Source organism: Protopterus annectens, chromosome 10.part0 (assembly GCF_019279795.1).
Source record: "Protopterus annectens isolate FY-2018-M chromosome 10.part0, PAN1.0, whole genome shotgun sequence".
In the NCBI taxonomy this organism is placed as follows: Eukaryota; Metazoa; Chordata; order Ceratodontiformes; family Protopteridae; genus Protopterus; species Protopterus annectens.
In genome coordinates, this window is record NC_056744.1 from 192,735,911 (window position 1) to 192,807,999 (window position 72,089).

Genomic DNA, 72,089 nt, shown 5'->3' on the forward strand with positions numbered 1-72,089 from the left:
TATATATATATATATATATATATATATATAAAACATGTGGATGCATGGGATGTATGGCCTTAATCTCACTTATCTCTTGCTATGATGGCTTAATGGTTAATTACTGTGACTATAGTGTACAGGGTCCTGGGTTTGAGGCTTGCAGAGACAGTTTATTTTGTTGCTGGGCAGAACATGGGCCATTGGATCCAGAGTGATTAGGCACTTTAAAGTGGTTGTAAGCAGGTTTGCGCAAGTTTGCATGGGTTTGCGCAATGGTAAGCACTGCTAACCTCTGGTTACAGTTTCTTACACTCAGTTAGCTTCTACTTTGCTTAATCTGTGTAACCAATGCTTACCCCTGTGCAAATGCACTTGTACACGCTTACTGCTGCTTATTTGTGCTTAGACCTGCTTACTTGTGCCTTATTCATTATGACACATACACTTCACATGTGCATTTCATGCAGTACTCCAATTCACATTTAAATGTTATTATGTAGGTTATACGGCAAAATGATGTAAAATTATGTTCATAAACAGATTTCCCATGGAAAATGATTTGTTCTGCAGTGGGACTCAAACCGGGAATGCTGGTTCATTAGGTGGATGCTCTAACCACTCTACTATTGCTGTGCTGCTTAATTTGCATATATGTTTGCATATATGTTCCTTGTTATCCTCTTCAGCCTTTTCAGCTGATTTAACCATAGCTAAGTGATGGGCAAACCCACACACCTACTGTTAGCTGTGCTCGAGGTTTTAAAAAAATAAATACAAGGGTTTCTTCATTTTATTTCAATGTACTGTTGGTGTTCAGCACATGGGGACTGTTGGTGGAGATATGCAGACACCTATGAGCAGTTTTGCTCATTTATTTACAATTTCTTCTGTTCCCCTTTGCAGGGGCAAGTTTAATCTGAGAGCTCTGCTCTCAGGCATGCCCCCTGCACTCATCCATGCTCAGTGTAGGATTTGGAGCTCTGGTGGTGCACCTTCATTATTATGCATGGCGCGCTGCCGTCCTCCTCTTCAACTGCCGCTTACGTACAGGACTAGTTTTGTCCTGCATGGCAGATTAGTGAATCCGGGGGTGAGTCTTGTACAAAATCATATTGCATATCATAATAGACTAGAAAGTCAACATTCAGAAATTGCATAATTCATTCCAAACCCAGTGCTATTGTGTTCCTCATAGACTACATGCTGACCTTTTATAGCTACTATGTAATTACTTGCAAATAATGTCATGCCTGATCAAATACATGTTGAACGTTTTGTTATCTTCTGTATAATTAGCATAAAATGTTGGGTGGAATTGAATAAACCCTACATGGAGCGATTCTCAATGTAGGAATAGTGTTGCGGCATGAACATGGAACACGGCCACTGAGTGATCCAGGAAACAGGGCTGGAGGTGTGCATGAGCATGCAGACCCTGTGTAGACACAGAGGTATCTGCAGAATGCAAATCACCTCATAACCTAGTAAAAACCATGCAAATAAGGTGAATTTGCAATTCAGCAAGCAGAAAGGCACCCGTGTAGGTGCCATGGCAATATAAGAAATGTATGCGTCTACAAACCATGTACCTGAGTATACATTTCAACTAGGGGCTGAAAAACCCCCAAAAAACAGATGGATACTGCACAGTAGTCATGCAAATGGCCAAAACTATGGCCAGAGAGTTAGAAAAACAATGCAAATTATGAAAAATTAATCTTTTTTTAATAAATATTTTACATTTAAGCAGTGTGCAGAGACACGTAAACATGCCTTTTGCAAAAAATAAATAAATAAAAACTATAAAATATGAAGCTTGCACATGTGCACAATTATTGCATTATAGTGCCCAGCATGCAAAGTCATACAATGGCAAGTTACACTGGTTGCTAAGGAGATAAGTCCTGGTGTATTGCAGTACCCAGATGATATGCAATTAGGTGTATGTAAATGAGCCAGGGTTATTAAATAGCAAAAAGGGCCATCGTGTCTGTAGGTACTAACCCTGGTATAGCGAGAACTGTGCTGGTGTAGGCAGAACAGTTAGCTAGCATCAAAAATAAAAGAAATAATAAATAAAAGGAAATAGCCTGGGAAAGCCAAACAAATATAAATCATAGGATCATAGGATAATAAGAGATTACTAGGCTAATCGCTCTGGGGCCCTTACAAGCCTTGCCAAGAGTTTATCCCCAGAAAAGAAACCACAATGACTAATAAGCCCTGTTCCACTGACACTGGCCCATTCAAACCCTCAATGATATACCTGGAAGGTGTAATGTATCATAGTCAGCCAATCACACAAGCTGCATCTGCAGAACACAGTATAAAGTATGCATACACACTTCAATCTGCTTTTCCCCACATACACTGCACCATTGGCGTACACACATGGAATTTTAACAGACAAAATGATAGGGGCTGCTGCTGCTCTGCTACATCTGTATATGCTAGAGGCTGAGATCAGTGATGATGCTGATGCTGACAATAGGTCCAGACTGAAAAGGAGAAGAGTGTTCAGGTCCAGGGTAACCTTTCAGGGGCTACATGAGCTGGAGATACAGCAATAGAGTGCTACAGGATGGACAGGGACATACTACAGGAACTCAACAAGCTCTGCCACCCTCCCCTCAGACTGAGAGCTAACAAAGGGCAACACATCCCAGTGGAAACAAAGGTATGTGTAGCCTTATGAATACTAGCTACAGGTACTTTCCAAAGACCTACTGGGGACATGATGGGAGTCTCACAAGCATCCACACCCAGGGTACTCCACCAGTTCCTGGATGTCATGATAACACATGCCAGTGAGCACATTTATTTACCCCACACCCCTGAGGAGAAGACCAGCAATATGTATATCTTCCATGATGTAGCACACTACCCAGAAGTACTGGGTGCCATAGACTGCACTCATGTACATGTCAAAGCACCACCTAGTCAGGAGGGTAGAGTCTATGTTAACCACAAGGGGTATCACTTCATCAACTGCCAGGTCATGTGCAATGCCCAGGGCATTATCATGAATTTGTGTGCTGGCAGCCCTGGCAGTTTTCATGACTCCCACATCTGGCACACATCAGACCTGTACATTTGCCAGGGGGGACATGCTGTATGGCCATCTACTGGGGGATGATGGCTACACACTGGATCCATGGATGATGACACCCATCAGAAATGTGCACACCAGCTGAAGAATGTCATAAAAAGGCACACACACAAACTAGGAACATAATAGAGCATGTGCTTGGACTTCACAGGTCATGGTTCTGCTGCATTGACATATCCAGTGGAGCCCTGCACTACTGTGCAGCCACATGTGCAAGCATGTTCATAGTATGTGCCATGCTACACAATATGATCCTGCAGAAACAGCTGTGGCAGGAATATGACAGAGAAGAGACACACAGCCCTCCACCAGTGGCAAGGACCCCACAAGCACGGGGGACTCAGAGGAAGAACCCCCTGAGCCTGTCCCTGTAGGCAGACGTAGGCATGCCCAGTATACCCTGGGCTTGGCAAAGAGGCAATGCATAGCACATGCACTGACAACCTAGGAACCCAGGTACTCCCAGACATAGTAAAAAGGATGCCAGCCACACCACACTACCTGTACCTTACTATGTATAGGCTGGGTACTGTGTGAATCTGACAGAATCAGCCCTGAAGCACTGTCTTCTCAATTGCTGCATGCACAAGGTAAGTCACTCTTCTTAACAACAAATGAATGGGGTAGTAGACTGTGGTAGCATATGTATGGTATTGCTGCATGTATGCCAGGGAATGGAGTGGGCTTCCAGGATAGCAGCAGACAACTGTCAGCTATGTGGGACAACAGTGACTCTCTGCCAAATACTGGCCACACCATAATATGCAGTAGGCCCCAAGGCAGCAAAATCCACTGCACTATGTGAGGGGACTTACAAACATCGGGGTTATAGGACAGATGCATGGGTGTCAAGGTTGCAGTCCCCTACATACATCTCAACATCTTAAAGCATGAAATATGTACAACATCCTAAAGAAAAGTGGGACAAAGGCCCAAAAAGTGGGACAATTGTTAACTATTTCAGTTACAAACTTAGAAAGTTGATAGAATAGCAGGTTTTGGATTAGCATGGATTTTCTGAAGGTTATGAAGTCTGAAACTCAAATGTCTGTTATTAAGTTCTAACTTCAATCTTTAATGATTTGCCCAAAATTTGCCAGAAAACCACAATTTTATGAAAATGGGACCCAAAATATGAGGCAAACATCTGGATATTCTGCGAAACTCTGTACAGTTGAGAGGTATGGTCCCCTACCCCGACACACCCGTAATCCCATACAACTGCAGTAACATTTATGTTTCTACGGTAATAGCAGCAGGCCACACATTCCCAGGGCTGTCCAAATCAACTTGCTAACGTGTTCCATTTCCACAATATGCAGGGGTCAATGTGCTATGTATGTGTGTGGTTAATAGTGTCAGTATGTAGCCTGCACAGACTGGTGGCTACCATGACTTAGTGGGCTAAGTGCATTGCAGTGGTTGATAGGATCCATGGTTCAAGACTGGCTGTGCCTACTATTTTGGATGTGTGCTACACCTACAGTAGGAGTTCTACACACTGTCCAGATGTCAGTATTTGTAACTGCAGGAAAGCTGGGCAAAGCCAGAGACAATGGAGGGACTGGGGGCCACAGATATGGACAGTACACAGCTCTGAGTAACCTAGATGGTGCTTAGTAGAACAGCAGGTTTTGACAAGTCAGTGTAGCACCAGGATATAAAGGCTGCCACATAACTGTGTCAGTGTGCACCATACATACACCATGAATGACAAGGTTTTGCAGAATGTCCACACGTATGCCTCATATATATATATATATATATATATATATATATATATATATATATATATATATATATATATATACACATCCCATAACATTGCATTTGTGTGGCAAACTGTTAGCAAACCAATAAATCTTGATGTGAAAACATAAATGACAGAAAGTTGGGATGCAGACTTCATACACATAAGAAAATGCAAGATAATACAAAACCAGTCTACCAACTGTCTATGTTAGTAACCACAATATTAAGACCCTGTCCCCATGTTTGGGCCTCCGTCCTACTGCTATATATATGGCCCTGTCCAAATGTCTGGTTGGAAGAGTTTGAGAAATATGGCCAACATCTAGCCTTGGGATTGGTGCTAAAATTTTGCTTCTGGTGAGAGAAGAAGCAAAGGTGTATTGTATCCCAACAGAGTGAAGCTGTGCTGAGACCAGCATTAGTAGTAGCCAGACAGTAGCCATTCATGTGATTCCCCTCTCTTCATCATTCTTGACATGCTAATTCTTTATTTTTCAATAAGTACTGCTTGATTTCTTCCTAACTTCAGAATATCTGCCTAAATACTTCATCCTTAAATTTTCAGGGCCTATGTATTAATTTCCACTCAAGTGTTTAGCAGTGCTCTGTACAGACATAGATACCTTGAGTGACATTTTTCCTGTAAAAGGAATATATATAAGGAAACAACTCCAGTACATAGTAATAATGACCATCCCTCCTGGCATGTCTAAAAGGTCAGTTCCCTGTGCTTTCTCCTATTACCCTTGTGGACTTGGGCATTCTAAGGAAGTGCAGCAACTGTCTTATGTACACAGACAACCCTCTCCTCTTACCTCCCAACACTCAGACTTGTGAGAGATGCACTTATATATCCAAATTGGAAGTCATGCACTGTCATGCCAAGACCGGAATAGCTGGTCAAGAGGAGAAGGTCAGCATCTGCACCACACCACATGCAACACATAGCCCTCCAGAACACCCACCATCACAGCTCTCACATAAAAATACAAACCACACACCCACCTTTGTGGAGGATCTCAATAGAAATCTACCCAAACAGCAAAGACCTCCAAGGCAGAAATGGATTCGATCACCTCAACACAGCACAAACCACAAAACACATAGCTCACCTACACATTGTGCCCCTCAACCCAAAAGTGCTTGCCCAATAAACTAATCATAGGTGACATGATAGTGAGGCACACTGATGCCCCACTCACTAGGTTGAATAAGGAGAAAGTAACAATCAGCTGTCTATCAGCTACCAGAATCGGACACATAACATGCACACTCAGGGCACTCCACAACAAGTACAAGTATGACTCTGTCACTGTTCATGTGGGTGTGAATGACATGAGATGCACCTCCCTGGACTACATGAAAAGAGACATGGAGGAGCTCTCAGATTATGTGGCCCAGGCAGGTATGAACCTAGCCCTGAACAGCATCCTACCATCGCCCAGAACGATACCGCAGTACAAGCAGAAAATGATTGACTTCAACAATTGGCTAAGTTTATGGTGTCATTCTAAAGGGATCCAGTATCTGCCTGCTTGGGATGTCATGACTGGCAGACATCGATGCTTTGCAAGAGATGGCCTGCATTTGTCACCCCTGGGTTTCCAGATACTGGCTAAGGCTCTTGCCACCCCTATAGTGCCTTTTTAGGCAATGTTCCAAAGACCAAATTATCACTGTAACAGCTATAAATAAATGCAGTCTGAGGGTCATACTGCTCAATGCTAGAAGTCTAAATCTCAAAGATGCACTTGCTCGAAACACTGCCCAAAATGGAGTTGTGCTGTAATGGAGATCTGGTTTAAAGCAGCAGAAAGCATCCCTGCACTACCAGGTTATAACTCATTCCACACCTTTCAGCCCCAGAACATGGACTGAATTTCCAAAGGTGATGGTGTCTCCAGACTAGTAGCCCAGCATAAAGCATCTGAGATACTTCAGGTACAACAAACATTGGATAAGACGGCAATCCAAGTCATAGCCTGCTATACAGTCTGCAGCCATGGCCCAAGACTCTCATTCCACATTCCTAAGTACCCTGGAAACTATTAGAGTCCAACCCAACACTCTCATACTACGTGACTTCAACTACCCCTACATCAACTGGGAAAACTACTCATGCACCAATACACTAGCCCAATGCTTCCTGGAATTCATCAGTTCCAATGCCCTGGACCAGCTTATTTTTACCCCCACTAGATGAAGCAGTATCCTTGATCTGGTTATTACTAACATGAGCATCCATTGCTTTACACCAATAGTCAGTTCCTCCCTGGTTAGATCCAACCACAAACTAATCACCATGGAAAGCCACATCTCACCCCCCCCCCTCCACACGCACACACAAAGGTAACCACCATAAAAAACTTCTCCAAAGCTGACTTTGGGCTCCTAAAAACAGAGGTAGCTAACTTCACAGGACCCATGTCAATGGAAAACAGATGCAGGAGTACTGAATCATACACAAATATACTGCACAAACACATACATAAATGCATGGAGCTAGTCATACCCAACAAAACCAATACACTCTCCTCCAAACAAAGTAAGCCAATCTGGTGGTCCCTGCCATTAATAAACTCTACAACAGAAGGAAGAAACTGTTGCAGAAAAAGGTGAAGTCCCAAGACTGGAAAAACTCCCTTATTAGCCTTAACAAAAAGTTGAGATCCCTCAACAAAATCTTTAATGCCAGCTATGAAGGTAGAATTGCAGCAGACATTAAAAACAACCACAAAGCCTTCTATAGTTATATCAAGAATTTTCACTGCAATACCCAGATTTGCTCTGAGTTACCACACAATGATACCTCCTATACTGTGCCAACAGATATTGCCAGCATACTGGCTGACAGATTCAGTGCCAACTTTACCCCTCTCTGCCCCCTAAAAGACCAATCACAATACCAGAGGAATGCCAGGCACCCAGCATTACTGCAGCATAGGTTAAAGCTGCATTGTCCAAGGCCAGTAATACAGCTTTCATGGGACCCAACAATATCCCTGGTTGTGTTCTACATGAACTACAAAGTGAACTGGCACAACATCTGTGTGCCCTGCTCAGTCACAGCCTCACCTCAGGCTTTGTCCCTACCAAATGGCGCACTGCTACAGTCATCCCTCTTCATAAAGGGGGAGTGACTAAAGACCCTGGTAATTATTGCCTGATTAGCCTGATGAGTCTGATATGTAAGGCTATGGAGTGCATCATCATGGACCTAATTAACAAGGATACAGGGAATCTCAAAACTCTAGATCTCACACAATTTGGTTTTGTGAAAGGTAGATCATGCCTGCTGAACCTGCTTGACTTCTTTGAGTCAGTCGAATAAATGTAAAGATTTTTACTGGTGCACCCGGTACCTTGGCTTTCGTCTTTGAGTCAGTCACCAGAGCTGTGGATGAGGATAAGGCAGTTCTTACAGCCTACCTCAATCTAGCCAAGGCCTTTGACACTATTCCCCACTCAGGAGTTACTGATAAACTCACCAATCTAGGCATAATCCCCTATGTCACTAGGTGGGCTGCAAACTGGCTCACACATAGAACGCATAGTGTGAAAGTGGTGGACTCCAAGTCAGACTGCCAACCAGTCATGAGTAGAGTCTCACAAGATTGGTCCTAGGTCCTCTCCTGTTTGGCATCTACTTCTCAAAAGTCCAGGCCAACACAGAGGGACTCTGGCTGACCAGGTTTGTAGATGACTGCAAGCTGGGAGCATTTATTAACTTCCCAAGTGATGTAGATATCCTACAGAAAGGCTGCACTGAGACCAGTGACTGGTGTTAAAACCATGGCCTTAAGCTTAATGCCAAAATATGCGTTGTCATCCCCTTTGGGAAAAACTTATTTCCCACTAATTACCACATCGATGGGAGCTCACTGAACACTGAAGGTGTTATAAGAGATCTGGGGACACAGGTTGACAGCAACCTCTCCTTCGACCACCACATTGCCACTATGGTCAGAAAATCCTTCGATGTGGCACTTCTAATTACCAAGTGTTTTGCATCCAGGAAGAAAGAAGTCATCATCTGTCTCTACTCTTCCCTCATTAGGCCAATCATCAAGTATAATGTCCCATTTGGCATGTACTTCACTAAACACATACAACAGCTGAAAGGCCACAAAAGTACCTCACAAAGAGGATCCTAGGCCTTAAACATATATCCTACATGGATAGACTCAAAAATCTCCAGCTATTCTCTGTCTCATATTGTCTACTAAGAGGTGATCTCTGTTTGACTTACAAAGCCAAGTCTGACCCAGGTCTGTTAGAAATGCTACATCTAAAGAAATCCAAATCCGTTCACACCACACACTCCAGAGACCTCAACCTCATTACCACAATCAACAGAGCATGCTGGAGGGACAGAGATTGCTCATGTTCTGGAATAGAATTCTCATCCATGTCAAGCAGAGCACCTCACTGGCCCTCTTCAAGAGAAATCTTGATGAGTGGATGGGAAATAGAAAGTTCACCTGGGGATCAGTGCAGTGGCTCTACTTGACAAAGGCACTGGGAACTATCATCGGGCAGCACGATGCTAGGGCACTTCTATGGGCTAGGCTTGTAAAGGCTCCAGGCCCATTAGCCTAGTACACACCTATGAAACTATGAACCTATAATAACAGTGCAACACAAACCATCTCAGTTTCACAGCAGATGTACGGGGCACAACCTGCAAAACAGGTACAGTCAGAGGTGTGAAGCCCATAACCCTGTGTGTGTTGTTACAACTTCTATCCCAATCACACCATAACTACAACTACACCTGCGGACAAAGCCTGGAACTGGAGCATAGTAGGATAAAGGCCCACATATAAGGGGAAGGATAAACCACTGACCAGACAAATGCAGACTATGTAGACTCCAACAATTCATGCAGTAGCATGGGTTCCTTGTACTGTATGGAGTCTGTAGCCAAATGTCTGTCTGCGGGTTCCTCACATTAGTCTATACTGATCTGTCACTGACATACCAGGAAATCACTATGCTATGTAAAATGTACCATACATATTATGCAAAACTCTGCTCTGTCCAATACACTCTGTATCCGCCCTAGATATAACTCAGTTAATAAGGATAGCACACAGCCAGGAGATCCCTCAGCCAGTATATCAGTGAGGTGCCAGACTGTTTAAACAGGTTTATTAGCCAATTGGTTGTAGCACACAAAATCCTGGAACAGAGTACAGGTAGGTCTGGCCTGGAATCCCACTGTTAGTATTGATGGTCATACTGAGCATGCTCCTACAGTTAGCTAATTTCAGCCCATCCCTGTAACCACACCTGACTATAGAACTGTGATCTCCATATATGCCTGTGCATACAGACAGCTGTGTACACCTTAACTGTCTCTCCCCACCCCCATCCAACATGATTGCCCTCATCTATCCATATGTGGCACATATAAGATATATCTGGATCTTCTGGGTATAATATATACACACATATATATAGAGGTAACATATACAAATATATCATCTATAGAGAGGTAGAGACAGGGAGAGAGAGAGACCCTGAAAGGCATAGAGTAATGTAGTGCTGCAGCCACTCATACACTGATTGTAACCAGTGGCACGAGCAAATACTATGGTGAGCTCCACTGTGTAATAGCAGTTAGGTAGGGGTTGCAATCCCACATCACCTGCTGTATGTGTGTGTTTCTGTATCTATTACACATACAGCAGAATACACATGCCCAACAGCCAAATGTCTATGTAAGGGTCACCCATTTTGTGGTCCAGTGCCTAGTGTCCTGCACAACAGTGGCTTACCTTTCATCAGCTACTGATGTCATCCACACCAACAGTAGTGGCAGACACTCTGCAAATGCATAAGCCCAATGGTGCATGCGATAGGTACGTAGCACTATAGTGTAGATAGTTAGGTAGTGGTTCTAATTCCATCAATGGCAACTCAGTGAGTGTGTGTGTGTGTGTGTGTGTGTGTGTGTGTGTGTGTGTGTGTGTGTGTGTGTGTGTGTGTGTGTGTGTGTGTGTCTGCGTGTGTGTATGTGTGTGTGTCACAGTTATACCATTTTAAGGGCCTGTGCAAACCTGCTAACCCCCACTGACAATGTTTACAGCACCTGCAGATGTCATCTACCTAAATAGTAGTGGCAGACATTACAAAAGCATATAAGTTCTGTGGCACATGTGATATGTAGATAGTGCTATCATATGTAAAACTAGGCAGGGAGAGATTCTACTATCAACAACAGCAGTTCATGAGTGGGTGTGGGTGTGTATATATGTATATCACCTTGCAGCATTGTGACTATGTTAGGGCCACCACCATACCTCTCAACACCTTAGTGCAAGACATCTGGATAAAGCCATGCAGAAAAGTGGGACAAAGGCCTAAAATTAGGACAATCTTTAAATATTGTTCTTACAAACACAGAAAGTAGATAGCATAACAGGTTGTGCATCAACATGCATTTTCTGAAGGGCATGAAGTCTGCAATGAAAATATTTGTTATTATTATCTAACGTCAATTTTTAATCATGTGCCATTAATTTGCCAGAAAACCACAATTTTATGACAAACAGACCTAAAATATATGGCAAACATCAGGATATTCTGCAGAAATATGTGCTGGTGAGAGATATGGCCACCACCTATCCCACCCTGCAGGTTGCAGTCCATGTTTGCCCAGGTATGACCTGTGAAAACAACTCAAACAATACAGAGGTCCCAATAGTGTAGGACAACAAACATTTCCTAAAGTTGTGCAATAGTTGCATAAAGCAGTTATGTCACATCAGAAACACCTTAATGTAATGAGAAATAACATAAGCTATGGAAATGTGACACAAAGAAGCTGTCATAGTGGAAAACCAAAATAATTCCTTTCTGTTGCACTTCCTCTGGGTATGGTTTGTTCTGCCAGCTCTCACGATACTACAATAAGTGTCCTACATTGCACATTTGATAAGGTGGCACCCCTAATCTGTGTTGCCCACGTGTTTGCAATATGTAGCCATGTGGAGACCTTGTGAGTAGCTGCTGTCCCCAATGACTCACATGTATCTAGGCATGAATGCTAACTGCCACTACCCGCATTTGTAGGTAATGCCTAAGGCTGTGGTGACTGTAAGTAGTGTGCTGTCTGTCATTGAGGCACCAGCTGATGTTAGCTCACTGCAATGGGGTCATAAATCAGGTACAGAATGGTGCCAAGGTCCTGACATCAAGCTGAATTCAGAAACAGTACCACCATACCATATGGCAAGGTCATGGCCCACTATATCCCACATCAATGGCAACCCCATAAACACACAACCTGCATTGAGAGACCAGGGTAGTCAGGTTGATAACACTGCTGCATTCAGCCATCAATTATCGGCAGTGGTCAGAAAGGGCTTGCATATGGTTCAACACATAGGTAAAGGGAGTGCATCCAGACTAAAGGTGGACATTACCTCTGTATAGTTCACAGTCAGTACAACAATAATTTAGTACCATGGCCTGTTCAGTATGTACCTATTCAGACAAGACATCTGCAGCAACTAGAAAAGCCATAGTAATACCCACAAAGGTAATCCATGGCTTCCAACACCTGTTCTATGCAGACAACCTTGAATCAGGAGTGGCCCATTAAGTATTGGACAGGTTGTCCACAGGTGGGCTGAGACATGCCTAGATGGTAATGCTGTGCCCAGCTCTTTAGCACTTGGTCCATATATGAGAGTCTAACTCTTCATGCATTACCAGCATGACAGGCCTGACTCTGATATACAACATAAAGAAAACCTGCTGGAGAGACAAGTTTGTGTTCCATGGGCTGCCCTCTCACAGGAATGCTCTTCTTAGACATGCCAAACAGAGTACCATGCAGACCCTCATCAAGTGCATCCATGATGAGTGGATGGGAAACCACAAATCTGTCCCAGGGGTCGCATCTGTATCCCTCAATGATGGGGTAACAGGTGCTGATTGATGAGTCTGTTGGGGATAAAGTAATGACTATACTTGTAAGGAACCAGGACCATTACTCTAGTAACCTTCTGTGCTCTTATGAATCTGTGCTCCTACAGAACTCCCAGGTGACATGTATCGAGTTGCATGCTGTGTCAAGGGGTATGCATGCAAGATTATGCTGTCAGCCCCCATTGTCCCTCACGCACTGTTCTACACATAGGCACCTAGGTAACCAAGCACATATACAGCCCTACCTTACCAATGTTACATTACTATGCCATCCTGAGCTGCTGTATTGGAGCAGGTCCCCATGACATACACACATAGACACCTGCAACAGAAACAGAATAAGGTCTGAGAGTCACTCAGCAATACTAACAGCAATACAGCATCATGGCACAATGGTACATACTCTTTAGTGTGGATGGATGGCAATTTCCAGCAGACAGCACCTTACAGGGCATAACAATACTGCACTACAAACTGCCATTAACTGTACGATATTCACCCTGTGCATCAGACATATATTAGCATGTCCCTGCATCGATGGTATGGATGACAGGGTTGTGACACAGGTATCATCACATGCACAGGGTGTGGTATTGGGTTGCCAAAGGCCTAGGCTGTGCCACAGAGTTGACATCATGTGTGTGTATCTGGAGGGGTGCTGGTCAGCTGGGCCATGGAGAGGAGTGGTGTGTGTCTGGTGGTGACCTGCATGTGATGGTGGAGTGTGTATATGTACACAGCCATGCCATGTGCCATCCCTACACAAGGGTATGTTTGACAGTTGTGGACTGCACATGGCAGAATGGATCACTGCCTCTGGCCATGAACACAGGAACTGCTTCCACCAGGAGCGCCACTGACACCAACATGCCCAGGGCCAGATGTCGTACTACTTTCTGATGGTGACCAGTATTTGCTGGGACTATGTCCCTCATGGGGCCACCCAGGACAATGTGCTCATGGCCTGCCATGTTGTGGTGTGGACAGCACCCTCCCTTTAGTAGTGGTGGTGGTACTGCCACTATGGGAGTGTGACTGTGCATGGCCACATGAGCTCTCAGCTGCTGTTGTTGCTGACCTGCATTCATGTATCCGACACCCTACTCCCACCACATGTTTAAGCACAGACATTGCATGGTGAAGGAATGACAATGTCTCACCCCACCATCTGTCTACTATATCAGTGAAATGATGTAAGGCATCACCAATGCCATGAATGGAGTTATGCATGCCAGCACACCAGGCAGTGTGGCATCCATGACCCTGACCATCTGTCTGGTATACCATTCACATTGTGCCTGTCCATCCATGATGGACCAAAACATGTGTCAGGTGTCACATGCTGTGACACCTCTGACAGTCCTCCTTTGAGCACCCCTGCCAATCTGCCTGTGTGGACCTTGCCAACTCTCGGGCTATGGCTAGTGTCTACAGTCACTGATGCCATAGACACCATACTCTCCTGTTCAATGCCACCACCCTCTGACTGTCCAATAGCTATGGCTGCTTGGGACTGGGTATGTGTGGGGCATACTGAGTGTGTGCAGGGACACTGGAGGAAGAAATCGGATGTCAACCAATTGGAGAGATTCAGCCCCCTGTAACCCCAGCTGTGCCTCACTATGGTCACCATCATCATCAGAGCACGATGAAAAACTGACATCAGGTTGTGAGGGGGACACACACCAACCCCCATGGTTATCTGTGAGGGGAAGACAACATGACTGCATTAATCCCTGCACTATAATGTCTGCTGATCCACATACATACACACACACACACTCACACACACACACACACACACACACACACACACACACACACACACACACACACACACACACACACACACGTATAAATACAGTTGAAGTGCCACAAATGCATTATACAGATCACACATTATGACTGATGCCAGGCATAACACACAAACAGACCACAACAGACACACACAAGACAGGTCCTTAGCAACATGCAGTGCAGCTATGTCCAGTTAATGTTGCTAGTACTATACACCTTTGAGCTAAGTGACATGTCCGTGTATGTGATGGACCTTCATCTAAAACACAGTGCACCAGTTTCCATGATAGGAATCCATCCCTTTATAGCAGACTGTCTTCACCTTCACAAAAATACATGCTAATATTTTACAGCTCCTGCAAATATGCTACTATGATTACCAATGTCATGCATTGCAGTGAACCTCTCCACAAGTGAAAATTCAAGTAATGCAATATGGCTAATATTATCAGTTGTATCCATAGCAAACCGACAGCCTTTAACATGCCTATGGTATAGATGAGCCATAACAAAATAATTCCACACTCACCGGTTACAGCATGATGAATCCTGGCCACACCAGAGTTACCTGCAGATTTGTGTGGGAGAGGTATTGTCAGCAGACACAAATGTGGCATTGGTACAGGATAATATCTGCATATATCAACATGTACAGTACAAACTGGGATACTATCCACATTGCTGACATTCACAATATGTGTGCACACTTGTGCATTACAACTTCCCCCTCCACAAATGCAGATTGACCTGACATATGAGTACAGGTATGCAAAAGCTGCCACTATGAATGATACAGTATTAACATGATGACAACTGGATGCTTACTTGGATGGTTCTTGGCTGTGTAAGCTGTGCCACCCACATCCACGACATATGGCGTTATTGATTCTTGTGAGCTGGTGGCTAAATCCAGGTTTGCCAGGAACTCCTCTGTGGCTAAGAGTGGTTGCTGTGTAGTAGGCCCTTCACCAATTCCAGCACAGTAACTGGCTACAGCTGCGGATCTTTGCCATGCATGATGTATGAGATCAGTGGCCCAGTGTCGGACCAGCTTATAGCTCCTGTCATGCTGGCCCACATGATTAATCGATGCCATGAGATCTGCCCAGAGTGGAGCATATTTTTGCTAGTTATGGTGACTCCTTGACAACAGCATTTGGTGATGGAGTCTCAGGGCATGAATTATGGTGGCATTCTCAGATTCTGAGAAAGGTGGATTCCTGTGGTGGTACAGCCCACCTGAAAGACATGAAGAGGGGAACACGTCATCACAGGTCCTGATACATTGCTCAACATTATGTAGACAGCCTGCGCATCCACATTTGCCACCACTGTCCACCGCTATCTCCCACATCATACCCCTCCATCATACACCACAGTATATATGTGGCAATCAGCAACATAGTGGCAATACATCATGCATTGCTCTCCTGATCTTGATGTTTCCTGTTATTTTCTACATGTGCTATAAGGTGATCAGATGCATTGTCCTGTTGTACCTATTACTGCTTGTTTATAGCCTGTCTACCTTGTATGCAGTGGTGTCAGCCTCCTATTGTTGTATTAAGCACCTAGATTGTAGGCCCACCCCGTAGGTCTCCCTGGTCTTTCTCCCTCAGATTCTGGACTATATGGCTGGACAATGTCCTACAGTTTCCCCTGTCAGTCCAGTTGATATGGGCATCCTGGCAAAGTGTAGCACCTGCCTCATGTACACAGATGGGCAACCATCTACAAACACCAGCAATTAACACACTGTGTGAGAGATGCAATGACATATGGAACCTACAGTGCATGCTCTCTCCATGTCAGGTCCACACATCTGTCTCCAAACAGGTTGTGACTACAATCAATACACCTCACACACCACCCACACCTACACATCACACACACACACACACATATGTAGAGATCCCCAGCATGCATGTCCACAAACAAAGGAGACCTCTGAGGCAAAGCCACACATGAATGCCACAGCCCTGCACAGCACATACCAATCATGCCCACACAACTGTGTCTCACAGCCACATAGATGTCACCACATATCAAACATATTACACATAAGAGATTCCATTGTGAGACACACTAATATGCCTCTCACCTGGCTGTATATGTGAATGGTTACAGTTACTTGTGTGTCAGGTGACACAATCTGCCATATCACATATGCAAAGCTGTCTCTCACCAACAGGTACTGTCATGAGTCTGTCATGGTCCATGTTGGCATGCCTGAACTGAGATGTACATCCCTGGACTATATGCAGTGTGGCATGAGTGAATACACTGATTATGTGTCCCAGGCAGGTATGTCACTAGCCTTATGCACCATTCTGCTGTCACCCAAACTGATGCTGAAAAGCATTCAGGTCTTTTATCCTGTGATATTCCTGAGGGTTCCAGTAACTGTGAGAGTGAGATGATATGGTCAACAGACCACAATGCTTTGTCAGAGATGGCCTCCATCTGTCTCAACTGGCCTTCAGTCATCTGGCAATGGTTCTTGCCACCCCCATAGTGCCTTCATTAGGAAAAGTGGTGAGATTATCACTACCAACATACAACTGTCAACACAGCACACACTGAAGGCCATGCTGCTAAACAATAGGAGTCTACACATGACTCTGCTATCAATGCAAACATTCTTAACCCTGGAAAATGCTGACATCTGTGCAGTCCCACACACAGTTCAAAGCTGCAGAGAGCACCCCAGCCTTACCTAGTCAACCATCCTATCATACAGTCATAACCAAAGTGTGGTCATAAATGGCATGGGACATGTGATTTCAGTATATATACACATCCACGCTGTACAAGCAGTAAGATGCACAGGGGACACTGCAAGGGAAGTTCAGCATTGCCAATACACCTATTCAAAACATAGCTAGCTACCAGCCACCACATGTGACTATGAAGCCCATTCTACCTATATGGACCGCATCAACTGCATTATGATTTGGGTCTGTACCCTGATCCTGGATCACTTGAACCGCCCAAACACACATTGGGAGACGTTCCCATGACAGCACACAAATGGCCAGAGAGCAATCAAGAGTGGAATTACAGCCTCTTGGGGTGTAGTATGCAGAGCTTTACAGCTCCCAATTCCTCTCTAGGGACTGGCAGCAATATCCACACATACACACAAGCGCTATATGTGCATTTGTATAGATGCATGGAATCAGGTATGCTCAACAGGACTACATCATCCTCTGCAAGGATACATACAACTGTCTGGTGGACATCTGCAATACATACGTGTCTATAACAGGGATGACATATCGCTGTCTGAGACAATGTAGGAGCAGGTGCCCATTTTAGAGTAATATCGCCTTGTGAACAAGTGAATGGGATTTCTCCTAGAAACCTGCACAGGAAACCCAGAGCCCACATTGTCAATATCCACTACAGACAGTCATTTTCCTTTCTGCACATATGTCTGCAACATCACAGGAAGCACTTGTATCTGCTCACTTGTGGCAGTCAAGGATACCAGTTATACCAGTGATGTAGGTATAGCATAGTTGATGCCTGACAGAGTCAGTGTAGACTTCACCCCCTGCCCCCCCATCAGTACATCAGGATGTCCACAGTACCTGCCGACTGCTATATGTAGAGAACAGCCAGGTCACCACTGCCATGTGAAAGTAATGGTATACATCCAACATGGGAGCCTATCACATCACAGGATGCATCCTACATGACCCCAAGCATATTATTGCAACACCATAAGGCACTGTATACAAAGGAGGCCTGACTACTGTCTTTGTCCTAGCAGTGTGAAGGACAAAAACTGTCACCCCTTTACACTAAGGTGGGGCATCCACCAATCTGTCACATTATACACCCATCAGCCTAACTAGGCTGTTCTGCATGGCCATAGTGCAGTTTATAGTGAATTTCATTAACAAGGACATTGGCAACCTCTACACACTCTATCACACACCGTTAGACTTTGTGAAGGAAGGGATCATGTCTGTTACAAGCAGTTGACCTCTTCTACACAGTCACTAAAGCCAGGGATGGAGGGGGGGTGGCAGTGCACACTGCCTATCTTGACCTGGACAATTTCTTTGACACTATAACCCCCTTGGCCATAATAGATATACATTCCCAACTATGCATTACACTGTATGTTACCATAGGGGTAGCACACTTGTGTACTGTCAGGACCCAACTAATCCACCTCAAGTGGTTGACCCATAACTAGTGGCATACTCTGTTGTTCTGTGTTTGGGCCTCTGTTATGTGTGATGTACACTTCTGAGGTGCAGGGCACAGCCATTGGCCTATGGCCAACCATATCTGCAGATGATTGCATGCTGTGTACTGTCACAGGATTCTCTAGTGATGTGGACATCCACCTATGAGGATCTCATGCACATACAAAATTGGTGCCAGAAACATGGCCTCAGGCCTCATACCAGGAAATGCAGTGTCAACCCCTTTGGGGAGAGTGACACCCCCACATATTATCATTGTACTAACAACATACTAGGCATGCAGTCAGTATTGAGGGATATGTACACACAGGTCAATGGCAACATGACATTTAACTACCATGTTGCTTCTGTTGTATGGTAAACCTTCTACATGGCCCACCTCATACGTAAGGGAATGTCATTCAGGGACATGGGGTCCTAACATCTGTGTATCCCCCCCAATAAGGCCCATTATTTTGTAAAATGCCCTGTTCATCATTCACCTCACACAGCACATGCAGCAGCTGAGGACATCACAGAGGTTCCCCACCAGGGAATACCAGGGCCTCAAACATCTACCATACACAGATAGGCTATAAGCCCAACCCTCTACCCAGTTTCATACATACTCCTCAGAGGTGAACTCTGTCTGGCATGCAAGGCAGTCATGGAATCCACATTTTTGGGACTGCTGCACAAGTGCAACTCAAGCTCCACTCTATTAACACACACACACAAACACACACACACACACACACACACACACACACACACACACACACACACACACACACACACACACACACACAAACACTCAACCTGGTGTGTGACATCAACTGAGCTTATTGGCTGCTCAAATGTGTGTCCCACACACCCTGCTGTGGAATGGTCACCCTGTCCACATCAGGCAGGGTAGCTATTTACACATTTGTAGGTGGAACCTGGATAACTGGATGGTTAACTGCGTATGCACCCTTGGGATACCACCTATATCCCTGTTGAATTGGGACATTAGTTGCTGCCTTGCATACACATGAGCAAACATCTGGCCTAGGCATATGGGGGCTCAGGGCCCATAGTCGAGAAACCTCATATGGTCCTAGGTAGAGCAGTTATGGCCTGTGTGCTGTGACAGACTGTGTTGGTATGTGTCTACACCCATCATGGCCATCAACTGTCGTATGTATGTATATACAGCCAACAACTGACAAATAGGTGAGTGGTACTACAAGTATATGTGGCCATTCCAGCAACATCTCTGCTACACAGTAACTGAGAGCAGTGCATATGTGGTGTAGGATTTCTTCCTCATAGGTGTCTGACATCTGCAGTACTTAGATGTCTGTGGAATATGTACATGTGCCTGATATATGTAGACCCCCCCCCGCCAGACAAACGTGGATGCCTGAAAACCAGTTGAACAATTTATAATGTTTGTCCCCAGAGTGTGTGGAATGTGTCTGTGACATGCCAAATCCCTCGGATCACAGTAATGGTACATTAATATCTGGTACTGTATTCATTCCCTTACATTGTATGCTCCATATGTACACACTGCTGCTGAGGCAGAACCTGTGTCCCCCACTACTAATGCCTATAACCTGCTGTCTTGCTGCAGAGGGTCACCAGGTATACTAGCCATAGCTATCAGGTAATGAGATACAGGTGTGAAGTACACTGTGACCTATTCAGAGTAGTCAGGAACAGTCAGGGACACCTGAGCAATCTTTTAGCTAACCCTGTATGACATTCACAGACTGAGCGTGGCTAATTGACAGTACATGATGTAATATACCAGCTGTATTTACCAGTGGTTACTGTCCCTATGTACAGCAGACAATCCAGTAGCATTTGTACATGAGCTGACCATTGCTGGGGGAACTCAGGGCCAGAGCTGTGATCTGTAACTGCAGACAGAGCCAAAAGAGAAGACTGTAGGCGCTGGATAGCAGAATAGCAGCAACATGTCATTCCAAGGTATGTTGTTGAGATCTACTGTTGAAATTCCTATTTCCCATGACTGCACCCCCCCATCTGCATTCCATTCCATGGTGGATTCTATGACATACCTGGTATAGTGCTGTACTCCTTTGTGAGCAGACATCCAGTGGTAGTTTTCCTTTGAAATCACAGTCTGTTTTAATGAAGAAAGTCACAGACCTCTTTACCATAGACAGTAACTTGCCTTTTGTAGGTAATGCTCATGGACAGGGGATTGCCTGTGGAACAATCTGTGACTCACACTTGCTAATAGCATCCAGAATAGCTGGGTTGCATTTTCATTAGGCAATGACATGGCAACATAGTGCTATAATTAAGGTTTTCCTGTAGACCTTGGCCCTTTCCTGGCCTGTGAGGAGGACATTATCGAGATGTGGGAGCTACAGCATCACAGAAGGTAGGTAGAAATACTGTTCACTGTTTGGATTGATGTGGTATGTCCACAGTTTTGCATGCTATATTTGGCCATTGTTAACAGACTTTCTGATGCTGTGGCAGTTTACTGTTTAACAATGTGTGTTGGGGTCAGTAAGGAGACAGGTAGATGTGAGTCTCATACATCATTTTTATCTGAATGTGAATGCTGCTGCAGTTGATGCCAGTCTATCAGCTGTGTATGTTTGTAGGGGGAGACTGTGACACATGTCCCTGTCACCTGCACATTTCCACCCCTAACCCTTTATGTATGGCTGTTGTGTGGATGCCCTGTTCTAGGTGTTTGAGAGGTATAGCAGGTCTGTAGCAGGTTGCTGAACATACCGCTGCATGTGTAGCAGGCTGCAGCTGCTGCATTCTGGCCAGGAGTCATATTGGGGTTGAGAAGACATTGGGAGACATCAAGCTGTATATGTCAGTGAGGGAACAGTGCCAGCTCTTGTGTCACAGCATGGCCAGGGTGAGGGTATCCATAACAGTCCAAGTGAGGCATGTTCCTCTGGTACATATGTTAAGTAATAGTGCCATCTAGAGAGTGTTAGGCAACATTTAGCACACATATTCATATCTGTGACATGTGTCCTACCCTCCAGGCCTTTGATGTGCTACTGTGGGTGGCAGTGACTGCAGTAGCAGCAACCAGTTCTGCTGCACATTGCAGGGCTCAGTTATTTCTATGTTATATTGACAAACGTGCAGTTGTCATGCAACAGACTGGACTGTGGGCCAGGACCATGGGTGTCCAAATGTCAGACATGCTAGGAATGCTATAGATAGAGCTACTGAGTCATTATTATGGGACATGTAGTTGCAAGTCATATGTGCATAAATACAGTGTGCTACACAGAATTTGAATGAACGTGTGTGTTCGGATGGGTATGACATGTGACACTGACCTGTCTGTCATGCTTTTGTAACCTCAATCTGCATTGACATGCCAGTCGTTCAGCACACAGAATTGGTTTTATGACAACCATGCCATAAGTAGGTGGCATGATTGTGAACATTCTGCAACAGTCTGTGCAATTGTCATCTCTACCTGATATCATAGGCCTCCCGTACAGCCATCAACATGTATTTGGCTATGTACTGGTTTGGTGTCTGCATCACAGGCCCAAGTATGCTGTCATTTATCCCATTATATGTAGAAGTAGTGTGTCACTGGCAATCAGGATATGTTTATAAAAACACCAGTTACTGCCTAGAGCTGAGTTAGCCTAGTGGTCTAATGCACTATGCTGTAGTTCACAGGGCCCTAGGTTCAATACATGACAGATGTGACATGAATGACATGCATGATGTATCTATAGAAACACCAGTTATTCTTCAGAGTTGAGTTGGCCTAGTGGGTTAATTTACTATTCTGTAGCTTGAAAGGCCTGTATTTGAGACTTGGCAGTGCTGATTATTTTATTGATGTGCATAACAGTGTCGGAATCAGATAAGGTGGTTAAAGCAGTTTTAAATGGATTAGCTTGAGTTTGCATGATGTGCAGCGATGCCAAGCTTTGCTTAGTCCTGCTTAAACTCGCTCTATTTCCAAAAAAAAAGAAAAGAAAAGAGGGGTGATAGGAAAGTGGTGAAATTGGGGCAAGCAGGGGGGAAAAGCAATATGAAAGGCAGGTAGGGATGTACAGGATGGGTGCAGGAAAAGACAATAGCTCTCCATTACTTATACAGCAGCAGCTGTGCATATTGGGGACAATTTGGAATTTGGAGCCTCACATCCTACAGGGAGGGGTGTGGGTGACATAACTTGGTTGATTAACTGCTGGGATGATTGACTGATGGCAGTGTATGTGGGGATGAAATGGAGAGCTATGTATGGGGTGATATTTTTTTTTGCAGGACAGATGCTCTTTTTTTTTTTTAAGGAGAGCGGAATAACGGGGAAGGGTTGTAGGTATGTTTGGTGAGGTAAGTTAGGTAGGAGAGGTTGCATTTGCAGACAGACAAAACCGACAAGACAGAGGACAGGAGTGGTGTATGACACATGAGGGGGTTAAACACCTTTGATGGGGAGGATGTTTGGGAATCGGAGGACCAAGTGTCCCCAGATGGCAACAGTGGGATTGAGCTCCCCACCTATGGGCAGTCACCACTGCTCCCAGCACAGCCCCAAAGTTGGCTGTGCTGGGAGCTGGGTGCCTAGGCCAGCCTGCCCCTCCAGGTCTGACAGTCTGCCCTCAGTCTCACACAGTTGATCATCCAAATCCCACTGGATAACCCTGTGCACCATCCCTGGAAACTGATTTTGGGTGACAGCATCCACTGCCCAGGGCAGACAGGCCCTATCCCCTGAGGTGGTTCTACCCATGGGTGGTGCACAGGACCAACCTAGGAGGCAGCTCCAAGTTGGGTCCTAGACATAGTGGGACCTGGTGATACAGACAGATGAGGTGGGATAGGCAGATCTGCCAAAACTGGCCTACCCAATCATGCTATGGTGTTGAGGTTTGTCAAAGTGCATTGGTTAGTCATGAACAGAACTTTTCAGTGTTAGTTATAACAGCATGCATGGGTGTTACAATTAACCCATAAGAATAGAATTGCATAGCATACAGAACACAGGCATAAATGGAATAACAGTCATTATTGTAACAGCATGCCAGTAACAGTTACAGCAAAAGCCCAACAACATTGGTATTTCAATAAGGTATGTTAGTATGCAACCATTGTAATATATAACCAGTAATATAACACAAGGCCCAACATTAGGTTTTAAGAACAACATATGTGAAAATGGAACCATACCCGTAGTATAAGAATAATAATTTGTGATGCAGATAAGGGGTGGGGGGAGAGAAGGACATTCCATTACTAACTGTATAGGCTATATTTTTCACAACAGTACTGCTCAATACCCTACAGTTCTGCTCTTACTTTATGTCTACATGTGCCCTATAGCTTATGTAGCACATGCATATCTCTCAAGCTATCCAGATGGGATGGTATTGGCCAAGCTGTAACACTTGCAGGTACATAACTACAGGGGACTATTACATGTAAGGGGGACATATATGACTACCAAGGTGTACTCTGCACTGGTGTTGTGTGAGTGTGCTACTGGCATACTTCAACTGGGTTTATATCTGTGTCCAAGGTTTTTGGCAGCAGGGATCACTATCCATGACAGTGTGACACTTGAGAGACATGCAACATGCACAGTACAGAGAGTTACACTTATCCTGCCGTCATTGGCCAGCATGGGGTTAGACTTTCAGCAGACATTCACAGACACACCAGGCATACAGCAGTACCAACAATAGACCATTCATTTGTCTTATTAACTTGGAATAGTAATGTACTTCATGTCATTTTATTTAATGGAGTCTTATCACCTTGCTGAGAAATGCTGTTTGCACACTACTACATCTGGACAAAGACATTAGTATACCCTTCATACAGCTACTACTGACATATATTTACCTGTAAGTCCTGTGGGGATAATATATGTTAAAAATATATAACTGTTTCTTTAAATAGCCAGTACTACTTGTCTGTTACTATAAATATATCTTAGCACCTGTCCAGAGATTCAAACCCCAGTCTATTTGTGGCAAAATGAACAGCATATATATTGCTTATCACACTGAGCTAGTGGGCCACTGTTGTGGGCTGATTGAGTGATATGTACATAAAGCTCACCTGGTGACAAAGTGTGTCCTGGTAATATAGAGAGAGTGTCATACAAGACTGCAGTGACAGTTGAACATACATGCATGAGATTCATGCATGACAGAGATAGTAGGTGAACTGTGTATCAGTGCTTGGAATGTAGGTGTACACAATTAACTCCATGTAGATGGGAATATGTGTGATCTGTACAGACCATATCGGGATGCTGGGTTGCCTACCTGACCCATATACATTTGCAGATAGTATATTTGCAGTCTACAGCTATTACACTTTCATACTTGCCTGCATTAGCGTACCTACATTCAGGGATGCATATAGCTGAAATGCAAAGGTTAACACAAGACAATCCTGGGAGAAACACACTATAACACCTTAGACAGTACTACTCTAGGTTCAGATCTTAGTACAGAACAAATATCATATTGCATTATATCTTGTAGTACAGCTCCACATCTACACTTCAGCGTAACAATTATTTACTGTCTGCCTTCATTCACTTCATGTTGTTATACCCATGTTTACCTCACAAAACATGTAATATTTGATTTCATGAATAACAGCCCAGAATACACACAACTGGCAGAACACAGATTTATTGAGGGTGACATGACACAGTGATTGGCATACAGCTGACAGTCTTTATTGTTCTGCACTTTGAATAGTGCGGGCATTGGAACACATTTATTATTACACAATCTATGCAGTACTACCTTTATTTCTTCACAATTCTAACTGCAGTTGTACTGTATTTCCTGTAGATTAGGAATGCAGTTAATGTATTCCCTTCACATTTTCAATGCCGGTGTAGTTTATTACCAGAACATGTATTATTAATATGGTATACACATGTTATTCCCAAATATTATTATTGCTGTATTAACTTTCTTTCCGTAACAGTATTGTGTGTCATGCTTTCATCCATATTGAATTGTATCTGGCAATACTCACTTATATCAGTCCAGGTCTATGTACACATTCATTGTAGTACACTCAGAACAGACTCTCTATACTCACCGCACTCTCGGTGCATCCTGGCCAGGTGCCGTCTGTTAGCCTATTCATCACAACTTTGAGTGAGATGACAGTCAGTTGCAGAAGGCTATCATCCATACAGCCATAAGAAGGTTTTTAATGTTTAACCCTAACTCCTCTATTTTGGCTGTTGCTATCCATAATAGCAACTGCAAGGGCCTGCAGACCTTTCTGCTACAGGTGTGAACATTCCAGCACGTTTCAGGAAGTTTTCCATGTGAATGTGACTTGGAAGAGTCAAGTAAATGTTCCAACTTGTACGCCACATGTACTTTGCACATTTCTTTTCTGTAAGTGCTGATATTGCATTAAATTATTGTGCCCCCCCCATGAGCTGATTTTAGGCACTTGCTTTCATCCTTCATAGTTCTGGATGTTAATCTGAAGTTACTGGAGTCATAGTAATAGCTCCAGACCTCTGTGTCATAGAGTTGGACATGGTCATTAAAATTCATGTCTTGTCTCCCTCCTCTTAGTGTTAGAGAGGCACGTGCCATAGTTAGGTACATTTTTGAGTTACAGACCTTACCTTTGTGCCCCCCCCCCATCACCACCTAATCTGCCATAAAGATTTTCACTGCATACCAAACCTTCCTTAATGGCTAAAGTTGCTGCAGAAACAATTTTAAATAAGTCCATTTTTGTTTGCTTGTTTCCATCTTACTGTATTATCCAAAGAGTTAGTCTTCTTATTGCATGGATGCACATAGGTAACTTAGATCCTGGAAGAGCAAAATGCATAAAAAAATTGATTACATGTTTTAAGCAATGCCCACTTAAATACCTTTCTAACTGTATTATTTTATTTTATAATACATTTATCAAAATTCTTCAGGAGTATCCTAAAGCACATTTGGCAGAATTGTCTCTATATTTGTGGCTTCCTTTGTGACACCTCTGTGAATGATTTTTGTGTGGCTTCTACTATGTCATCCCTGAACACCTTTGCAAAAGATTCCTTTAGAGAAACAAGACATGGAATACCTGCTGTAGCATAGCTATCCAGGACAAATGAGCAGATGAACTGGGGACTCTACCCTGTGTGTGACTTCAGACAGCTCTCTCCAAAAAAAGGTATGAAAATTATGAGTATTCTCCATAATAGCAGGTGTGTGGCACTTTGATTGCAGGAAGCATACTACCTTTCATCTTCCTACATTTTGTCTCCTCATTATTTCGATTTCATTATTATCTGGACTAACCTCCTACTGCGGTGGTGGTGCTGCTGTAGCATTGTCGCCTCACAGTAAGACGCTGTCCTGTTCGATTCTCAGCTAGAGCATCTTCTGTGTGGAGACGTGTGAATGGGTGTACCTTTGTTGAAGGTTGTGCATCAGAGCTGGCAACTCGGTATGTAAAAATCTACTGCCAATCATTAGCGGACCGTAGTTCCACTGTGGCGACCCCTAACCGGGAAAAGCCAAAAGACACAATAATTATCTGGACTAACCTGGTTGACAAATGTCAATGCATACATAATTAATAAAAAAAATGACATGTTGATCTCAAATATAAAAAATGTAATGTATCAAATGTAAAAAAGCTGAATGGTTTGGCTGTGTATTCGAACCGTACACTAACTGCCCACAGGGCAATGACTCTAACCATTCAGCTACGAGGTTATGCTGGAAACTGCTATACATTTCTATATATCTCTCTACTGTGTTTAAGGAACAATAAGCACTGTGCCACACCACACAAACCTGCTCAGCTATACTTAAATATTATTTATGAAGTTAAAATTAAAACTATCCGGTTTCTATTTTTAGATGTCTGAATGTGTCCATTTCTAAGCTCTGCACCATGCAAACAAACAAAAAAAAAAAACAAAAACAAAAAAAGAAAAAACAATTAAAACATATTTAACTTTAATATTTAAGTGCCAACCAGCACTTTAACAGTGCAGGGGGTGTGTTACTAATGTCTGGACACTGTAACGCATCCCCTAGACTGATTCTTTAACCATGTTACACGGCTGTCTCTCAGTAGCGCACCTTCATTAATATGCAAGATGCTCTGCTGAGGGGGAGTTGCAGACATGGCCACAGTACACTCCATGTAGGGTTGCCACTATTCCTACATGGAGTTTATTAAATCCCCACCATGTTCTTGGTGTAAATGACTTACTCTGGTATAAGGCCTATCTATAAAGCAGACTTACATGTGAGTAACTCACACTAAGAGCATCTTTTAGAAATGAGCCCTAAGATTAATTGTAAATGATTGTTGAAATAATATATTGTCCTATCAGGACAAAAGCCAAACTGAGAAGGAATCAACATTTGATCTATGCAGTATATGGAATATTTGTTTATTGCCATAGCAAGTCCTCAGTAAAGTAAATTAGGTATAGACATTTGTCTGGATTGTTAAGGTTTATTTTTCCCAGTTTGCCTTCTTTCAAATTACAGGTATTTCCAATGAAATGGGAATCTTTAATTTTGAAATAACTATTATACGAAATAGAGTACATATGGGCTTTAATTCTTCTTGATAGCTTTTAAAAAACTCTGCAATGAATCCGTCACAACTGATCAATCCTATGCTCCCATTTTTCTATATTGGGTCAGTGTGTCACATCAGCTGTTCTTGTCTCTCTTGATTCAGTGCTATTGTCCTACCTCTTTCAATGGTCATGCCTGACTATCACGCCTTCCCTGTCACAATCCATTCATCTCTTTGCTGGACACCCTGGTTTCTTCTTTCTCTCTTCCAGTCTCTCCCAAATATTTTCATTAAATTGTCTTCTGCTTTCCAGGACAAGTTACCAAACCACCATAATCTGTTCTCTTTGACCTTTTCTGCAGCTGGAACTATGTTGGCTTTTGCTTTGATGTCTTCATTTCCTTGTTGGTCTAACAGTGTTCATACTTTTACCCATCTCGGACACTTCATCAGATCTCCTCTGTCTTCCTCAGTTGCTGTGTCTTTACTTACCAGGTTTTTGTACCATGCAGTAGTAATGGTCTCACCACTGTTTTGTACACCTTACTTTCCTGCTTCTTAGACATTCTTCTGTCATACACTGTTACATTTGTAACACGTGCAGATCTGCAGCACTTCTAATTGCAAATGCAATGTTGGCATTCATTTCTGAATACCGATAATTCACTGAAGATTAATCAGCAAATGATAATCACACCCCCTAACACTTTGTGTCTAGGGTGGCTTCCCCCTTTGTCCTACTCTAAGTACACTTCTGTATGCCTTTTTCTCTGTGCATGCATTCTCCTTCATGTCAGCCAATAAGGGCTATTATTACTGGCTTGAGCAGGCATGCTCATATCTTCCCAACAACAGCCTCACACATCATGATGGCCATCTGCACCCCAGGAGAGTTCCCTGTCATTATGACAGTGATGTGAGCTGGGTGGGAGCAAACATTTCTCACCCCCAAGAATGACTGACTCATCATGTCTCCTTGTGCCATTTTGTACCAAGCAGGTAGGTGAATTCGGGTCATCTGGAGTCTAGTCACACCTTTACCCCTACTCTTCAGGTAGTAGTTTTGAATCTTGTTGTGTTGTTAAGAAGGATCATCTTAATAATTTGAGTAGATCTATAATATATACCTATCCTACAGATGAATGGAGTTCAACCACCAGTTTGACCATGATTGTGGATACTTCTGTGTACAAAATTTTAGGCATATCATTCAGTGAACTGCAAAGAACCCAGGTGCAGTGTTTTAAGACAAGCGGAATCTTAAGAACAATCTGTATATCTGAAAGATGTCAGTTCTGCCCTTGTTTTATAGAAGAGGAAAACAAAGTAAAAGCAAGAGATCTTAGGGTTTACTATCAATTTGTCGACTGTAACACAGTTAAATAGTCATGTTGTCGAACCAAAATGTCAGTTCGCACAACATCGACTAATGCAAATGTCGAACCAGATGTCCAAAAATATCGATATCGACATTTTTGAACAAGAAGCAGACTCTCAGACTGTCTGCCTGACAAAGTTGCCACAGTACATTACATGTTTGCGGGGGGGGCAAGCCCCCTGCACCCCCCATGTGGGGGGCTGCGCCCTCCACACACCCCTCCTTATATATTCAAATTCTGAGATCGCACTACATTGAGGTTAAGGGTACATTTCCCTATCCCCAGTATAGTGTGATCTGGCTTGGAATGTCAGAATTCACAACAGCGAATGCTGTATTGCATTCACTGATGTAAGTTACAACATTTTTTGTGTCAATGTTTTGAGTCAACATACGTCTTTCTCGACATTTTGTAAATCGCACAAGTTGCGATCGACAAACTGATAGCAAACCGATCTTAGGCTTGAATTGTATGTTTTAATAAATCTGCATCTTTATACTGACACAAAGTAATGATTTCCTTTTTGACAAAGACAAAGCCTGAAGTCCTATTCCTATCACCATTATGGTGACTCCATGTTTGCCGTAGTCAGATAAAGGTTATTGAAATTGAGGAAGAAATTCTGTTATTTTCTCGTAAGGAAGATATACTCTGGCCAGGACCAAGGAATATGATATAAATGTACACCTGCATTCCACAACTACAAACCTGCCCAGAAAACAAACCTGAACATGATTCATTTTTTTTTTAAAGTCATGTAGACCAGAACTGCTATTCTACAGCTGTTAGTTGAGCTGCCAAAAGAGAAAATATGTTGAACCCTTTTTATATGCATCACACTGTGTGGCACATATGTGGATTTCTTGGGTGAAACATACATTGATTTCCATATTATACAGCATATGCAAGAGAGACTTTCTTTTTAAAGCTTCTTGAAAGGTTGAGGTTATTTATTTTATTTATTTTATTTTATTTTACACTTGTTGACCGGGCTAGTCTAGCTGGATACATGTCCATTTTCAGTAGAGGCACGGGGAGATAAGCTCCAAGAAAGACATACAAAGAAATATGTACTAATAGATCAAATTAAAAAAAAACTAAACCAAACTAAAAACTACAATTGTAATAAAAACATAACTTTATATATATATATATATATATATATATATATGTATATGGATCCCTATCACATGGTCGACAGGCCATACGATCGACTTTCATTTGGTCGACAAGCAGTTTTATGTGGGGGGCTTTGCCCCCCACACCCCCCAATGTGGAGGGCTGTGCCCCCCACACCCCCCTAACTATATATATATCAACTCCAGGGTCGCACAACATTGGGGAGGGAGGCAAATCTGCCTGTCAACCAAATGAATTGTCGACCAAATGAAAGTCGATCAAATGGCTTGTCGACCATCTCAGGTAGACCCATATATATATATATATATATATATATATATATATATATATATATATATATATATATAAATATTCAAATACAATAATCAGTGGGGATAACATTAGCAGTAAGCATCAATGGGTAATGTACAAGAGATGGTCAATATGCCATATACATACATTTTATTTGCAATAATATGATATTTTGCTGTTCTAGGGTAATATTATGAGTTTCAGAGTAATTATTAGTTTAAAAGGAAAGAAGTTAGTCAGGGTTAGTACAGGTGCATAGCCAGTGTGTCTTAAGAAATAGCTTTAGTTTCTTTTTAAAGAGTGAAAGAGAAATTTGAGTTGTAAGTTCAGTGGGTAGTAAATTCCATAGCTTTCCTACAGAGTTAGAGTACAGGGAGTCACCTGATGAGTTATTGGATCTTGAAATGTTAATCAGCAGTTTGTTTGAGGAGCGTAAGTTCTTGAGATTTTTGTAAGGTTTAATGATGGTAGAGAGTACTGGAGTGTTGGTGGGTTGATGCAGGGTCTTGTGGATAATGGCAAGCTGGAGAAATTGAAGATGGTTAAAAAATTCTAGCCAGTCTAGTTGTTTTAGGTTCAGACAGTGATGAGTTCTGAAGGGAGAGCCTGTTGCAAATCTAGCAACATTATTGTAGGATGTTGCCAGTTTGTTGTGGTTATTTTTTGAAAGGTTAGTATATATAGGGGAAGTATAGAGTAGAGTTGAGATTAAGTGGGTCCTGGCTATAGTGGTCCTAGCCACTGGTGTAAGCTTGATTCTGTAAAGGGATCCCAGTTTTTTGTTCACTGATTTTATTGTGCTGTTAATATGACTATCAAAGTTGAGGTTGTTGTCTATTGTTATTCCTAAGAGTTTAGTGGTTGTGTCAGGAGAAATAACAGTGCCATCATTAGATGTGAATGTGAGATGAATAGGGGTGGAGTTTTGGGTTGGTATAAAGAGTAACAGTTTAGTTTATTTGGGGTTAAGGAGGAGGCAACGGTTTGAGAACCATTGTTCTACAGTGTTGAAGCTTTTTGGGTAAGAGATTTAAGTTCAGTTTGAAAGGTGGCTGTACAGATAATAGTAGAGTCATCTGCATATTGAATGCAGATGGTGTGTGGGATTGCTGATTGAAGGCCATTAATATAAATGGAAAATAGGAGTGGGCCTAAAATGGAGCCCTGTGGAACACCGAGGGAAATAGGAAGGTTATTAGAAAGTTTATTTTGCCAGAGTACCGCCTGTTGCCGGTTTTCAGGGTAAGATTTGAACCAATTTAGAGCTAGGGGATTAAGTGAAAGGGATTTCAGTATGTGTAGGAGGAGCTGGTGATTAACCATATCAAAGGCTTTAGATAGATCAATGAAGACTGCAGAGGAAAGAATATTTTTATTACGGTTTTTATTGATGCTGTCTGTGAAGGTTAGAAGGGCATTGGTGGTACTGTGGAAAGGTCTGAATCCATGTTGACAGTTGGCAAGTAAGTTGTTATGGAGAAGGTGGTCTAGTAGTTGCTTATAGATACATTTTTCCATAATTTTTGCAAGAGGGGATAGCAGAGCTATAGGACGAAAGTTAGAGTAGTCATTGGAGTGTCCCCCTTTATGTAATGGGATAATATGAGAAATTTTCCAGATGGAAGGGATAGTTCCTTCACTTATGGTTATGTTGATCAGAATGGAAATGGGGTAAGCAATGGCTTTAGCTCCTATTTGTAGGAATTCTGCTGGGAGTTGCTCTGCTGATGGGGTGGTAGGTTTTAGTCTTTGGAGAAGGGAGCAAATGAAGGAAGTAGGTACTGGTTGTATATGAAATGGTGGGGGTGGGATAGTGGTAGAAGTAGGCAGATTTGAGGTATCAGGAGATAGATGGCTAGCAAGATTTTGGATAGCATCTGTGAAGAAAGAATTGAAGGAATTAGCAGTTTGAGATAGATTGTCAGGGTTGGAGCCAAGTGGGTTGGGAGTGATTGATTGACCTGGGTATAAAAGTTTGTTAATGCTAGTCCAAATAATTTGTGGTTCCTTGTGGTAGGAGTACTGTAGGTAAAAGTTCTTTTTGTCTAACAGGATGGCTTTTTTTTGTATTATTTCTATGTTGTCTAAAGATTCGGTGATCAGAAGTATTTTTAGTGGAACGCAATTTTGCCCAGGATTTGTTTCTAAGAAGAATTTTTTGCCTAGTATTATTAGTGAGCCAAGGGGCTGGTGTAGTTTTATTTCTAACAGAGCGTGATGGGACATGATGGTGCAGGATGGTTAGGAATGTAGAACTGAAGTAATCTACTGCTTCATTGATTGGGAGAGATTTTAATGGTGACCAATTACATTGTTTGTGTTTGGTTTGGAAAAGTTCCGAGTTAAATTGCTTTTTGGTGCGTAGTGTTCTGTATGAGAAAGGGAAAGTTAGGTTGGTTTTATGTCTGATAATATAGGTTAGTGAATGGTCACTTAGGTCATCTGGGAGGGGTCCTGCTTTGTATGCTTGATGGGGACTATTAGTAAGTATCCAGTCCAAGGTACTTTCTTTGTTATTGGGTTTATTAGTTCTGGTAGGGGAGTTAATAGTTTGTGAAAAGCCATAAAGGTTGATATGGGTGGTTGGGTGTATAGTACTACAGGTATTCCAGTCTATATTAAAGTCTCAAAGGACTATGGTTTCTTGTGGTAAATTTAAGGAAAGCCAGTTAAGGATATTCTCGAGTGTACTGATATTATTTCCTGGAGAAAGTTATATACAGATAATATTTACAGCTTTATGTGTGTTGATTTGTAATTTAGTGATAAGTATTTCAGCACTATTGTCTGAAGGTGGGCTAAGATTTACAGTGCTAACTTGTAGCTCTGCTTTATAGAGGATTGCTACCCCTCCTCCCTTTTTAGTTGTGCGGTCTAGTCTAATGATATTGTAGCCAGGTGGGGTAACTTCATTGTCCTTAACTGTAGGCTTTAGCCAAGTTTCAGATAGGCAAAGGATGTCAAATAGGTGGACATCTAAAAGGGTATGAAGTTGAATAATTTTATTGCAAATGTTGCGTATATTGAGGTGAGATATTAAGAGTGAGTTAGAAGGTTTGATAGGTGTTAGTGTATTAGTTTTATTTGGGTTGCTGTTTGGAGAGTTAAGGTTATGGTTTGGGCCAGGGTTAGGGTGAATGTCCCCATCTAGTAGAGAGAGTAGGAGTGTTGTGTGTTTAGGGTTGAGAGGCTTACAATAATAGTCTATTAATGTTTTAGCATTCTGGTTTGTATACTTAATGTGAGCTAGTCTATGATATTTGGCTAGTAGGTAGCTGGGTTGGGATATAAAGTTAAGATGGTTGCGATAGTTAGTTAATGGTGGTATGGAAGTTTGTTTGGAGGGGAAGAGAAAAGTAGAGTATAGTGGTTATTCATAGGAGGTTAAGCGATAGGCAGTGGTTAGAAGAGGTAAGAGAGAGAGCAAGAGAAATACTCATAATTGGTGTGGGATAGTTAAAGTAGGCATTATATCAGTTTGAGAAGTGGGAGGAAATGGGTAGTAAAGTTTTATGAGCAGGTTAGGAGAGTTGTCAATAGGTAGGGTGTTGTAACAAGGAGGGAGAAGAGGAGAGATAACAGAGGGTGCATTGAGCTAATGGGGGGTTGGTGGTGTTAATGATATGAGTAGTTTGATTGGAGTGAAATTGATGTGGGTGTGGCTATAGAGGATTAAATGTAGGAGCACTGGGGCAGGTGGGAATTGCGGGCAGGGTAGGGGAGCGGAGTGAGCCTGCAGGGGGCAGGGCAGGGGAGCGGAGTGAGCCCGCAGGGCGAACGGAGCGGGAAAAGACACAAGAGTAGATTGTCAAGGATGACAATCAGTGGAGTATGGAATTCAGCGGGTAAATCTGAAGGTAAGAGAATATACAGGAATGTAGAGAGGCTGACAGGAATAGAGGTAGAGTGTATGAGGAGTAGAGTGTGACTAGAGATAGTTTAGGTTGAGGGAGAGATGGTAAAACAGTGAGTCAGAAGAAAAACTGGGAAGAGAGTTAGGGAGATATGGATAAGCAAGTGAGAAGAAACTAATATTCAGTAGCTAGTATAGAGGCGCCACCTAGTGGTCAGTTACTTTAATGCAGAAAAATAGGTCTCCTAAAGCGGATGTCAGGCCAGGGAGGTGGGGGAGATAAAACAAGTTAGAGATAAAAAGGGTATGAGCTAGAGGTACAATTTATTTAAAATGTTAAATATGGGGGGGGGTTGGCTGCTGGATAACCTGACTGTGAGGCTTGCCTACCTAGCAGTATCTATACCAACTTATTATTACTACAGTTTACTAGAAGCTATAATATCACATACTTTCACTGTCTCTTAGCAAGGTAAGGTTTCCCAAGGAACTGGTAGGTTAAATCTTAATTTTGACTATTTTCCTTAGGCGTCCAGCTGGGTGGATTCAGGTGAACTAGTACAGGGAGGTACAGGAATGGAAGGCTGGTTCATGTAGAAAGAGAGAAAAAAGGTAGTGAGGCAAACAATATGTGAGCTAGAGAGCAAGCAAAAATTACCAAAGACACAGTAGCACGGTTTACCTCAGAAGGAGTTCACAATACTCTGTTTATCAAAATATATGATTACATTATGTATCAGGTACTACTAGGAGTTCTAAAACACCTACATGACTCAGTTAAATGGTTAGGATGAGAAAAACTGCATTTGCTTTTATAAAACAAATAATACACTAAAATATAGCTTTTACAGGGTCAGTGAACAACACTTTAAAATAAGCTAGTCCAAAAATTGTCAGGCAGAGGTATTCATTTTGTGCTGCAAAAGTCTGCAAGTGAGATGATAATAACGTTTAAGCCTATACAAAACAGCTTGGTCAGTTACCATTGAGTAGTTTCATAAATAAACCTTGTACTGACCTTAATATTAGTTAAGCATAGAAGTTGTAGACATTCTGCAATGTAGTTACTAAGGTTTGTTTTAGTGGATACATTAACATTTGCATATGGAGTAGGGCAGTACCTAAGAAATATTCAGATCAACGGCAGAGGAATCACCTCTTAAAGATCCTCATGCTCATTGCTGTGTTGGCTTTAGCACGTGTGATGCATTGAGCTATAGAACAGAGGTTGAAATTAACTCTGCACATTGCTTAGGGCTCTACCAATGTTTTATCTGTTCAGCGGCAGAAGAGCCGCTAGTTACATACCCCTGTACATCACACTATGTAGGCTTAGGTGCTTACAGTGTAGAAAGCTTTAATAGAGTGGTAAAATTTAGTTTGAACATAGAAAAGCATCGAGTTATCAACATGGTGCTATATAGTCATAATTAAAGGTAAAACAGTGCTTGAATTAACTCTGTACATAGAATAGGTGTAGATGTGATAGATAAGTTGAGTCTATACAATGCAGTTTGTTCTTACTTATCTATACCATTCCTTATTTTGAAAATCTCTTCATGTTCTTGTACAGGCATAGTTGTTTATTTACCAAATATATGATTTCAGCATAATAATACCATCACAGAAATTGGATATTTCCTTAATAGCAATGATAGCTCTAAACTTATATCAACTAAACCTCCTCCAGGATCTAATTTTAAATAACTTTAGTCTGGTAACCATAAACAGACAACCCCGCATCTAAGTAATGCATTAAACCCAATCACAATTTTTTCATCAGAATGAGCATTATCTTCCTGAATGCTTAGAGCTAGTCTCATAATTAGACTGCTCCACCATACTCAGAATTATTATGACATTTGTTTTTAATTGTCTGCCCATTACACTCTATTAGAATTATATGAATAGATCCATCAGCTTTTCCCTATAACATTATTAAACATGTTGTTAATACAGATTCAGCATATTGCTATTAAATACCATTTAAATAAAGCCTCAGATTTCTTAAACTCACTATGTATCTGAATATTAGAGCACTGTTTCACTAGGGCAATTGCTGTTGAACTACATCAGCTTATAGGTAAAGGAATTACTTGTTTATGCAAACTAGAATATTACATAGTTTAGACATCATAAAAATAACAGAAGTTATGCACTCAAACTATGCAGTATTGGACATTTTCCGTACACAGCATTTGCAATAGCATCTCAGTTATTCAGCCCCTAACTGAGAGGAAATGGTCAGCTGACCAGTATCAAGCATGGGAATTCAAAGCTCATATACAGAGCAGGTCAGTGCATCGAATAAACCTCAGAAGGAATGTTTATGATTATTCTACTAACAGTTTGCCAAAAACATATATTAAATACTTTTAAATAAGGAAAACTTTTAAACAGTAATTAACAACTAGACCGAGAAACAGCTTTACAAAGTTAGTAGCCAAGTCTGATACCAACAGTGTTTTAAACCATTTATGGTCTCATATACAGTCAGAGGAGTAGCTAGATTCAGGCAAGTGGAAATGTTGCCCTGAGTGCATGACTTTTGGGGTGCGATTGGGAGATGTTGATTATTCAGTAGTGTATTGCAGGCATTCAGAAATGAATGCCAACAGTGTATTTACAGTGAGGGCTTCAACAATTTATCTGTTTATATGTGGTATAAGATGTAATAAGCTGCTTGCTAAAAATGTAGCAAGTGGTTTGGTACCCACTTCAAATACCTGTTTTTCTCTCCTTATGTCTTCAGACATGAGAGGACTTTTTTAAAGTTGAGGGAGGGTTAAATCAGAGATTAACACAAGGCACCTGAACAGGTTGATATGTTTCCACAGACAGTCTCACATATACATGTAGAAGGAAATTCATAAATACATTAATTTAGTTTATAGGGCATTACTGTATAAAACAATTGTATGAGCATGCTCACTGCACCACCAACTTGGCCTCCATTCATCCAATCACATTCCGTTAACAAAGTCAGGAAATGTCAGTTCAGTTCATGCACATGGCAGATAATCAAGTTAACTCAAGACAATAGTTCCTTTAAGGTCTTCATATCTACCACTTTCAGATTGTCTCTGTGTTACTTCACAAACTAGTTACTCATAGCTATGTGTTAATTAATTTACATCTAGATCATAGTTTTGTCAAGAGTATATTTATATAAATCCATTTCAGTTTTCAACCATGATCTGGTTTTGTGGTGGGGAAACAAATATTTGACAACATTAAAAGACCAATAATGATACAAAGGAAAGCAGAATGTAATAAAATACCACTGTTGTTAGTGGGTTTTGATGCAGAGAAAGCATTCAACAAAGTAAGCTGGGATTTTATGAGTAGGGCAATGGAAGTATCCGCTTTCACTGATTCAATAATAAGGTTAATTGGGAGGATATATGAAGGATCTGAGGCAAGAATAAAAGTGAAAGCTTCCTCTCTGATAAGCTGTGCTTGAGCAGAGGAACAAGGCAGGAGAGTTGTCTTTTCCTTTGTAGTTTTGTTTATATTTATAGCCCTTTGCAAAGAAAATGGGGGGAGGCAGAAATCCAAGGATATAAATGGTATGGTAATCAAAAAAGTTGGCTTAATTTGCAGATGATATTACTTTTTACCTGACAAATCCAAAAAAGAACATCTCAGTGTTCTGGAACATTTAGAAACAGTTTCAAATCTTTTGGGGATATAAAATTGATGAAGATAAAACAAAGGATATGCCCATAAATCATGTCCCCAGTCACGGATTGGTTCAACAATACCCTTATTTATGGAAGCATGATAAAATTAAGTTTTTAGCAGGATGGATTAAAAATGCTTTGGTTGTGGCAACTAAGGATATATGGGAAGAGACTAAACAGAAGATAGTAGAAAAACTCAGACACGGGAAGCTTTTGTTTAATGATATGGATAGTAAGATATAAAACAGTGAAAATGTTTTTCGTTCTTTAGTTTTATATACAGATCAGACATATTTTTATCAAACAGAGGAGAAGTTGTATACAGTAATTAATAAAGAGTTAAATTAATTTATCTGGGAGGGGGAAAAGGCAAGATTTAAGAGGGATACATTGATCCTTCCAATAGCACAAGCTGGTTTAAGATTACCTGATTTGAATGGATATTTTAGAGATACACAATTAAAGCTTGCATCTATAACACAAACAGAAGGTTAAAATTCAAAGTAGAAAGAGGTGATGATGAAGAGACTACATTCTCTACGAAGGATTGATTTCAGGGTGTAGGCAAAGAGAAGGGGATAGGGGAATCCTAAGTGAATGACCTGCTCTGGTAGAGTTTTTAGCTGAATCTAGTGCAGAAGTTCCTGTTAAAAAAGAATAACTAGTAGGACATATTGCACAATAACTATAAGAATAAATCAGAGGAGGTTAGACAAGATTTGGATGAGAAATTGGAAAGCAATTTACAAGGGAACAATAGAAAAACATATGTATGGCTCCTAAGTATGCAACAAAGTCCAGACTGATTAGGAGTTTTGCTAGGAAGTGTTTGCACTGGTATTTTATATCCCAAGCAGACTTCAAAGAATTTTTCCTCAGGTAGATGACACATTTTGGAGATGTGATGGGGAAGAAGGCTGTAACTGGGAACATATGTTTTGGGAGTATAATGAGTTGGCAGATTTTAAAACTGCCCTACAAAGTACTCTGTCATAAATATTTGATGAGCAAATTGGTGTAACTATGGAACTGTCTCTTTTCAGCTGGGACACAGGATCTGAATTGCCTAGATATAGTAAATCATTCTTACGTTTAACTTTGGTGGCTGCCAAAAAAACAGTTAGTGGAAAATGGATATCAGAGTCTACGTCAACTGTGTTTGAAGTATTGCATAATGTAACAGAGATAAAAGAACTGGAAGTGGGATATTTAGAAAAGGAAGGTGATTACATAGAAATAAATGGGAATTCTGGGAACAATGCATGCAAAATAATGTTCAGGAGGAGGAGTGAGGTTTATGGAAAGGCAAAATTGGGCAATTTATGTAATGCTGGACTGATGATAGTTATAAAAAAGAGCATATTTGATGTATAATGCATGCAACTGGAGACATGTTAGTATGTTTTTATTTTATATTAATGTATGCGCACCTATGTCTCAAGTGATAATTTATTAAAGGTGTTTAAAAAGTATATTTCATGGTGTAATTGATAGTACTAGCATATAAATTCCAGAGGAATAGCATTTGGAAGTGCAGGAATAAATATAAACTCATAGGTAAATATTAAGCAATCAGTCCTCAGACAAATAGATGCTCAGCCTATAATTGGAGAGAGACCAAAAGAGAGAATCAGTCTTTGTACCTTATGTCTGTGAGGTAAACACTTTAAACAATATACCTACCACCAATGTTTTAAATATATAAAGAGTTATTTGCTGAATCCTTGGTAAGTGCAACATAACAAAAGTAAAAGTTACAAGAATTTCCACACAAAAAACAGAGAACAGTGAAGACAGCCATTACCTTTCTGTGTTGGGGGGAAGCTTTCTAGCTTATTAGTGGGAGTGGTAAGCACTAGGTAACCTGTCTACCACATAAGGAGTGGTTCTGGCCCAGAAATTGTAGTTATTGGCCGTTATGCAATATCTTCCATCCCTCTCAACTTTCTGATTTGAAAGCCTTCATTTGCACTTGTTTCTGTCATGTAACTCATCTAGTGCAGATACAGATTCTTAGTTTTAGCACTTAAAATTTGCTTATTCATGCTCAGCACTTGTTCAGAACTTGTAAGCACTAAATAAGCTAGTAATTACTATAGCACTCAATCTTCCTCACTACCTAGAGAAAACAGTTTTGTACTCACTTTTCTCACTTCCTTAGAGAAAAACAGCTCTTGTACTCACTTTCCTCACTTATCTAGAGGAAACTATTTTTTTATTCAGGGATGTCCAAGGATCAGCTCCCACTGTTTTCTCTTGTCTATCTGATGAATCTGGGCATCTTGAGGCAATGTAGAAATTGCCTCATGTACACAGACAACCCTCTCCTCCTACCACCCAACACTACAACCTGTGAGAGATGCACTTATCTAGCCAAACTGGAGGTAAAGCTCTCTCCAACCAAGACTGAACTTGACAGTCGTGAGGAGAAGATAAACATTTGCACTACACCACACTCATCACATAGTGTCACTAAACCTACACCACCAAAATCCACACATAGTAACACAAAACATTCACGGAGGCTCTCAATAAAAATCTGCCTAAGCAACAGAGACCTCCAAAGCAGAAACGCAAGCAACCTCCATCCCCCAACACAACCCAAATGACACATAGCCCACAGACTCAATGTGCCACTCAACCACAGCCAATAATCAAAACAACGTACCCAACACACTAGTCATAGGTGACTCTATAGTCAGGCACACTGATGTCCTACTCATCAGGTTAAGCAAGGAGAAAGTTACTGTCAGCTGCCTTTCAGGTGCCAGGATCCACCACATAACCCACTCATTCAGGTCAGTCCACAACAAGTACAAATATGACTCTGTCATTGTCGATGTTGGTGTGAAAGACCTGAGACATACCTCCCTGGACTACATGAAAAGAGACATGGAAGAGCTCTCCGATCTTGTAGCCCAGGCAGGTATGACCCTAGCCCTGAGTAGCATTCCACCATCGCCCCAAATGATACCGCAGTACAAGGACAAAATGATTGACTTCAACAATTGGCTAAGCTTCTGGTGTCATTCTAAGGGGATCCAGTATCTGTCTGCTTGGGATGACATGGTCGACAGACCATGATGCTTTGCCACAGATGGCCTGCACCAGTCGCCCCTGGGATTCTGGATACTGACTAAGGTTCTTGCTGCCCCTATAGTGCCTTTTTTAGGCAAGTTTCAAATAACAAATTCCCCACTGTAACAGGAACAAGCAAGCAAAAACTGTGGGTAATGCTACTCAATGCTAGAAGTCTAAATCTCAAAATGTATTCCACAGGAAGAAAAAAGCACTGCGTCTCAATTTGAGTGGTTGAAGACGAAATAACACAATTGTAACAATGTCTTTAGTTGTTTTCAAAAAGATTCTGAGGCCAATAAACGCTCCAAAAGTAATTTATTGTTGCAATAACATAACAACCTGCGTCGACCTAGGTTTCGTCAGTAACCACTGACTTCTTCAGAACACAAGTTGAACCATACAAAAAAGCCACTTAAATACTACCCACAATTATTTAATTGATTAATACAAGAGTAATTAAAAACCTAAGTTACCAAATTGTAAACAATTGATGATCTTGCCGTCCTTTACTATGTAAACAATTGTATATATAGATACACAACAATACCTACATACAACTATATAAAATGTACATTAACCACATAACATCGTGTGTATCTCAAACCATATATTATGATGTGTTGTACATATAAAAAGTTATTAACGTTAAAAACAGTTAAAATAACGATAGTGACAAAAATATTTATATTAATAAATTAATTATAAATATGAACCAACTTCCTAATGTTACTCCCTGTTGTTTGATGTATGTAAATATTTTCTAATGTATATAAACATTATGTATATGAGTATAACCCATAATTGCCCTTGGATGGTATATACCAAATTAAATAATTAATGTAACCACCATCACCACATGTCTGTTACTGATATATAATACATACATACTATATATTACATTAAGTTTATTTTCCTTTTATGTTGTACATTCTTAATACAGGTTTTATACTTACAAATTCATTCAACCCAGGATGCTGATGCGCATTTAACAAAATTTGCATCCTGAGTTCTAATACATCCAGGTTGTACTTAGTGATCCTACCTTGTGGATCTTGCATTAGATGAGACACACCAAAAAACTTAAATTGATGGTTGGTGTGTTTAACTATATGCCTGGCTAATGCGTTTGTAAGCTTAAGATTTTTTATGTCCCCCAAATGTTCCTGTATTCGTTTCTTCAAGTGTCTACACGTTTTTCCTACATAAAAGGCATCGCAATGTTGACAAACCACAATATATATAACATTAGCAGTATAACAATTAATATGTTCATGTATTTTAATGGTATGTCTATTAATTGTCATTGTTGGACCTGTATTCAACATGTGTATGCAAGTAGAACACCTTCCACATTTAAAATTGCCTGGTGTCTTGTTGGAATACTTGCCTACATTATAACTAATACTCTCGAAGATGTCTTTTAGTGACATATCCTTTCTATAAATATATGTAATGTCACCATCAAACAAAGCACCCAGAGTGTTGTCCAACTTAATCAATTTCCAATTTTTCTGTATAATAGTTTTGATATTTTCTGACATACCATTGAAAGTAGTAATAAAAAAAGGTGTTGTATTAAAATTGTACCGTGCCTCATGGGAATTAATGCTCTCCACATTATTGTGATGTTTACCATTCAGTATAGCTTTATACACCCCACTTTGCCTTTTATTCTTCACCTCTCTCGAGATGTTAATACAAAAATCTTCCGGATAACCCCTGTTTGTGAATAAAGATATAATAAAACTTATCTCATTTTCAAAGTCCACCTCATCACTGACCATTCTGGCCGCCCTCACCATCTGGCCTTTTACCACCGCTTTTTTCTGATGGGGAGGGTGCCAGCTGTCAAAATGCAGATAAGAATTTGAAAAGGTGGACTTTCTATGAATGTTGGATTTGACCACCTTGTTAACTTTATCATATGTTAACCTTATGTCCAAATAGGTGATACTCTCCATACTAATCTCATATGTAAATTTCAAAAACCGAACATTATTGTTCGTGTATTCCAAAAAGACTTTTAATTCTGATAAGTCCCCATTCCATACAATAAATAGGTCATCCAGAAACCGACCATAAAATTTAATATGTGTATAAAATTGTGTACTGAATAAATAATTCAATTCCCAGTATGTCATTATAAAGTTTGCAAACATGGGGGCACATGCACCCCATGGCTACTCCACTCACTTGACGATAATAAGCACCTTCAAAATACAAAAAATTATTCTTCAATACTGTGTCCATTAATTTTGTTAACACATTAATCTTATTTTGGTCATATATATTGGTGTAAAACAACTGTTCTTCCAACCACTCCAGCCCCTTGTCGTGTGGAATAACTGTGAAGAGATTGCAGACATCCATTGTGACAAATATGTCCCCTTGATCGAATTTGATGGTGCTTATTTTGTCCAAAAAATCCCAGGAATCTTTCAGAATATGTGTAAATGTCTTTATACCCTTCTTAAAATGGTGATCCAAAAATTGACTAATAAAATGAGTCTTACTCCGCTTGCCGTCAACTATAGGTCTAAATTGTAAATTACTTAACCCTTTATGAATTTTTGGAATACCAAAAATTCCACTAATAACTGGGTATTCGTTCTGCAAAAATGACCATTCCAATTCGTCCAATTCACCTTGATGTAACATGTAGTTAAGTAATATGTCAATTTTCTTGTGTGCTAAATTTATTTAATTTTTGCTGACCTCCTCATATGCATCCCCCAACAGCATTGCGTTCATGTATGAAATGTAATCGTTATAGTCAACAATGACCACACCGTTCCCCTTATCGGGCTTCATAATTCTAATATTTTTAATGGACATAATGTTCTTCAATATTAGTTCTTCCTTGTCTGTCATGTTTTTGTAAAAAATATTATTGTATTTATAAAATGAATCCCTTATATCGTTTTCAGTAACTTTCTCAAATAGGGCTACTTTATCGTTCATTGGTGGATTATATATACTGGGTTTGGATAATCCACCTTTTGTTGTGTCAACACTAATGTAACTTGGGTTATCATGAAACAATATTTTTAAATTTAATTTTCGCGTAAAAAGTTTTAAATCTATAATAGTATTTACCATATTCCCTTTTCTGCACGGCACAAAACTAAAACCCTTAGAAAATAAATTAACATACTCACTATCGAAAACGTAATGTGTATAATTATATAATTTAAAATCCTTCCTATCATTTGTAACGACAATAGGCTCATTAAATAAAAGGCACTCATCATTCATATCCGTAAATTTACATTCACGCTTCTCAAATGTTTGTGAACCAACCACAGGGAAACAGTTCATTTCATGCCCTGTTAGTAAATCTGTACACTGTTCAGATTCCGTTATTTTATCTCCGTTAGCTACTTCCATCTGACCGTCATAACTGTATACAGTCAAGTCACATAAAGAAATACTGCTGTCCATGTTGTTTATCTCTACTAGTGAATTATAGTGGTTTGTAAATGACTGATTTCCATCATGATCAGTGATGGTTAACATACCACCAGTAGCTGGAATTAATTCACTAGTTACCACACTACAAGTGTTACAAAACATGTCAATGTTACTTAAATGTGATGAAAAACTATCATTGCGACTTGACCCGTTAACTAGAATGGGTTCCAAAGATGTCCGTCGTACATCATGAACCGCACCGTTTTCCCTGTCGCTGGATAATTGAATTGTGACCCTTCTACTCAATTCGTAAACATTTTCCTGCGTATAAGCTTGGATAAAACTATTTGAAGGCCTGTTTTTATAGGTTAACATATCAATTGATATTTCAGTCATATCAATCGATGTTAAATGATGTTTACCTGATGTTTCTATGTCGGTCAATTTTTCCAATACCTCGTATTGCAGGACGCCATCGGCTACTTGCGCGCCCTCCATCCATTTTTTGAATAATTGACTTTCCTGCTTTCATGATCCTGCCTCTGGCGTGCGCCTGTCCGTTCATGTTCATTCTCTCCGTCGAAATTACTTTGCCCTCTTAGGCGCTTTGATCTCCTCAGGCCCTCCTCATCAACAGGACTACCAAACTCGTGTTGGCTGACTCCCTCAGTGGGCAAAGGGGAAGTGATGTCATCAAGTTCATCAAGGGAACCTCTCACGTTGTTTTTCCGCTCGTTACCATGTTTACGAGTACTACGCTTGGATTTTGGATATACAATTCCCGTTTCATATATTTTCACATCCCTGCGAATCTTGCTGCTTTTTTTCTCATATATAACATTGCAGCTGTACTCCACATCTTTTATAATGTTCACGTAGTTCGTATAATATTGTTCAAACAATAAATCACTACTGATGTTCCCATTTATGGTATCTAACTCAGACAATAGTGATTCTATTTTCTTGTTATTATAAGTAATCATTATGTCCATCAAAGCCAATCCGGTTTTATTAAACAGTTCGTAAATCGTTCAACATGTTAGCATCACCATCACATTACACGAACTGTTTAATAAAACTGTGTTTGAAGTATTGCATAATGTAACAGAGATAAAAGAACTGGAAGTGGGATATTTAGAAAAGGAAGGTGATTACATAGAAATAAATGGGAATTCTGGGAACAATGCATGCAAAATAATGTTCAGGAGGAGGAGTGAGGTTTATGGAAAGGCAAAATTGGGCAATTTATGTAATGCTGGACTGATGATAGTTATAAAAAAGAGCATATTTGATGTATAATGCATGCAACTGGAGACATGTTAGTATGTTTTATTTTATATTAATGTATGCGCACCTATGTCTCAAGTGATAATTTATTAAAGGTGTTTAAAAGTATATTTCATGGTGTAATTGATAGAACTAGCATATAAATTCCAGAGGAATAGCATTTGGAAGTGCAGGAATAAATATAAACTCATAGGTAAATATTAAGCAATCAGTCCTCAGACAAATAGATGCTCAGCCTATAATTGGAGAGAGACCAAAAGAGAGAATCAGTCTTTGTACCTTATGTCTGTGAGGTAAACACTTTAAACAATATACCTACCACCAATGTTTTAAATATATAAAGAGTTATTTGCTGAATCCTTGGTAAGTGCAACATAACAAAAGTAAAAGTTACAAGAATTTCCACACAAAAAACAGAGAACAGTGAAGACAGCCATTACCTTTCTGTGTTGGGGGGAAGCTTTCTAGCTTATTAGTGGGAGTGGTGAGCACTAGGTAACCTGTCTACCACATAAGGAGTGGTTCTGGCCCAGAAATTGTAGTTATTGGCCGTTTGCTCAATATCTTCCATCCCTCTCAACTTTCTGATTTGAAAGCCTTCATTTGCACTTGTTTCTGTCATGTAACTCATCTAGTGCAGATACAGATTCTTAGTTTTAGCACTTAAAATTTGCTTATTCATGCTCAGCACTTGTTCAGAACTTGTAAGCACTAAATAAGCTAGTAATTACTATAGCACTCAATCTTCCTCACTACCTAGAGAAAACAGTTTTGTACTCACTTTTCTCACTTCCTTAAAGAAAAACAGCTCTTGTACTCACTTTCCTCACTTATCTAGAGGAAACTATTTTTTTATTCAGGGATGTCCAAGGATCAGCTCCCAGTGTTTTCTCTTGTCTATCTGATGAATCTGGGCATCTTGAGGCAATGTAGAAATTGCCTCATGTACACAGACAACCCTCTCCTCCTACCACCCAACACTACAACCTGTGAGAGATGCACTTATCTAGCCAAACTGGAGGTAAAGCTCTCTCCAACCAAGACTGAACTTGACAGTCGTGAGGAGAAGATAAACATTTGCACTACACCACACTCATCACATAGTGTCACTAAACCTACACCACCAAAATCCACACATAGTAACACAAAAACATTCACGGAGGCTCTCAATAAAAATCTGCCTAAGCAACAGAGACCTCCAAAGCAGAAACGCAAGCAACCTCCATCCCCCAACACAACCCAAATGACACATAGCCCACAGACTCAATGTGCCACTCAACCACAGCCAATAATCAAAACAACGTACCCAACACACTAGTCATAGGTGACTCTATAGTCAGGCACACTGATGTCCTACTCATCAGGTTAAGCAAGGAGAAAGTTACTGTCAGCTGCCTTTCAGGTGCCAGGATCCACCACATAACCCACTCATTCAGGTCAGTCCACAACAAGTACAAATATGACTCTGTCATTGTCGATGTTGGTGCGAAAGACCTGAGACATACCTCCCTGGACTACATGAAAAGAGACATGGAAGAGCTCTCCTATCTTGTAGCCCAGGCAGGTATGACCCTAGCCCTGAGTAGCATTCCACCATCGCCCCAAATGATACCGCAGTACAAGGACAAAATGATTGACTTCAACAATTGGCTAAGCTTCTGGTGTCATTCTAAGGGGATCCAGTATCTGTCTGCTTGGGATGACATGGTCGACAGACCATGATGCTTTGCCACAGATGGCCTGCACCAGTCGCCCCTGGGATTCTGGATACTGACTAAGGTTCTTGCTGCCCCTATAGTGCCTTTTTTAGGCAAGTTTCAAATAACAAATTCCCCACTGTAACAGGAACAGGCAAGCAAAAACTGTGGGTAATGCTACTCAATGCTAGAAGTCTAAATCTCAAAATGTATTCCACAGGAAGAAAAAAGCACTGCGTCTCAATTTGAGTGGTTGAAGATGAAATAACACAATTGTAACAATGTCTTTAGTTGTTTTCAAAAAGATTCTGAGGCCAATAAATGCTCCAAAAGTAATTTATTGTTGCAATAACATAACAACCTGCGTAGACCTAGGTTTCGTCAGTAACCACTGACTTCATCAGAACACAAGTTGAACCATACAAAAAAGCCACTTAAATACTACCCACAATTATTTAATTGATTAATACAAGAGTAATTAAAAACCTAAGTTACCAAATTGTAAACAATTGATGATCTTGCCGTACTTTACTATGTAAACAATTGTATATATAGATACACAACAATACCTACATACAACTATATAAAATGTACATTAACCACATAACATCGTGTGTATCTCAAACCATATATTATGATGTGTTGTACATATAAAAAGTTATTAACGTTAAAAACAGTTAAAATAACGATAGTGACAAAAATATTTATATTAATAAATTAATTATAAATATGAACCAACTTCCTAATGTTACTCCCTGTTGTTTGATGTATGTAAATATTTTCTAATGTATATAAACATTATGTATATGAGTATAACCCATAATTGCCCTTGGATGGTATATACCAAATTAAATAATTAATGTAACCACCATCACCACATGTCTGTTACTGATATATAATACATACATACTATATATTACATTAAGTTTATTTTCCTTTTATGTTGTACATTCTTAATACAGGTTTTATACTTACAAATTCATTCAACCCAGGATGCTGATGCGCATTTAACAAAATTTGCATCCTGAGTTCTAATACATCCAGGTTGTACTTAGTGATCCTACCTTGTGGATCTTGCATTAGATGAGACACACCAAAAAACTTAAATTGATGGTTGGTGTGTTTAACTATATGCCTGGCTAATGCGCTTGTAAGCTTAAGATTTTTATGTCCCCAAATGTTCCTGTATTCGTTTCTTCAAGTGTCTACACGTTTTCCTACATAAAAGGCATCGCAATGTTGACAAACCACAATATATATAACATTAGCAGTATAACAATTAATATGTTCATGTATTTTAATGGTATGTCTATTAATTGTCATTGTTGGACCTGTATTCAACATGTGTATGCAAGTAGAACACCTTCCACATTTAAAATTGCCTGGTGTCTTGTTGGAATACTTGCCTACATTATAACTAATACTCGAAGATGTCTTTTAGTGACATATCCTTTCTATAAATATATGTAATGTCACCATCAAACAAAGCACCCAGAGTGTTGTCCAACTTAATCAATTTCCAATTTTTCTGTATAATAGTTTTGATATTTTCTGACATACCATTGAAAGTAGTAATAATAAAAGGTGTTGTATTAAAATTGTACCGTGCCTCATGGGAATTAATGCTCTCCACATTATTGTGATGTTTACCATTCAGTATAGCTTTATACACCCCACTTTGCCTTTTATTCTTCACCTCTCTCGAGATGTTAATACAAAAATCTTCCGGATAACCCCTGTTTGTGAATAAAGATATAATAAAACTTATCTCATTTTCAAAGTCCACCTCATCACTGACCATTCTGGCCGCCCTCACCATCTGGCCTTTTACCACCGCTTTTTTCTGATGGGGAGGGTGCCAGCTGTCAAAATGCAGATAAGAATTTGAAAAGGTGGACTTTCTATGAATGTTGGATTTGACCACCTTGTTAACTTTATCATATGTTAACCTTATGTCCAAATAGGTGATACTCTCCATACTAATCTCATATGTAAATTTCAAAAACCGAACATTATTGTTCGTGTATTCCAAAAAGACTTTTAATTCTGATAAGTCCCCATTCCATACAATAAATAGGTCATCCAGAAACCGACCATAAAATTTAATATGTGTATAAAATTGTGTACTGAATAAATAATTCAATTCCCAGTATGTCATTATAAAGTTTGCAAACATGGGGGCACATGCCCCCATGGCTACTCCACTCACTTGACGATAATAAGCACCTTCAAAATACAAAAATTATTCTTCAATACTGTGTCCATTAATTTTGTTAACACATTAATCTTATTTTGGTCATATATATTGGTGTAAAACAACTGTTCTTCCAACCACTCCAGCCCCTTGTCGTGTGGAATAACTGTGAAGAGATTGCAGACATCCATTGTGACAAATATGTCCCCTTGATCGAATTTGATGGTGCTTATTTTGTCCAAAAATCCCAGGAATCTTTCAGAATATGTGTAAATGTCTTTATACCCTTCTTAAAATGGTGATCCAAAATTGACTAATAAAATGAGTCTTACTCCGCTTGCCGTCAACTATAGGTCTAAATTGTAAATTACTTAACCCTTTATGAATTTTTGGAATACCAAAAATTCCACTAATAACTGGGTATTCGTTCTGCAAAAATGACCATTCCAATTCGTCCAATTCACCTTGATGTAACATGTCGTTAAGTAATATGTCAATTTTCTTGTGTGCTAAATTTATTTCATTTTTGCTGACCTCCTCATATGCATCCCCCAACAGCATTGCGTTCATGTATGAAATGTAATCGTTATAGTCAACAATGACCACACCGTTCCCCTTATCGGGCTTCATAATTCTAATATTTTTAATGGACATAATGTTCTTCAATATTAGTTCTTCCTTGTCTGTCATGTTTTTGTAAAAATTATTATTGTATTTATAAAATGAATCCCTTATATCGTTTTCAGTAACTTTCTCAAATAGGGCTACTTTATCGTTCATTGGTGGATTATATATACTGGGTTTGGATAATCCACCTTTTGTTGTGTCAACACTAATGTAACTTGGGTTATCATGAAACAATATTTTTAAATTTAATTTTCGCGTAAAAAGTTTTAAATCTATAATAGTATTTACCATATTCCCTTTTCTGCACGGCACAAAACTAAAACCCTTAGAAAATAAATTAACATACTCACTATCGAAAACGTAATGTGTATAATTATATAATTTAAAATCCTTCCTATCATTTGTAACGACAATAGGCTCATTAAATAAAAGGCACTCATCATTCATATCCGTAAATTTACATTCACGCTTCTCAAATGTTTGTGAACCAACCACAGGGAAACAGTTCATTTCATGCCCTGTTAGTAAATCTGTACACTGTTCAGATTCCGTTATTTTATCTCCGTTAGCTACTTCCATCTGACCGTCATAACTGTATACAGTCAAGTCACATAAAGAAATACTGCTGTCCATGTTGTTTATCTCTACTAGTGAATTATAGTGGTTTGTAAATGACTGATTTCCATCATGATCAGTGATGGTTAACATACCACCAGTAGCTGGAATTAATTCACTAGTTACCACACTACAAGTGTTACAAAACATGTCAATGTTACTTAAATGTGATGAAAAACTATCATTGCGACTTGACCCGTTAACTAGAATGGGTTCCAAAGATGTCCGTCGACATCATGAACCGCACCGCTTTCCCTGTCGCTGGATAATTGAATTGTGACCCTTCTACTCAATTCGTAAACATTTTCCTGCGTATAAGCTTGGATAAAACTATTTGAAGGCCTGTTTTTATAGGTTAACATATCAATTGATATTTCAGTCATATCAATCGATGTTAAATGATGTTTACCTGATGTTTCTATGTCGGTCAATTTTTCCAATACCTCGTATTGCAGGACGCCATCGGCTACTTGCGCGCCCTCCATCCATTTTTTGAATAATTGACTTTCCTGCTTTCATGATCCTGCCTCTGGCATGCGCCTGTCCGTTCATGTTCATTCTCTCCGTCGAAATTACTTTGCCCTCTTAGGCGCTTTGATCTCCTCAGGCCCTCCTCATCAACAGGACTACCGAACTCGTGTTGGCTGACTCCCTCAGTGGGCAAAGGGGAAGTGATGTCATCAAGTTCATCAAGGGAACCTCTCACGTTGTTTTTCCGCTCGTTACCATGTTTACGAGTACTACGCTTGGATTTTGGATATACAATTCCCGTTTCATATATTTTCACATCCCTGCGAATCTTGCTGCTTTTTTTCTCATATATAACATTGCAGCTGTACTCCACATCTTTTATAATGTTCACGTAGTTCGTATAATATTGTTCAAACAATAAATCACTACTGATGTTCCCATTTATGGTATCTAACTCAGACAATAGTGATTCTATTTTCTTGTTATTATAAGTAATCATTATGTCCATCAAAGCCAATCCGGTTTTATTAAACAGTTCGTGTAAATCGTTCAACATGTTAGCATCACCATCACATTACACGAACTGTTTAATAAAACTGTATTTGAAGTATTGCATAATGTAACAGAGATAAAAGAACTGGAAGTGGGATATTTAGAAAAGGAAGGTGATTACATAGAAATAAATGGGAATTCTGGGAACAATGCATGCAAAATAATGTTCAGGAGGAGGAGTGAGGTTTATGGAAAGGCAAAATTGGGCAATTTATGTAATGCTGGACTGATGATAGTTATAAAAAAGAGCATATTTGATGTATAATGCATGCAACTGGAGACATGTTAGTATGTTTTTATTTTATATTAATGTATGCGCACCTATGTCTCAAGTGATAATTTATTAAAGGTGTTTAAAAAGTATATTTCATGGTGTAATTGATAGAACTAGCATATAAATTCCAGAGGAATAGCATTTGGAAGTGCAGGAATAAATATAAACTCATAGGTAAATATTAAGCAATCAGTCCTCAGACAAATAGATGCTCAGCCTATAATTGGAGAGAGACCAAAAGAGAGAATCAGTCTTTGTACCTTATGTCTGTGAGGTAAACACTTTAAACAATATACCTACCACCAATGTTTTAAATATATAAAGAGTTATTTGCTGAATCCTTGGTAAGTGCAACATAACAAAAGTAAAAGTTACAAGAATTTCCACACAAAAAACAGAGAACAGTGAAGACAGCCATTACCTTTCTGTGTTGGGGGGAAGCTTTCTAGCTTATTAGTGGGAGTGGTAAGCACTAGGTAACCTGTCTACCACATAAGGAGTGGTTCTGGCCCAGAAATTGTAGTTATTGGCCGTTTGCGCAATATCTTCCATCCCTCTCAACTTTCTGATTTGAAAGCCTTCATTTGCACTTGTTTCTGTCATGTAACTCATCTAGTGCAGATACAGATTCTTAGTTTTAGCACTTAAAATTTGCTTATTCATGCTCAGCACTTGTTCAGAACTTGTAAGCACTAAATAAGCTAGTAATTACTATAGCACTCAATCTTCCTCACTACCTAGAGAAAACAGTTTTGTACTCACTTTTCTCACTTCCTTAGAGAAAAATAGCTCTTGTACTCACTTTCCTCACTTATCTAGAGGAAACTATTTTTTTATTCAGGGATGTCCAAGGATCAGCTCCCAGTGTTTTCTCTTGTCTATCTGATGAATCTGGGCATCTTGAGGCAATGTAGAAATTGCCTCATGTACACAGACAACCCTCTCCTCCTACCACCCAACACTACAACCTGTGAGAGATGCACTTATCTAGCCAAACTGGAGGTAAAGCTCTCTCCAACCAAGACTGAACTTGACAGTCGTGAGGAGAAGATAAACATTTGCACTACACCACACTCATCACATAGTGTCACTAAACCTACACCACCAAAATCCACACATAGTAACACAAAACATTCACGGATGCTCTCAATAATAATCTGCCTAAGCAACAGAGACCTCCAAAGCAGAAATGCAAGCAACCTTCATCCCCAACACAACCCAAATGACACATAGCCCACAGACTCAATGTGCCACTCAACCACAGTCAATAATCAAAACAACGTACTCCAACACACTAGTCATAGGTGACTCTATAGTCAGGCACACTGATGTCCTACTCATCAGGTTAAGCAAGGAGAAAGTTACTGTCAGCTGCCTTTCAGGTGCCAGGATCCACCACATAACCCACTCATTCAGGTCAGTCCACAACAAGTACAAATATGACTCTGTCATTGTCGATGTTGGTGTGAAAGACCTGAGACATACCTCCCTGGACTACATGAAAAGAGACATGGAAGAGCTCTCCGATCTTGTAGCCCAGGCAGGTATGACCCTAGCCCTGAGTAGCATTCCACCATCGCCCCAAATGATACCGCAGTACAAGGACAAAATGATTGACTTCAACAATTGGCTAAGCTTCTGGTGTCATTCTAAGGGGATCCAGTATCTGTCTGCTTGGGATGACATGGTCGACAGACCATGATGCTTTGCCACAGATGGCCTGCACCAGTCGCCCCTGGGATTCTGGATACTGACTAAGGTTCTTGCTGCCCCTATAGTGCCTTTTTTAGGCAAGTTTCAAATAACAAATTCCCCACTGTAACAGGAACAGGCAAGCAAAAACTGTGGGTAATGCTACTCAATGCTAGAAGTCTAAATCTCAAAATGTATTCCACAGGAAGAAAAAAGCACTGCGTCTCAATTTGAGTGGTTGAAGACGAAATAACACAATTGTAACAATGTCTTTAGTTGTTTTCAAAAAGATTCTGAGGCCAATAAACGCTCCAAAAGTAATTTATTGTTGCAATAACATAACAACCTGCGTCGACCTAGGTTTCGTCAGTAACCACTGACTTCTTCAGAACACAAGTTGAACCATACAAAAAAGCCACTTAAATACTACCCACAATTATTTAATTGATTAATACAAGAGTAATTAAAAACCTAAGTTACCAAATTGTAAACAATTGATGATCTTGCCGTCCTTTACTATGTAAACAATTGTATATATAGATACACAACAATACCTACATACAACTATATAAAATGTACATTAACCACATAACATCGTGTGTATCTCAAACCATATATTATGATGTGTTGTACATATAAAAAGTTATTAACATTAAAAACAGTTAAAATAACGATAGTGACAAAAATATTTATATTAATAAATTATAAATATGAACCAACTTCCTAATGTTACTCCCTGTTGTTTGATGTATGTAAATATTTTCTAATGTATATAAACATTATGTATATGAGTATAACCCATAATTGCCCTTGGATGGTATATACCAAATTAAATAATTAATGTAACCACCATCACCACATGTCTGTTACTGATATATAATACATACATACTATATATTACATTAAGTTTATTTTCCTTTTATGTTGTACATTCTTAATACAGGTTTTATACTTACAAATTCATTCAACCCAGGATGCTGATGCGCATTTAACAAAATTTGCATCCTGAGTTCTAATACATCCAGGTTGTACTTAGTGATCCTACCTTGTGGATCTTGCATTAGATGAGACACACCAAAAAACTTAAATTGATGGTTGGTGTGTTTAACTATATGCCTGGCTAATGCGTTTGTAAGCTTAAGATTTTTTATGTCCCCCAAATGTTCCTGTATTCGTTTCTTCAAGTGTCTACATGTTTTTCCTACATAAAAGGCATCGCAATGTTGACAAACCGCAATATATATAACATTAGCAGTATAACAATTAATATGTTCATGTATTTTAATGGTATGTCTATTAATTGTCATTGTTGGACCTGTATTCAACATGTGTATGCAAGTAGAACACCTTCCACATTTAAAATTGCCTGGTGTCTTGTTGGAATACTTGCCTACATTATAACTAATACTCTCGAAGATGTCTTTTAGTGACATATCCTTTCTATAAATATATGTAATGTCACCATCAAACAAAGCACCCAGAGTGTTGTCCAACTTAATCAATTTCCAATTTTTCTGTATAATAGTTTTGATATTTTCTGACATACCATTGAAAGTAGTAATAAAAAAAGGTGTTGTGTTAAAATTGTACCGTGCCTCATGGGAATTAATGCTCTCCACATTATTGTGATGTTTACCATTCAGTATAGCTTTATACACCCTACTTTGCCTTTTATTCTTCACCTCTCTCGAGATGTTAATACAAAAATCTTCCGGATAACCCCTGTTTGTGAATAAAGATATAATAAAACTTATCTCATTTTCAAAGTCCACCTCATCACTGACCATTCTGGCCGCCCTCACCATCTGGCCTTTTACCACCGCTTTTTTCTGATGGGGAGGGTGCCAGCTGTCAAAATGCAGATAAGAATTTGAAAAGGTGGACTTTCTATGAATGTTGGATTTGACCACCTTGTTAACTTTATCATATGTTAACCTTATGTCCAAATAGGTGATACTCTCCATACTAATCTCATATGTAAATTTCAAAAACCGAACATTATTGTTCGTGTATTCCAAAAAGACTTTTAATTCTGATAAGTCCCCATTCCATACAATAAATAGGTCATCCAGAAACCGACCATAAAATTTAATATGTGTATAAAATTGTGTACTGAATAAATAATTCAATTCCCAGTATGTCATTATAAAGTTTGCAAACATGGGGGCACATGCCGCCCCCATGGCTACTCCACTCACTTGACGATAATAAGCACCTTCAAAATACAAAAAATTATTCTTCAATACTGTGTCCATTAATTTTGTTAACACATTAATCTTATTTTGGTCATATATATTGGTGTAAAACAACTGTTCTTCCAACCACTCCAGCCCCTTGTCGTGTGGAATAACTGTGAAGAGATTGCAGACATCCATTGTGACAAATATGTCCCCTTGATCGAATTTGATGGTGCTTATTTTGTCCAAAAAATCCCAGGAATCTTTCAGAATATGTGTAAATGTCTTTATACCCTTCTTAAAATGGTGATCCAAAAATTGACTAATAAAATGAGTCTTACTCCGCTTGCCGTCAACTATAGGTCTAAATTGTAAATTACTTAACCCTTTATGAATTTTTGGAATACCAAAAATTCCACTAATAACTGGGTATTCGTTCTGCAAAAATGACCATTCCAATTCGTCCAATTCACCTTGATGTAACATGTCGTTAAGTAATATGTCAATTTTCTTGTGTGCTAAATTTATTTCATTTTTGCTGACCTCCTCATATGCATCCCCCAACAACATTGCATTCATATATGAAATGTAATCGTTGTAGTCAACAATGACCACACCATTTCCCTTATCGGGCTTCATAATTCTAATATTTTTAATGGACATAATATTCTTCAATATTAATTCTTCCTTATCTGTCATGTTTTTGTAGGGATTGTTGTTATATTTATAAAATGAATCCCTTATATCGTTTTCAGTGACTTTCTCAAATAGGGCTACTTTATCATTCATTGGTGGATTATATATACTGGGTTTGGATAATCCACCTTTTGTTGTGTCACCACTAATGTAACTTGGGTTATCATGAAATAATATTTTTAAATTTAATTTTCGCGTAAATAGTTTTAAATCTATAATAGTATTTACCATATTCCCTTTTCTGCACGGCACAAAACTAAAACCCTTAGAAAATAAATTAACATACTCACTATCGAAAACGTAATGTGTATAATTATATAATTTAAAATCCTTCCTATCATTTGTAACGACAATAGGCTCATTAAATAAAAGGCACTCATCATTCATATCCGTAAATTTACATTCACGCTTCTCAAATGTTTGTGAACCAACCACAGGAAACAGTTCATTTCATGCCCTGTTAGTAAATCTGTACACTGTTCAGATTCCGTTATTTTATCTCCGTTAGCTACTTCCATCTGACCGTCATAACTGTATACAGTCAAGTCACATAAAGAAATACTGCTGTCCATGTTGTTTATCTCTACTAGTGAATTATAGTGGTTTGTAAATGACTGATTTCCATCATGATCAGTGATGGTTAACATACCACCAGTAGCTGGAATTAATTCACTAGTTACCACACTACAAGTGTTACAAAACATGTCAATGTTACTTAAATGTGATGAAAAACTATCATTGCGACTTGACCCGTTAACTAGAATGGGTTCCAAAGATGTCCGTCGTACATCATGAACCGCACCGTTTTCCCTGTCGCTGGATAATTGAATTGTGACCCTTCTACTCAATTCGTAAACATTTTCCTGCGTATAAGCTTGGATAAAACTATTTGAAGGCCTGTTTTTATAGGTTAACATATCAATTGATATTTCAGTCATACCAATCGATGTTAAATGATGTTTACCTGATGTTTCTATGTTGGTCAATTTTTCCAATACCTCGTATTGCAGGACGCCATCGGCTACTTGCGCGCCCTCCATCCATTTTTTGAATAATTGACTTTCCTGCTTTCATGATCCTGCCTCTGGCGTGCGCCTGTCCGTTCATGTTCATTCTCTCCGTCGAAATTACTTTGCCCTCTTAGGCGCTTTGATCTCCTCAGGCCCTCCTCATCAACAGGACTACCGAACTCATGTTGGCTGACTCCCTCAGTGGGCAAAGGGGAAGTGATGTCATCAAGTTCATCAAGGGAACCTCTCACGTTGTTTTTCCGCTCGTTACCATGTTTACAAGTACTACGCTTGGATTTTGGATATACAATTCCCGTTTCATATATTTTCACATCCCTGCGAATCTTGCTGCTTTTTTTCTCATATATAACATTGCAGCTGTACTCCACATCTTTTATAATGTTCACGTAGTTCGTATAATATTGTTCAAACAATAAATCACTACTGATGTTCCCATTTATGGTATCTATCTCGGACAGTAGTGATTCTATTTTCTTGTTGTTATAAGTGATCATTATGTCCATCAAAGCCAATCCGGTTTTGTTGAACAGTTCATGTAAATCGTTCAACATGTTGGGATCACCATCACATTACGAACTGTTTAATAAAACTGTGTTTGAAGTATTGCATAATGTAACAGAGATAAAAGAACTGGAAGTGGGATATTTAGAAAAGGAAGGTGATTACATAGAAATAAATGGGAATTCTGGGAACAATGCATGCAAAATAATGTTCAGGAGGAGGAGTGAGGTTTATGGAAAGGCAAAATTGGGCAATTTATGTAATGCTGGACTGATGATAGTTATAAAAAAGAGCATATTTGATGTATAATGCATGCAACTGGAGACATGTTAGTATGTTTTATTTTATATTAATGTATGCACCTATGTCTCAAGTGATAATTTATTAAAGGTGTTTAAAAAGTATATTTCATGGTGTAATTGATAGAACTAGCATATAAATTCCAGAGGAATAGCATTTGGAAGTGCAGGAATAAATATAAACTCATAGGTAAATATTAAACAATCAGTCCTCAGACAAATAGATGCTCAGCCTATAATTGGAGAGAGACCAAAAGAGAGAATCAGTCTTTGTACCTTATGTCTGTGAGGTAAACACTTTAAACAATATACCTACCACCAATGTTTTAAATATATAAAGAGTTATTTGCTGAATCCTTGGTAAGTGCAACATAACAAAAGTAAAAGTTACAAGAATTTCCACACAAAAAACAGAGAACAGTGAAGACAGCCATTACCTTTCTTTGTTGGGAGGAAGCTTTCTAGCTTATTAGTGGGAGTGGTAAGCACTAGGTAACCTGTCTACCACATAAGGAGTGGTTCTGGCCCAGAAATTGTAGTTATTGGCCGGTTGCGCAATATCTTCCATCCCTCTCAACTTTCTGATTTGAAAGCCTTCATTTGCACTTGTTTCTGTCATGTAACTCATCTAGTGCAGATACAGATTCTTAGTTTTAGCACTTAAAATTTGCTTATTCATGCTCAGCACTTGTTCAGAACTTGTAAGCACTAAATAAGCTAGTAATTACTATAGCACTCAATCTTCCTCACTACCTAGAGAAAACAGTTTTGTACTCACTTTTCTCACTTCCTTAGAGAAAAACAGCTCTTGTACTCACTTTCCTCACTTATCTAGAGGAAACTATTTTTTTATTCAGGGATGTCCAAGGATCAGCTCCCAGTGTTTTCTCTTGTCTATCTGATGAATCTGGGCATCTTGAGGCAATGTAGAAATTGCCTCATGTACACAGACAACCCTCTCCTCCTACCACCCAACACTACAACCTGTGAGAGATGCACTTATCTAGCCAAACTGGAGGTAAAGCTCTCTCCAACCAAGACTGAACTTGACAGTCGTGAGGAGAAGATAAACATTTGCACTACACCACACTCATCACATAGTGTCACTAAACCTACACCACCAAAATCCACACATAGTAACACAAAACATTCACGGAGGCTCTCAATAAAAATCTGCCTAAGCAACAGAGACCTCCAAAGCAGAAACGCAAGCAACCTCCATCCCCAACACAACCCAAATGACACATAGCCCACAGACTCAATGTGCCACTCAACCACAGCCAATAATCAAAACAACGTACCCAACACACTAGTCATAGGTGACTCTATAGTCAGGCACACTGATGTCCTACTCATCAGGTTAAGCAAGGAGAAAGTTACTGTCAGCTGCCTTTCAGGTGCCAGGATCCACCACATAACCCACTCATTCAGGTCAGTCCACAACAAGTACAAATATGACTCTGTCATTGTCGATGTTGGTGTGAAAGACCTGAGACATACCTCCCTGGACTACATGAAAAGAGACATGGAAGAGCTCTCCGATCTTGTAGCCCAGGCAGGTATGACCCTAGCCCTGAGTAGCATTCCACCATCACCCCAAATGATACCGCAGTACAAGGACAAAATGATTGACTTCAACAATTGGCTAAGCTTCTGGTGTCATTCTAAGGGGATCCAGTATCTGTCTGCTTGGGATGACATGGTCGACAGACCATGATGCTTTGCCACAGATGGCCTGCACCAGTCGCCCCTGGGATTCTGGATACTGACTAAGGTTCTTGCTGCCCCTATAGTGCCTTTTTTAGGCAAGTTTCAAATAACAAATTCCCCACTGTAACAGGAACAGGCAAGCAAAAACTGTGGGTAATGCTACTCAATGCTAGAAGTCTAAATCTCAAAATGCACTCACTCGAGGCACTCCTTAAAATGGAGAACATCGATATCTGTGCAGTGACTGAGACCTGGCTCAAGGCTCCAGAGAGCATGCCTGCACTACCAGGCTATAACTCATACCACACTTTTAAGCCATGTAGCCTGGACCAAAACACCAAAGGCGGAGGTGTCTCCATATTCATTAAGGATATCCATACCTCCAGGCTAGTTGCTCAGCATAATGCATCCGAGGTTATCCAAGTGCAACTAACTCTTGGCAAAACTGCAATCCAAATTGTAGCTTGCTACAGATCCCCCACCATGCCCCAGAATTCCCACTGATCTTTTCTTGATGTACTGGAAAATATTAGGGTTCAACCAAACACACTAGTAATGGGCGACTTCAACTACCCCACCATTAACTGGGAAAACTACTCATGTACCAACTCCTTAGCTCAACGCTTTCTGGAATTCATAAACTCCAATGCCCTGGATCAACTTATCCACACCCCCATCAGGGGCAACAATATCCTAGACCTAGTCATTACCAACATGAGTGACCAATGTTCCACACCTGAAGTCAACTCCTCGTTGGTCCGATCCAACCATAAGCTAATCACCCTTGATATCCACATCCCGTCCCCACCCCCCCATTAAGGAAACCACGGTAAAACATTTCTCCAAAGCCAACTTTATGCTTCTTAAGACAGAAGTGTTGAACTTCATGACACCCATGCAGATGGACAATACAGTTACAACTGCTGAATCCTACACAAATGCACTCTATAAGCATTTACACGAGTGCATGGATCATGCTATCCCAAACAGAACCAAGATGCTATCCTCCAAAAAAAGGAAGCCAATCTGGTGGTCCCCTGCCATAAACAAACTGTACAACAGAAGGAAGAAACTGTTGCATAAGAGAGTAAAATCCCATGAGTGGAGGAGCTCCCTGGTCAGCCTCAGTAAGAAGCTGAGATCCCTTATAAGATCCTCCAAAGATAGCTACGAAAACAAAATTGCCACTAATTCTAAGGACAACCACAAAGCATTCTATAGCTATGTCAAGAATCTCGATGGCAACACCCAGATCTGCTCTGAGTTACAGCACAAATGCACGAAAATTACAGAACCAACTGATATTGCCAACATCCTGGCAGATAGGTTCAGTGCTAACTTTATACCCTCCCCTCACCCCCTAAAAGGCCCATATTTATACAGGAAAAATGCAGAGTCCCTGTAATCACAACTATGCAGGTAAAAATGACACAAATACACAGCATCCATGGGACCTGACAACATCCCAGTCTGCGTTTTACATGAACTTCAGAATGAACTGGCTCCCCACTTAAGCACCATGTCCAATAATAGCCTCGCATCAGGCTTTGTGCCCACTGAATGGTGCACTGCAACAGTTATCCCACTCCACAAAGGTGGAGCCACCACTGATCCCGGGAACTATCGACCTATTAGCCTGACAAGCCTGGTCTGCAAGGCCATGGGACGTATCATCATGGAATTCATAAACAAAGACATTGGTAACCTCCAAACTCTGGATCCCACCCAGTTCGGGTTTGTGAAAGGCAAATCATGCCTCCTGAACCTGATCGACTTCTTTGAGGAAATCACCAAAGCCGTAGATGAGGGTAAGGTGGTTCACACAGCCTATCTTGACCTCACCAAGGCTTTCGACACCATCCCCCATTCTGGAATTATAGCTAAACTCACTAAACTAGGTATAAATCCCTACGTCACAAGATGGGTTGCCAACTGTCTCACTGACAGAACCCACAATGTAAAAGTTGCAGACTCCAAATCTGATCTCAAAGCAGTGACAAGTGGAGTACCACAGGATTGCGTCCTGGGACCTCTCCTATTTGGTATTTACTTCTCTGAAGTACTGGCTAACACAGAAGGCTTCTGGCTAATGAAGTTTGCAGATGACTGCAAACTAGGAGCCATAGTCAAGTCCCCAAATGATGTGAACATCCTACAGAAGGTCCTCGCTGAGACAGATGCCTGGTGTCAGAGCCATGGCCTCAAGCTCAATGCCAAAAAGTGCAGAGTCATCCCCTTTGGTAAAAACTCTGTACCAATGAACTACCACATAGGCAGCAATCTACTTAACACCGAATGTGTGATAAGAGAACTTGGGACCCAGGTGGACAGTAGTCTCTCCTTTGATAGTCACATTGCCACATTAGTAAGGAAGTCCTTCTACGTGGCACACCTCATCATAAAAGGGTTCTCATCCAGGAAAAAAGAGGTCATTTTTCCCCTCTACTCGACACTCATTAGACCCATTATAGAGTACAATGCCCCTTTTGGAATGTACCTCACAAGACATCTGCAGTAGCTGGAAAGGCCACAGAAGTACCTCACAAAGAGGATTACTGGCCTCAAACAAATGCCCTACACTGACCGCCTCAAAAAACTCTAGCTTTACTCCATAGCATATAGCCTACTCCGAGGTGATCTCTACCTAACATATAAAGCTATGTCAAACCCAGAGCTGTTGAACATGCTACACCTAAAGAAATCCCAATCCCTGCAAGCTACACGCTCTAAGAACCTAAATCTTGTCACCGCAATAAACAGGACATGTTGGAGGGATAGATTCCTGTCCCAGAGACTTCCCATACTCTGGAACAGGCTACCCATCTATGTCAAGCAAAGTTCTTCATTAGCACTCTTCAAGAAAAATCTTGATGAGTGGATGGGAAATAGGAAATACACCCCGGGGATCACTTCTGTGTCTCTGCTCAACAGTGGCACAGGAAAATAACTTTCCTGGGTGGCGTAAGCCAGGGAGCCTTGTTGGCTAAGCTTACATAGGCCCTTGGGCCGATAGCCTCATACCTACCTATGAACCTATGAACCTATGAATAGGTGGTGCAGTAGGTAATCCTCTATTTTACTAAAAGTTAATTCTGTAGTTGTTGTATCCTTCAAAATCCAGTCATGCTGATAAAAGATTGTATGGTGATAAGTTACCTAATAAGAACAGGGCATCCATCCATCAGCATGACAATTTATGTGTACAGACAGATAGACTCTTATACCATATAAAATATAAAATAAGCTGAGAGGCATTCAAGGGGAAAACATATGAGAGAGAAATGTATGGTTCATCCAACCAGTGTACTGCATTTTAAATGATTGCATTGGAAGAATCCGTTACAGCTTTAAATATTTATTTTATTTTCCACTCTTTCTTGATTTCTGTAGTTTTTTCCCAGGCACCTGATAATGATAGTTTTTACTCCATGACCTCCCATTGAATGATGCAAAACCTCCTTTAAATAAAGGAGAAAACTTCTCAAGTTGCTTTAGTTTTAGAAGCATTGAATTGCTTACTCTTACTGTTAAGTAAGGCATAAAGGTTTAGAGATCTGCAATATCAGATTGTAATCAAACTATCCATGGAAACCACAACAAATGACTATCCTCACAAGTCTGCTGAGGATTTCCAGCCAGGAAGAACCATTAAGGTTAAAATTCAGATAAGAGAAGGATAAATATATGTGAGCTCCTAGTGAGAACTGAAGTAAAAATTGAGCCCTTTCCCCCTTTAATGAGCTTAAGACTTTAACATCTTAGTATCTCAAAATGAAGTTTCTCAGACTTCTTTTCTCTTCTATTTGCTGCAGATTTATTGGACAAGAGCTTTAGTCAGGCCACAAACTGACTTTCGCAGATCTTTTTCTGCTCTGATTGTAATTACAGATAATAGTACACTGAGGAGCAGCTCTTGTTTTAAAGTTCATAGGGAAGTGCTAGGCTTGCTAGAATGTACAGCACTTGGCATTACACATTCACAGAATGGGACAGGAAATTAGGGTGTGGGAAAAAAACATAACTTGGCAGCAGCGTGACACTGACCATGCGCATGGGTTAGATTTGGTTCAATGCAGGAAAGGGGATCCTGGTAGACCCAGTGGACAAGGAGAAGCCCTGAGCTGCAAATGATGAACTGCAATGGGCCAAGATTAAAGTTATGACCACTTGTCTCAGGTCTTCTCTTGTGCAAAGAATGCATCCTCCACATAGCTGGATGCCTTTTTTCCTCATGCCTTCTCCCTTTGTCCTCAAATCTGCTTTGCTAAATCATTACCTGCTTTCCTGCATACAGACTGAACTGCAATAATTTGTTCTGATTGACCTCTGTAATTGGAACTACTTGTCTTCTACTGTGATGCAAACATTTTTTAGTTTATCCCACAGCATGTATCCTACTGCCAGTCACAATCACTTCGTGTCCATCACCTCAAGCTCCCTCAGCTGGTCTGCCTTCACTGTCCAGGTTTCTTTCCCATACAGAAGCAATCATCACACCACTGTTTAAGAAACCTTGCTTTTTTCAACTTCTTTAACATTCTTCTGCTACCCCTGACGCTTTAGTACTGACTACAGTAATAATAGAAAGTCTTCTAATGTTCAAACTCACCTTAGCTTAGCTCCGCAAAGCACAAGATTGTACATTACCTGACAATGATCCTTTTTTGAAACCTCAGTTTTTAGGCCTTTATGTTTAATGGTTCACCAGATATTACAATTATCCATCTGTTTCCAATCATACATAAGTATATACTGCGTACTAATCACTTGTTAACAAGTAGGTGGTTTGTGATACTGGATTTATCTAGTCAGTGAATGAGTCACTCACTTGACTGTTGAAATTTAATTAAGCAATAAAATGAGCAGATTTTGAATACCTTCAGTTGTTGTGCAGTCATTTACTGGTGAATGGAGTGAGACAACCTAAATTTGTAATTACTCATGCTGACACTATCTTGCTGACTCCCCAAGCTAAGACATTTTTAATTTGGAAATTTTTTGTATTGGCTTCACATGTAAAACAATGAAACAGATAGCAAACTTGGAACACTGAGACAATACAGTCATTGATTCCTTTGCTTTCTTGTATGCAAATGGAATCCCAGTACAAATGGCATAGGTTTATCACATCAGCAAATACAATGCCAACAAAATTCATCAATTTTACCTTTCACTAACAGCGATCTTTGCAGATTTTGTGATGAATGGAAGCAATATAACACATACCTCTCAACCTCTTATTGCAAGAAATATGGACAAAGGCTAAAATAATGGGTCTATATTATGTTATCGAAACACTAAATGCCGAATGGCTAAATACTCTTAACAGCCATTCATTGAATTGTTTGTTGTGGGGGGGCTGCGCCCCCCACCACACACCCCGATAATTATATATACCAACTCCAAGGTTGCACTACAGTGGAAAAAAGGCAAAGATTCCATTCCCTACTGTACCACGATCCCACAAAACACACTTCGATGAACGGCCGTTTCAAGTATTTAGCCGTTTGGCATTTAGTGTTTCGATAAAGTAATAGGAGCCCAAAATAATGGGGGGACAAAGGTCCAAGAATAGGGACAGATTTTAAATATTGTTCTTATAAACTTAGAAAGTCAGGATGCAAACTTAAAAACATCATGCAGACCACCACGCTGAAGAGCATAAACTTTAATAAAATAATAAAATACACAGAAAAAGACAAGCACTTTCAGGTATCCCGTTCTTCAGGTTCATAACTTTAAACAAATGAAAAAAAAAAAAATATATATATATATATATATATATATATATATATATATATATATATTGACCAATCTGCATTAAAACCTCCTCCCTTTTAAAACAGGTTTCATAGGGAGCACACAGTTCAAGCCAGGTGATTTGTCAGCCATGAACTCTGCTATCCAGTTAGATTCAACACTCTCAGTCCTATTTACAATGTCTCCACCTTTTACATTAACATGAATCACCTGCAAAACCATAAAGGAAAAAACATGATCAGTATGTAAAACAATGTGCTGTGCGAAAGCATTATGCTTGGCTCCTAGCCTAATATCTCTCAGATGCTGTAAAATCTGATCTTTCAGTTGTCGGTGCATCTTACCAATATAAAAAGAGCAACACTGCCCACACTTAGCCAAGTAGACAGCATTAGATAATACATTTACAGGCTTATAGTAGATATACAGGTCACCCTACATCAGTAATTATATTGGATCTATCTAAGGTTTTTGACACAGTTTCACATACTAAACTTCTTTTTCAGTTATTAAAACGTGACTGTACCCCCACATCCCTCATCTGGTTTATGTCATAGCTAAACAACAGACAACAATCTGTAAAATGGCATAACGTCCAATCTGGTTACCTACATAACAACATAGGAGTCCCACAAGGGTCCATTCTGGGTCCCTTACTTTTTAACATCTTTATGAATGACCTCCAGAAAGTCTCACAACTAGGTAAAATTATCCAATATGCTGACAATTCGACTATAATTTCTACTTCAAACAATTTCACTGACCTCCTCACAGTCATTCAAAATGCTTTTACAGAGATTGAATCTTGGCTAAACAACTCTCAACTGCTACTAAACACACAAAAAAAAAAAACTTCTGCTATTCTCTTCAAAACCTCCAGACAAAGATTTCAAAATCTACGCTAAAGATAAAACTGAAGTAGAAATAGTAAATCTGCCAAACTACTGGGCATTACAATTGATGACAAACTCAACTTTGAAACAAACATTATCAACGCAATAAAGAAAACACATTTTAAACTTGGCAAGCTTTATCATCATAAACTGTATATGGACAAAAACACCAAAACAAGACTGGCAAGTACCTTACTTATCCCTGCCTTACTTTATAGTAGTGCTATCTTTACTAACCTCCACTCTTCCAACTGCAAAAAACTTCAGTCCTGTTACTATAAAATAGCTAAATTTGCCTCAGGAAAGCCTAACTGCTTACATCACTGCCAAGTAATCACTGAACTCATCTGGTTGGATTTCCCTAATTATCTCTGCTATACTCAACTAATGCTAGCCCATAAATTAATTTATAGATCAAATAACTGCCCAGCACTCTCATCAATAATACAAACTTATATTCCTTTGCGCACCCTTAGATCCTCCAATAAATTACTACCAAGTGTAACCAAGCCCAATAAAAGAGCTGGACAATGCTTGTTCTCATATAGCATTGCTAAGAAATGGAACTCCTTACCCACCTACATTACCCAGATAGACTGCACAAAGGCATACAAAGTAGCATAAAAACGTACCTCCTTGACAACCTCACATGCCAGTGTAAATCAAGCAAACCACCATAAAACCAGCACTACTTAATACTTACCCAGTTCCACAGGCTCTAAATAACTCTTACCCAGACAGCATCAGTCTTATACTACTATTACTGCTGTAACTGATCTTTAGAAAGAACTGCCATGTTTTTTTTCTTGCAATGGCAAAAGCAACAACTCAAATTTATTGTACTACACCACCAACTGTTTATCAAAGTTTATAGAAGTTCTAATTATATACTGTTTAGTTTAATATTGTCTATATATCGTTTAATTTTTTTAATCTTGTAACAATGTTTAATTTGATACTTGAAAATTATTTGTCATCTGTCTATATCTTACTGTTTAATTGTGGAGCTTTTCTCCCCAGGCCTCCACTGAAAATGGGTCAATGACCCAGCGGACTTTCCCGGTTAACAAATGTCAATAAAATAAATAAATAATAATATTAGTGGTGTTACAATTTGTATAAATATGAAGTTGATAAACATGTTGGGTAACAGGGTGGACAAATCTATTCTCAGAAGTAACAAAAGGACAAGCTCTACAATGGCAACAGGGAAACGTCTCTATCCTAACAGACTGAACAACATTCTTATGGGTAACCTCCTTACACAATTTCCTTTCTAAATTCAAACAGTTCTTAAAAACAAATGAGGGTTTATCCCCTGTACATTTCTTTAACTTGCCATCAGTCAACAAAATCTTCCAATTATCATTAACAAATGACATCCACATCACTAGTGTATTTCAAGCAAACCCTCAAAGAATTAAGGTTGGTTTTATGTGGATCTTGAATTTGTTCAGGCTTACTATACAACCAAGGCTTTCCTCGTGTATTTCTTAGACCCCTCACTTCATCCACCATGTTTTTTAACTCATGATTTTTGTAACCCAGTGATCCTAATCTAGAATGCAACAAACCCAATTCCTTGTTAAAATCATCAGTAGTACATAACCTAGAGGCTCTAAGAGCTTGTCCTTATATAATATTCTTAAACACTCATTTGGGATGCATACTGTCATGTGATAAATAATGGTTCTTCAAGATTTTCTATGAATAGATGTCTTAATGGCACCTTCCATATCCTTACTCAGTTGCGCATCCAAAAATGCAATGGTATCAAAATGAAATATGAACTGTAAACTTCAAAAAAAAAAAAAAAAACTAGTAGTACTTTCCAAATATTGTAATAACATACTTAAATCAACTCTAGTGCCATTCCACATCAAAAACAAATCATTCACAAACCCAACATAAAATAAAATCTTTCCATCTACTGGCATCACCAAACACATATATCTCTTCCCACTAAGCCAAATTTGCATAGGTGTTTGCGCATGGAGTCCCCATCGCAACACCACTGCAATGAAGCTAATAATCTTCCCCAAATAATAAAAATATATATTTTCCAGTACTGACTGCATAACAAAACATATAAAATCTATCATAACAGTCCCATAATTACTAAAGCACCTCAAAAAATGCTTAACAGCATCCAGGCCATAAGAGTTCGGTATAACTGTAAATAAACTGTTGACATCACGGGTTATAAATAAATTATCAGGTTTCAGCATATCAGTAACATCTCCAAGCTTTGAAGGAAGTGAGCTGAATCTTTCAAAACTGCTTGGCTATTAACAAGTAGTGGTTTAAGTTGTGCTTCCACCCAATTATACATGGGTTCCGTGGACCACCCCCTCATAGAAACAATAGGTCTGAGTGGGGGGGTCCACAAGATCCTTGTGTATCTTGAGTAAGCCTTTGATTATGGGTATGCATGGGTGTTCAACATAAACATATTCATACAAAGTATTCTCTATCTTAAATTCTGTAAAAAGTCTTATTAACTCAATCTTTAAGCAAGAGACAATAATGTCACTTTCCCTTTTATTAATCCTTTTATAAGTGCAAACTTCAGAAAGCATCTCCTTCATTTTGCATTCATAGGCTGTAGCATCCATAATCACAGTACCCCTTGTCCTCAGGCATAATAACTAAGTCAGCATTAGATTCTAGATGTCTGAGTGCAGACCTTTCTTCAGGTGTTAAAATAAAAAAAAACAAGAGGAGTTCCGCCCTTTCATCTTATTTGCTAAGTCCATCTTACAAGCCCTCACAAAAGTTTCAATAAGAGGGTGCGTAATTGGAATGAAGGTGCTAGGTTTTCTAAATTGTACTGTTCTCTCATTTCCCTGTTCTCCAAACATATGTCTTAATGTTAGATTTCACCCAAACAGTTTAAGATCAATGATGGTGGAGGCTTACCACTTACCATCATCAGCTACCGCTGTCCATGAAGGACATGGGTGCCACCCAGTGACAAATTTGCGGTCCCCATCTAATTATCTAGGTTGTGTTTGAATAGAGTTGGTGAAAAGGAAGTCATTCCAGAGAAACTACAGTCTCTGGGAGACATAGCTGTCTCTCCGGCATGTTCTGTTAATGTCACATGCTAGGTTAAGATCCCTAGAGTGAGTTAGTCTTGTCCCATTTGACTTGCAGATGTGCAGCATTTCCATTAGGGCAGGGTCAGAGATTGCCCTATAGGCCAGGCACAAGTCACCTCTTAGCAGCGTATAAGATATTGAGTAAAGTGACGGCTTCCAGCCTGTCCACGTAGGTCATGGATTGGAGTCCCTGTATTTTCTTAATGAGAAACTTCTGAGATCTATCCAGCTGTTGCAGGTGTTTGGTGAGGTACATGCAAAAGGGTGCATTATACTCTTTTAGTGGTCTGATGAGGGTTGAGTACAGTGGAGTTTTAACATCCATTGACCTGGATGCTATGCCCTTGATTATAAGGTGTGCTACATAGAAGGCTTTTCTTGCCACTGTGGAAACTTGGTGGTCAAAGATCAGATTGCTATCAACCTTATGTTCCTAAGTCTCACACCACTGGGTTGGAACTCAAGGAGGTGCTGTCAATATTGTAATTTGTAGGGAATTCTGTTTTTGCAAAGGGAATAATAATGCATTTTTTTGCATTAAGTTTTAGACCGTGGCTTTGGCACCAAACATTCATTTGTGTTAGCCCTTTTTGTAATATGTTGACATTGTTAAGGGACTCAATGATTGCTCTAGTTTGTAATCATCAGCAAACTTGGTGACCCAGAGACTTTCTTCTTTGGCCTGGACTTCTGAGAAATAGATGCCAAATAGTAAGGGGCCCAGCACATACCCCTGTGGTACTCCACTGGTGGCAGGGCTACTGGTTGAGGTGGAGTCACCAATTTTGACAGAGTGTGTTCTGTCAGTGAGCCAGATGACTACCCATCTAGTAACATAAGGGTTAATCCTCAGCTGGGAGAATTTTTCAATGGTATCAGAGTGGGGGATTGTGTCATAAGCCTTGGCAAGGTTGAGATAGGCTGTGTGTACTCTCTTACCTTCATCCATGGCTTTGGTGACATTCTTAAAGAAGTCTACCAGGTGTAATAAGCATGATCTACCCTTAACAAAGCCAAACTGGTTTGGGTCCAGCATTTCAAGGTCGTCTATGTCCTTGTTGATAAGGTTCTTGACAATTCTTTCCATGGCCTTGCAGATGAGCTGGTTAGACTTATAGGTCTGTAGTTCCCAGGGTCAGTTGATGCCCACCCTTTCTGCGGGGGGATTACTGTTGCTGCTCTCCATTCTGCAGGAATATAGTCAGTTCTCAAACTATGATTAAGGAGAATGGTCTGCTAAGTCTTGTTTTAGGTTGTTTAGTAAACAACCTGGGATATTATCTGGTCCCACTGAGGCCATGTTTTTGGCTTTGGCGAGTGCAGAGATGACCTACCTGTTTGACTT